This window comes from Copadichromis virginalis, linkage group LG17 (genome assembly GCF_057382275.1).
Source record: "Copadichromis virginalis isolate Kocher_CV1m ecotype Utaka linkage group LG17, C_Virginalis_male_GT1.1, whole genome shotgun sequence".
NCBI lineage: Eukaryota > Metazoa > Chordata > Actinopteri > Cichliformes > Cichlidae > Copadichromis > Copadichromis virginalis.
Genome location: NC_140634.1, coordinates 1,060,910 through 1,132,334, shown reverse-complemented (window position 1 = coordinate 1,132,334; position 71,425 = coordinate 1,060,910). Strand labels below are relative to the sequence as shown.

Below are 71,425 nucleotides of genomic sequence, written 5' to 3'. Positions count from 1 at the left end.
GTCATTTATATCATAATTGTACTGAAAGACAAGCTGTTTCTAATGATGATAAACTAGATTTGTAACTTGTGAAAGAAGAACGTGGTGGAAAAAGTCATAAATGGCCTGCCTGCTGCTTTATGTGCTCCTTATCTGTTGCTTATCACTCATAAGATAACAGCAGCGACAAATAAGGTGTAAATGTTGTGTCAGTCCGGTCTTTGTTGCAGACTCATAGTATTGTCCCACAATAAACAAACACCAGTGAATAAAACACTGTGTGCTTGATTTAGTGCTGCTGATAAAAGATGGAGACGATGTTCATGCAGAGAAAAGGCCTCTGTACTGATTGAAATACTATCATTTTATTTCCTTCATTTAAAAGTCGTATTGATGAGGCCTGACATGCTGCTCTGTGTACAGCTAATGAGCCCTTCTGACTGCAGCTGGCCTCTCTGATGATCTGATCAGGGTCTCTGCACTGAGCCACTGTCTTGTTTTAAACCAGAGGTGATCACGCTCCAGAGGCTGTCGTGTCTAAACTTTGGAGCAGCTTGCTGCAGCTTCAAAACTCATTTCCATGGTTCAGCTTCTCTTGAATCTTTTGCCCATCGGCCTTGTATGTGTGCAGGAGTGGGTAGTAATGAATGAAGGTTTGCATCTGCACATTTTTAAAATCCAAACTGTTAAACATTGTGTAAAAAAGTGCTACATGAATAGTTAATTTTACTACCACCCGAGACATCTCCAGTAGGACAAGATGATGTACCTGGAGCAGTAAAAGCAAAGAGTTTGGATACTGTAGTCGACGCGAGGTCTGTATCTGACAAGCCAAAAGCTGAACTGAGCGTTCTTTATCTCAGTTTCATTTTCTCTGGAAAGGGTTCAATCAAAATTAAACAAATAAGCCTGAAGATGTCGACATAACAATCTGGTGTGTGCTTGTAAAATCAGAGTCCTAGCACCTAATCTTCTAAGGTGCGTGAAAAACAGAAAACCTGAAAAGTTAGATATGTGCTGACACCAGTCCAATGTTTGGAACATGTCATGGTACGAATAAAGTCTTACTGTCAGGGCTGTGTGTGCGGGCAGGTGCAGATGTGGATCCAAATGCAGGACTCTGAGGGAAATGTGACTGAAAACCACAGCTTTTATTGCTGCCACGAAACAGAAACAGGAGCACACAGGCAGGATCTGAGGAAAACACAGGGCCAATATACACAGGGTGGTAATCAGGGAGTGAGCAACAGGAGGGAGACACAGCTGGGAGAAACTGGACTAACGAGACAGGGGAGCAGCAGAGCTGAATCACATGAGACACAGACCTTCACAATAAAACAGGAAACAAGAAACCACTAAACAAGGACGCAGACAGAATATAACACATGAAACTCGAACTATAAAAACATGAGACACAACCAAGGAACAAATCCTTAAACGTGAATAAGCAGAAACCTGTAATAATGGTCAACAATGCATCCGAATAAGAATACAATCAACATTAAACCAAACACGAGAACTCAAAACACTGACCCAGAGCCGTGACTCTTATTGTCACATTTTAGTGAGCAGGTATCTCCTGTATGTTTCTGTCCAGTAGACTTTGAGTCCTGCAGTGTTTGGGCAACAGTGTCTGCTCTGACACTGCAAAGCCACAGGTTTGTTGTGGGACTTACTGCTAAACCTAATCAAGTACTGCTGGTGCTGTAAGTTAACCAGAGAGCTGAAATTACAAACATGAAACTAAAACAACAGGAAACTCGGCTCTCTTTCGTCACATTTTGTCAAAATGTGCATCGAAAGAGTCCAGAGTCGGGAAAAGTCCCAGTTTCTCAGTTTTAATAAACACTTTAAAGTGAGTAGAATAAAATACCTAATACTTACACGACACTTTCATTTCAGAAGGAACAGTGAGCCCTCCATCTTTGGTTTAGATTTGAGTATTAGGAGACGCAGACATACAGACACCTTTGTGCTTTCAGTTTGTCCTGGATTAATTAAATGCATTGTGGGAGCGCAGCGGCATTTTCGGGGTCTATGAGTCAAAACAAACACACTGTGTTGGAACGACGATTACAAGATGCTTAAAAGCAGCTCAAAAGAGAACGGACTGCATAGAGACCGATTTCGTTCAGAGGCGAAGCGGCGGTACTTGCAGAAAATAGCCTGCATTGGAAATGTGGACCCGTATGAAATACGGCCGTGGAGTAAAAACCCTGAAGACCAACCGCTATTGACGTAGCCTGACATATTCTCGTACCTTATCTGTGGAGTCAGCGCGTACAAGTCGTCATTCAAACAAAGGTAAGTCAGCTCGAGTACTGCGAGTGAAATGCGTTTGATTTCCATCCGAACATTCACATTAGTGCAGCATAAATTCATTCATGAGGGGAAATTACAGTGAGAACATGTGGAGACTGTTAGGTGGATAACATAGTGAGTTCAGTGCATTGATGAGACACTGTCCTGAAGGATTTAGTTATTCTTTATGGTTAAAGAAATTGCAATGATTTATTAATGTTTATTATAAATAATTCTAATTATACATCTTGCGTCAATATTTGTATCTTGAGTCACTAAAAATACATTTTATTTTAGTTTTATACATTGATTAATGACCTGCAGAATCTCCTTATCATATTAAGTGGTTCATAATTGTCACTTTATGCTTTCTCCATCTCTACAGTGATGGCATCCTTGCATTACATACTTTAGGTTCATTTTCTGCAGGCAGGTTTCTGACAGAGAACAGGCAGGTTTACACTATAACCTGCAGCGATGGACACATAAAGAAATGAAAAATGACATGTATGTGCTAACTTTCTAAACACTTTGTTACATTTATGATAAAGTAGATTAAACACATTTGTGTCGGCCTTGGCTCATAGTTCTTGTCTTTAAATGAACTTTGTCTGTGTGTGTTTCAGGTCCTGCACTCTCAAAGACTGAATGAACCAGCATTGCAGCCATGGGTCACTGTGAGCATCACAGGGAAGGTTGAAGCCGCCCGCTGCACCTGCATGGCCGGAGTCGCAGAGACCTGCACCCACGTCACTGCTCTTCTGTTTAAAGTAGAAGCAACAGTGTTGATCCGTGGCACAAGGACTGTTACAGATGAACCTGCATACTGGGTTTTGCTGGGTAATGTGACCAAGATACAGCCAGAGGTTGGCCATAAGATAGACTTCTCCTCTTCAGCTGCCCAAAAAAGGCTCTTGATCAAAACATTCACAGACCATCTGTAGTGACAGGTAAAAGGAGCCGTCCTCAAAAAAGAAAAACCCCACCTGCTACTGTGGAGGAGTCGTCACTGCTATAATGCCATCATGTTTTATCTAGGGGTCTAGATTTATGCCTGTAGTGCACTGCCGTGTAAATAATTTGCATTTACTGAATATGTACTGACTGAGTCCCACTGTTCAAAAGTTGAATAAAGAAACAAACTAATTTTTGCCTCTTTTTTTAAAATTAAAACCACTTCATAGAACATCACATCAGTTACAATGATGATGTCATTTATAGTTTACAAATGACAAAATGTTTACACAAAATCATGACAGTGTTTACATGATATCACCCACTACTAACATTACTTTATTTACTGTGTCTTTTGAAAAAATACAGCTATTTATACAGCAAAAGACTAAAGAATATTTAACAGGAGCAGGTTTCATTTTCCCTGGTTTTATTATCACTGTTCACCAAACGCAGCAAACCTTCACCATCTTATCCAGAAGGGTCACCTCTTCACCCTCACATGGAAGAAGTAATCTGATTGGCATGGTGGTATGTTTGAAGCAGGTCCCTCGTGTAGCGCTGGAACTCAGTCACGATGTTTCATCCATTTCATCGGCTGGTTTGCTGCAATAATGCCAAATAATTAGCAACTCTATAAATAGAAGGTAGTTCTGCAAAATCACTCAGTAGGATGTTTGTTCTAATTTGCTATGAGCTCAGAGCGCATAGAAAATAAAACTAATAGGCTATAAAGATATGAACATATTTAGAACTTACCGGAATGAAAATGTCCGGAGCACCAACAGATATTTGGAGATGGAAGAGAACTGCACTTCAGCTCGTCTCACAGCTGCTATCCAGGCTGGACGCCTTCGTTTGGTAACATCGATACACGAGCTGCCTCGTGTTGCTTCCAGGTTGGGGAAGAATGAAAAGACAAACCCTTTTCGAGCTTATTCTCTTGCCGGTCGTGCGATCGAACATTGCAGCGGACCACACAGCAAGAACGAACCATGGCTGTTCTGTGTGCCTTCGCTCCTTTTTCGCTTGCGCTTTGTTTCGACCCCCAAAATGGCGGATCGGGCCAAAATCATGGGACTAAAGTCATCTCACTGTGGTAATGTAAATATAATATGGCCAATATTATATGTATTGTCAGATTATTATGATATATATATATATATATATATTACAGCAGTGAGCTTGAACTCTGGGTCAGAGATTCAAGTTGCAGTTATTTATATTTCCTATCACCTTAAATCTTCACTCAAAGACAAGTATCTGTGACAGTGTATCTACAGATGTATTATACATAAGAGACAAATATTGTTTGTTTAATATGTTAGAACTATTACATTTGGCTCAATGCTTACATATATGAGTACATGATGACAATAATCACGACCCCACAGAGCGGGACATTCGCTTCAGCCGAAAATCTTAGAGGCGACCCAGAAAGCTGCAGGAAGAGCAATGACACATCCGGCAACAGTTAAACCTACTTTAAGTAGGTTTAGACCCCACGAACCAGGCGATTCTCTTTCTGTTGTCTCTTGTTCATGTACCGCTGGGCGCTGAAGATTTTCCACGGTTTGTCTGAGTTCTGCCATCTCTTGCCTCAATTGTGCGTTTCCTTGCCCGAGTTGTGTGTTTTCTTGATAGAGTTGTATGTAGTTTTCACTGAGTTGTGCGTTTGCTTGACTGAGTTGTGTGTTTTCTCCACTGACTTGTCCGATATATTGACTGAATTCTATGAACGTTTCACTGAGTTGTATGTGTTCTTCCCTGAGTTCCTCTGTCGTACGCTGCAGTGGGTCTAACTGATCACCGTTTCCCTGTGACATTTCTTTAAAGGTTTAAAGCTCAAAAGTGTCAAAAAAGTTAAATCTCTGAATGATTTAAATGCAAAGGTCAGCTTTGTCTAAACTGTTAAAGGACCTCCTCTATTTAAGGACTTAGTGAGTGTAGCAGAGAATGTGATGTCGCCGTGACGTCACAATGACCGTTCATTGATCTGAGCATGCTCAGAATGATCCACAGCGCTCCTTTGATCCTTTGATCTTCTCGAACGATCATTGTGACGTCACGGTGACATCACAATGAACACACATGCATCAACATTACAATGAGCGGGTGGAGGGAGGTTTGGAGTCTTCTCTCACCCCCGTTCTCTGCGACCTGCTGGAGCAGGGGGGCTAGGACTAGGAGGAGGAGTTGGCCGTCCGACTGCGGTCTGGAGTGTGGAGCCTTCCTGCTGCTGCGGAGTCGGGGCGATCTGCCTCCCCCCACCGCAGGGAAAAGGGAAACACCACCTGGGTCTGGGTGCAGTTCCCCCCTCCAGGGGCGGGGGCACCTAGACCCGGTTTCTAGAGTACGCTTGGGGAGTGTGATCGTGTGTACAACGTCTCTTTATGTCTGTCTCCACGTTGGTTGAGTGTGGAGTAAGTGCATATGAGAGCATGAGGGTGGGAATGGATGTTTGTATCTGTGTGTGCCTGTATGTCTGTGTCTATATGTCAGGTTGGGTGTCAGGCGCCACCTCTCTGGGGACATCTCAGGCCCTCCAAGGTTTGGAGGCCTATCTCCACCCACCACCACTTCCCCTGCCGGTGGCGGACCCCCTCAGACATCGGTGCGTTGGTGGTTCTTTGTGTCTGGGGGTGGGCGTCCGGGTACACACCGGCTCACTCCTTGGCGGCCGCTTATCGGGGCCTGGAGCCTGGGGCTCGCTCGGGCCACTTCGGAGGTGGGGTGCCCCCGGCCTCTTGGCCTGGGGCTCGGTCACTCAGGCGCAGCTGGCTGCCGGCGGAGCTCACGGGCGCGTCACTGCAACTCCCCCTGGCTTCTGCTCCGCGGCTGCTGAGTGAGCCCTCATCTGGGACTCTCCTCAGCTCTTTCTGGGACAGTGGCGCGGCTGCCCCTCTGTTGGTCTTCCTTGGTCTTTTGTGTTCTGGGGGCCTCTGGATTTCTGGAGTTTTGATCTCCTCCACACCTGCTTCATGCCCTGGAGGACGGGGCTGTGGCCCCCCCACACCCTCTAGCAGATTATTACATGAAGGAACCTTTTAAAAAACAAAAAACAAGCACGTCCATGCTCACAGGTGTACACACGGGCAATCACACCCACAAACTACACCCTTTTTGGCTCCTACCTCAAAGCACACTGTGTTCTGTTGATCTTATGTGCTGCACAATAATGTTTAATATTTAGTATTTACTGTCATATTCCCATATATCATTGTGATGTTGTTTATTCTATTACTCTTGTTCTCTTCTGCTTGCTTTCTTTTTTCTTTCTCAGCAGGTGATCCAGGTGATTGATATATGCATTTTTTTTCTCTGCCCGTTCTGTTGGTTTTTGTCTTTTGCCCTTCTCCCCCGTCCCTCTTCTCAGCTGTTTCTCTTTCCCTCTTTCTTTCTCCCCTTCTTTCCCCCAGTCAAGTCTGTCCCATATTCATTAAGTGAAAATAAAATAAACAATAAAAGGTGAATCAAATGGACCATTACGGCAAGGCTGGGATGGTCAGTTTGGTAAAGTAAATCCGTTGGGCATCTTTCTTTGGCTTTAGACAACAATTCTGATGCAAAAGAGCCAAACGGGACAGGCCAAAAAAAAAAAAAAAAAAAAAAAAGAAGATCAAAGGATCATCGTGATGTCACAGGGACATCACATTCTCTGCCACACCCACCAAGTCTATAAATAGAGGAGGTCGTTTAACAGTTTACATCAGAAAGAGCCAGTTGTTTTAGACAAAGCTGACCTTAGACAAAGCTGACCTTTGCATTTAAATCATTCAGAGATTTAACTTTTTTGAGCTTTAAACCTCCAAAGAAATGTCACAGGGAACGTCGAATAATCCATCTGGAAGCAGAGATCAGTCAGACCCAGTGCAGCGTACGGCAGTTGAAATTCTACAAATTGTTGTTAGTCAAAACTTAGACATCGCTGCATTAAACACACGCCTCACGGAAGAAAACAGACATCACAGGCAAGAGATCATTCAAATCAATCAAGAAAACGCACAAGTCAATCGAGAAAACATAGAACTTGGGCAAGTGATCACACGCCTCACGGAAGAAAACAGACATCACAGGCAAGAGATCATTCAACTCAATAGAGACAACGCACAAGTCAATCGAGAATACATGGAACTTGGGCAAGTGATCACACGCCTCAGGCAACAGAACGAAGAACTGAGGCAAGAGAGAAGACGACTCTGTGAAGAGAGCAGACAACTCAGGGAAAGGAACGAAGAACTCACAAATGTCGGATGTGTCATTGTTCTTTCTGCAGCTGCTTTCTGGGTCGCCTCTAAGATTTTCGGCTGAAGCGAATGTCCCGCTCTGTGGGGTCATGATTATTGTCATGACCCCACAGATCGGGGATGGCTTTTTAGCTTTGGCTTGCATGCACACGTCCCATCGACAATTGTGGACTGTGGTCCACATCTACAATTACAGCTGTAATTGTGGATGTGGACCAGTTACCCTTTAAAAACAGTAATGATGTTTTCCAGCCACAGTCCACCTTCATCCTGGCGTTGTTCCCGCTGGTGCAGGGTCCGCTCCTCAGCAAAGGTTTCTCCGTTTGGTTCTGTCCAAGGCGTCCTCAGGTGACGCGTTGATGGTCTTAATGTCTTCCTTGATTTTGTCCATCCACCGTTTTTTCGGTCTGCCTCGAGGCCGGCGCCGTCTGGGTCGATCCTTAATAGTCGTTTTTGCTGAGTTCTCATCGCTTCGAATCACGTGTCCATACCACCTCAGGCGGGATTCGAGCATCTTTTAAACTTGAGCCACAGTCCACCGACCTGTGCTCTCCTTTATGTTTGATTTTATTTTGCCCCTCACCTCCCAACCAGTCATGGCAGAAGACCGCCCCTCCCTGAGCCTGCCAGAGGTTTCTTCCTGTTAAGCGCTTTTACTTGTCCTTAATGGGGAGAAGCATAACATCTTTAGCTAGCAGGTAGAACTGGGTTAATTTACTGTCATTGTCTTTGGCAAAAATAATTAAAAGTTAATTACTAAACTCTTACTGCCTATATTCTACTCAATAAAGTTCATCTTTTCTTATTCTGTTTTCATTCCTCCATTCTCTCTCTACAGTTTTTGAATTTACATACTGTAACGTACACGGCAGTTTTTTTCTGTACTTCTGCAACCTTTTCTTAGGTTTTCCTATAAGGTATTTGTAATTAATTAACATGAAATTTCCCCTTGTGGGACTAATAAAGGTACCTTATCTTTAAAAAAATTATTCTTTATTTGGCTTTACTGGATTCCCACTCAGGTAACTCGGCCATTATGCACTACCCAGTAAACAAAATGGCTGAACAGTATCTTAAATGTTTGAACATGAGCTAGTCATGCCATGTCACGTAATATTCATGTGCAGTGTAACAAGCTCACCTTATAGGGGTGTAAAGCATGAGGCGTATGAGGTGATTGTTTAAATTACAGCAGTAGATGCCTGCAGCTGAAACGGTTTTCTGATCTGAACCTGACCCTACTGGTCACGTTTACGGTAATGTTACCAGATATGCCTTGTACTATAGGAAAACGGTGGTGGATCAGTGTGCAAAAAGCCCCCAAAAGAAACACAGCTTCTTTAGCTCAAACACTGTCTGATCTCTCTCTTAGATACTGTGCTGTTCCATCTAGTTATTGGTTACTGAGAAATGTTTGGTTATTAATTTCTTAAGACAGGGCAGCTGTTCAGTGAGTAGGAAAATGCAAAACATGTTACTATAGCTGAATGCTGTGTAAAATACTAGTAATAAATCGAACTCCCATTTATGGCTTTTACTACTGTGGGGCTAAATAAAAAATTACAGACATAATGAAATCTGCTACAATTACAAAGCTTAAGTTTCAAACAATTGTTATTTATTAAGCATTTGTTTTGCTCTTTTTAAAATTCTTTTTGCTAATAATGGACTCAATTTTATTATCAAGTTCAAAGATCTATTAAACTTTTAAATCATTAAATCCAGGAAATTAAATGCTCGTAAATGTACGAGACCCTCTTTATTTCGTGCTAACAATGAAGGTTTCATAGAAGATTCCATAGGAACTGCTTGGGGTCATTTTCGACCCCACTTGTGGAAGAGTGGGATAGTGATACAAAAACTGCTTTTTTTTTTAATTAATGAAAAAATAAATAAAAATAGAAATGGCTTCATGTTACAAACATATTTTATGAGGAGTACCTGGAATATGAATATATTACAACTTTTCATTTTAAAGATTTTGAAGAAAAACAACCCGTGGGGTCATTTTTGACAAGAAAGATCGTGATGACACTCAGGCTGTAGGAGAGGGAATGGGGTCTTTCAAGCAGTCACACTTCAACTGTGTAACTCCCTTGTGGTGCATTGACACTATTGAAACTTTTCAAAAGCAGTCTAATGTTAGAAGAGCTTTTAGGTAAACTGTTTCTGTTGTTATTATTATTATTCTTATCATCATTATTATATATTTTATTAATTATATTTTATTATGATGTTGATTCGGGTGACAATTATTTGACAAATATTATATATTAATTTTCTAAACATATTAACCATCCCTATGCTTAAAAAAAACTCTTAAAAATAATTTTTTTCTTTTAAACGTGTGTATTGTTTGACTTTTAAAATGTTTGTATCAGGTGTAAAATTACTTTTTAAATAAAGTTTTTAATGTGAGCAGCTCCTATTTGCTCGTTTAAAAAGAGGGAGGAGCAGATTGCACCGCCTAGCGTCTAGTCTTCGCGGTCTTTCGTCAGTTGCGGCCTTTTCTCTCCCTGGTGTTTGAGAACGTGGAGGACAAAAGGATACCAAAGAATCGAAAACTATGACAAAGCTAAATACTGAAAGTTTGATAATTTTTCATCAATGATTATTTTAGTAACTTTCTATAGTTGCCCTAAACGGTATAAATGGTAAATGGCCTGTATTTGTATAGCGCTTTTACTTGTCCTTAATGGGGAGAAGCATAACATCTTTAGCTAGCAGGTAGAACTGGGTTAATTTACTGTCATTGTCTTTGGCAAAAATAATTAAAAGTTAATTACTAAACTCTTACTGCCTATATTCTACTCAATAAAGTTCATCTTTTCTTATTCTGTTTTCATTCCTCCATTCTCTCTCTACAGTTTTTGAATTTACATACTGTAACGTACACGGCAGTTTTTTTCTGTACTTCTGCAACCTTTTCTTAGGTTTTCCTATAAGGTATTTGTAATTAATTAACATGAAATTTCCCCTTGTGGGACTAATAAAGGTACCTTATCTTTAAAAAAATTATTCTTTATTTGGCTTTACTGGATTCCCACTCAGGTAACTCGGCCATTATGCACTACCCAGTAAACAAAATGGCTGAACAGTATCTTAAATGTTTGAACATGAGCTAGTCATGCCATGTCACGTAATATTCATGTGCAGTGTAACAAGCTCACCTTATAGGGGTGTAAAGCATGAGGCGTATGAGGTGATTGTTTAAATTACAGCAGTAGATGCCTGCAGCTGAAACGGTTTTCTGATCTGAACCTGACCCTACTGGTCACGTTTACGGTAATGTTACCAGATATGCCTTGTACTATAGGAAAACGGTGGTGGATCAGTGTGCAAAAAGCCCCCAAAAGAAACACAGCTTCTTTAGCTCAAACACTGTCTGATCTCTCTCTTAGATACTGTGCTGTTCCATCTAGTTATTGGTTACTGAGAAATGTTTGGTTATTAATTTATTAAGACAGTGCAGCTGTTCAGTGAGTAGGAAAATGCAAAACATGTTACTATAGCTGAATGCTGTGTAAAATACTAGTAATAAATCGAACTCCCATTTATGGCTTTTACTACTGTGGGGCTAAATAAAAAATTACAGACATAATGAAATCTGCTACAATTACAAAGCTTAAGTTTCAAACAATTGTTATTTATTAAGCATTTGTTTTGCTCTTTTTAAAATTCTTTTTGCTAATAATGGACTCAATTTTATTATCAAGTTCAAAGACCTATTAAACTTTTAAATCATTAAATCCAGGAAATTAAATGCTCGAAATGTACGAGACCCTCTTTATTTCGTGCTAACAATGAAGGTTTCATAGAAGATTCCATAGGAACTGCTTGGGGTCATTTTCGACCCCACTTGTGGAAGAGTGAGGTAGTGATACAAAAACTGCATTTTTTTTTTAGTTAATGAAAAAATAAATAAAAATAGAAATGGCTTCATGTTACAAACATATTTTTTGAGGAGTACCTGGAATATGAATATATTACAACTTTTCATTTTAAAGATTTTGAAGAAAAACAACCCGTGGGGTCATTTATGACTCCACGTGTGCATCTAAGGGTTAAAAGGAAAAAGCTGAAAATTTAAATAGTTAAAAGTTGAAATGTAAATAGTTGGTTTTTGTATTATATGATTTATTTATTAGATTTTATGTGGAGTGAATAAATAAAAGTTTATTTATGGTGCCTGCTAGAGACAAAGCACGTAAAAATTCCAAAACACGTAAAAACTCCATAGCACGTACAAAGGCTGTGTAATTTTTAAAAGTTTACGCACTTTGGAGTGCAGTTACGTAAAGTCACAGTTGTTGTACAAAATAAATGTGAAAAATGTTGTTTTGTGTACCCTCGTGATTTTTGAAATGGTTTTATTTACAAACTTGTTTTTGTTTGCGGTCAGCTTTAATATATTTGGTGTCGTATTGGCCGTCTGATAAATTGATTTTGTGACTGTTTTGCTACATTGGGCCCACCCAGTGCCAGAAATTAGCCAATTCAAACTAGAAGTAAGATGCAACTACAGAACCCACTGATAATGCATTTCCAACTTTTTAGCTCATGTTGTACCCACAAAAAACTTGAAAGATGGGGCCCGGGTGGATTTCTATGTACTTTGCCTAGTTGGGGCCCATTTAGTTCCCAGATTTTACCAACATAACACCTATAAGGTGTCGGGATGAAATATTATTTTATATTCATAATCTATGTTACTATTCATAATCAGTATTATTACTGTGGCATCACTTATGATTCATCATTATTACTATTTCATTGACACATTTATTGAAACCGATGATGTTATATTAAAGTCTGTATTTCAGGTGTTGGTATAACTACACTATAATCTTATATACACATATATATTGCTTTTTGTGCTGAGTAAAGGGTTGAAGTTAATTAAGATAAGATAAGATAACCTTTATTAGTCCCACACGTGGGAAATTTGTTTTGTCACAGCAGGAAGTGGACAGTGCAAAAGTTATGACGCAAAAATTAGAATACAATAAGAATAAATACAGTACACAGCTGTACAGAATAGAATAAAATAATATACTATATACAGTAGAATAAAATATAATAAAAATATACAATAAGATAAAAATAGAATACAAATGCTATATACAACTGAGTAAAAATACAACGATGACAGAAAGGATTATTGCACTTAGTATTATTGCACATGTGTGGATGTGTGTGCTTGATCAGTTAAAGTCTTTGTTGTGGAGTCTGACAGCAGTGGGGAGGAAAGACCTGCGAAATCTCTCCGTCCCGCACCGTGGGTGCCGCAGTCTCCCACTGAAGGAGCTGCTCAGTGCTGTCACAGTCTGCTGCATGGGGTGGGAGATGTTGTCCATCAGGGATGACAGCTTAGCCGCCGTTCTCCTGTCACTCACCACCTCCACTGGGTCCAGAGGGCATCCTAGAACAGAGCTGGCCCTTCGGATCAGCCTGTTCAGTCTCTTCCTGTCCCCAGCAGAGATGCTGCCGCCCCAGCAGACCACACCATAAAAGATAGCAGAAGCCACCACAGAGTCATAGAAGGTCTTCAGGAGTGGGCCCTCCACCCCAAACGACCTGAGTCTCCGCAGCAGGTACAGCCTGCTCTAAGGGTTTGAAGCTACAGTCGGCGCGAGTCCGACTGATCAATGGAGCAAAGTTCAAGCTGGAAGGATTGCTTATATATATACAATTTAACACATATTTTACATGATTGTTTAAGAAAGGAAATAAAGGCCGTGTGCCCTGTGCTATGGATGTTTGCCTGGTAACAAATGTGGATGATGATAATAATGATAATAATCATGACCCCACAGAGCGGGACATTCTCTTCAGCCGAAAATCTTAGAGGCGACCCAGAAAGCTGCAGGAAGAGCAATGAACCCTCCGACATTTGTGAGTTCTTCGTTCCTTTCCCTGAGTTGTCTGATCTCTTCACAGAGTCGTCTTCTCTCTTGCCTCAGTTCTTCGTTCTGTTGCCTGAGGCGTGTGATCACTTGCCCAAGTTCTATGTTTTCTCGATTGACTTGTGCGTTTTCTTGATTGATTTGAATGATCTCTTGCCTGTGATGTCTGTTTTCTTCCGTGAGGCGTGTGTTAAATGCAGCGATGTCTAAGTTTTGACTAACAACAATTTGTAGAATTTCAACTGCCGTACGCTGCACTGGGTCTGACTGAGTGAGTTCTCTTGATGTAGTTGTATGATTTCTTGCCTGAGTTGTATGATTTCTTCACTGGGTTGTATGGGCTCTTGCCTGGGTTGTGTATTCTCTCGCTGGAGTTGTGTGTTTTCATGCATGAGTTTTTTGTTTTCTTTCCTGAGTTTTGCGTTATATTCAAGGAGTTCTCTGTGTAGTCTCCTAAGTACTATGTAGAGATTCAACTGTTGGCTGCACTGGGTCTGACTGATCTCTGCTTCCAGATGGATTATTCGACGTTCCCTGTGACATTTCTTTGGAGGTTTAAAGCTCAAAAAAGTTAAATTTCTGAATGATTTAAATGCAAAGGTCAGCTTTGTCTAAGGTCAGCTTTGTCTTTCATAGTGTGTACCTTGAAGGCCCTGAGTACTTTCTCCCACACTGGAAACACTGGGATGATAACATTATTTGAACATTACCTAATAAGACTGATTCAGGACATAAATAACTACAACTTGAATCTCTGACCCAGAGTTCAAGCTCACTGCTGTAATATATCCTGTAATATATATATATATATATCATAATAATCTGACAATAACTTTAATATTGGCCATATTATATTTACATTGCCACAGTGAGATGACTTTAGTCTCATAAACAACATCAGCTAATTGTTATTTACTAACTAATCTTAAATGACTGTTCAGCACAGAAATGAAGCCCAACAATCATGTTTACAGTCCTTTGGTCTCAGATGAACAAAATATGTTCTCCTTCATTTCTGTCACACAAAGCTGTATGACACGTTTCTCACGGTTAGTATCATGGTTGCTAGGCAACCTGAACAGCGCGACGAAGGCTAGACCGTCCCATTTCACAAGCCTCTCACTTTCGCACTTCTCGTACTTATAGTACGCGCCGTACGTAGTACGCGTGCGGTCGCTGGATTGGGACACAGCCTGGGCCTGCCAGAGTCAGAAATGAGGATAAAACAGGAAGTTTGACAGCAGTGAGTTCCTGCAGCGACCTCTCGTTTCTCTCCTCAGTGCTGCATGTTCATGAGCTTTAAATATGTCATGTCCAAAATGAGCAAATTTTTGGACATGACCATAATATGTGTGAATGGGTTCCTAAGTGAGGACCACAATTTCGCCAACAAGTGTCAGGAGTTGTTGGGTTCGATTTAGCAATTATCTCGGGGGTTCTAAAATATCCTCCTGAGACCCAGGAAAAAAAAGTATTTTGATTTTGATTTTTTTAATATAAATCAAGTATTGGCTTGGTAAAAAACACATTGCAAAAACAATTTTGTTTTTAACAGATTTTATTTAAATTTTACAACATGTGCACTGCAGTGCACAAGGGGAGTTCATTGATCACGAATGTGAAACTAACAAAATTCAAGAGCTGATTAAAAAAATTGTTTGTAAAGCATTCCTGCGTTAAGCTTAACAACTGATATATGGAGCGACTGCCTCTTCTTGCTGCTTCTTCAATCATGAAACTGATCAATGATCAGCTGATCGGCTTTTCTGTCGCGAGTCCGTCTCTCTTGTTTGTTTTTGGCCCACTTTGCACCAGAAAGAGGAAACCAGCGGCTGAACAACAGCAGCACGTTTAAGCTTGATCAGCTGTTGTTAGAATTTATTTAATATTACTTTCTACTCGAGGATCTTTTTCTACAGCTGACGGCTGGTAACTGTGCAGGGGCGGATCTAGCAAAGTTTAGCCAGGGGGGCCGATAGGGCATTAACAGGGGAAAAGGGGGCACAAAGACATACTTTTCTTTCTTATTCTCATTTAAAATGTCGAGCTTTTAATAAATAATTATCTGACACCCAAAGTTTTAATTTGATGTAAAATGAATAGAAGTCCATTACTGTATATAGTGACTATTAAGTCTAATATACCCTAGTAAGCTATAGTACTTTTTCCTTTGGGAAGGTACCATCTGTGCAGTCTGCAATTTTGTTGAAGAAAGATGTTGAATCTATTTAATATTTTAATATATTGAAAAATAATTTATTTCTGTGCATTTTTTTTCACACTGCATCAAATTAAGGTTGATTACGTCGATTAAGCATCATGAGGTGGAGCGTGAGGGGTGGTTCCCTATTTTTTATTTATTTATTTTTGTTGTTGCTAGGAGTTGGAACCCTATTAGTTAGGTTGCTTAATATTTACGCTAAGTACTCTTTAAAATACCAGAATAGGGAGGATGGTGTAGGTTTAAGTTTATTAGATTGATCAGTATTGCTGAACTATGAAATTTTTTTTTTGCATACAGGTATAACAGAATAGCTTTAGTGTAGTTGTTGTTTTAAACTTGAGTATGAACTTCTACAAAATGCAGCAAGATATTTAAAAAAACAGTTTTGTTGATTAAAACACACTATATCGGATTCATATCGGTATCGGCAGATATCCAAATTTATGATATCAGTATCGGACATAAAAAAGTGGTATCGTGCCATCTCTAATAAAAACATCACAAAACAGTAGATCATGGGTCAACTTAGAAGTCACTGACATTTCACTGGCTGTAGGCCATTCGTCTAGGAAAAACTGATTGCACTGGGTTTTTTTAAATTTATTTCACAAACGTCCATTCATTTATGATATCTAAGAAAGCACTATGATTTTTTGGATACACAGAGGAACATTTGGCACTTCACACATCTCACATATGTTTTACTGTTGCACCCAAGCATTCTGCACCTGAAAGGCCTTGGGCTGTTAACCATTTCAGGCAAGTGGAGTGCACCATATTTTCTTACACTCTCATCTGGTTGGGGCTTCCTTTTCTTGATTTCTGGAGAGAACTCTTCCTCACTGGTATTATTTAGGTCTTGTTCCCATGTTTGTCCCTTGTTTATCAGTTCTTCAGCCAAGAGGAGCTTGAACTCCAGGTACTGTGTATTCTTTTCAGCTTGTTGCATGGCCTCGCTGTCTTGTCGATAATGAAACCATCAGTTGGTGATGGCTAGATCAATGAAATGAAGTATGGTGCGAACAGTCCACTTCTTGGTCCGGCTAGATATTCTGGAGAAGCTGAGCATGCGTGTCAAAGATTTTGGAAAAAATAGCTGCAGAACAACTTATAAACTTTTTGGAAAAGAACAATGTTCTGGACATTTTCCAGTCTGGTTTCCGCAAATTGCACTCCACTGAAACCGCTTTGCTTAAAGTGTCTAGTGACATTCTGATGGCAGCAGACTCTGGAGAGTACACTGTTCTGGTTATGTTGGATCTCAGCTCTGCTTTTGATACTGTTGATCACAGCATCATGATAAATAGGCTGAAGGACTTGTTTGGGATTACTGGCGTTGTTTTAAAATGGTTTATGTCGTATCTATCTGAGAGATCCTTTACTGTCTGTATAAATCATGTGCTGTCGGAAACATCAGTTCTGTCTTCTGGGGTACCTCAAGGATCTGTTTTAGGTCCTATTCTCTTTTTGCTGTATATCCTCCCTCTAGGCCACATTATCAGACGTTACAATAACATTTCTTATCATCTCTATGCTGATGACATTCAGTTGTACTGTTCTTTCAAAGCTTCTGAGTTGTATAAATTGTCTTGTTTAAATAATTGTCTGTCAGAAATCAAACAATGGTTAAATGACAATTTCCTTCAGTTAAATGCAGATAAAACAGAAACTTTGATTATTGCACCTGATCACATGCTCTCAGAAATTAGGCAGCATATCAGTTTTTTAGACCCTTCATTTCAGTCGAGTCTCAGAAACTTAGGTGTTATATTTGACAGTTCGATGTCTCTTGAGAAACACTCTAAACAACTTGTCCGGAACTGTTTTTATCATCTAAGAAACATTTCTAAACTCAGGCTACTGGTGTCAAAGGCAGAACTTGAGATGATTATTCATGCTTTTATCTCTTCTCGTTTGGATTATTGTAACGGTCTTTTTACGTGTCTTAACAAACCAGCTCTGGATCGCCTTCAGTCTGTACAGAATGCAGCGGCAAGACTTTTAACTGGTACAAACAAGAGGTCACACATTACTCCAGTTTTGGCTTCTCTTCATTGGTTGCCTGTAAATTTTAGGGTTCATTTTAAAATTTTAGTTGTAACTTTTAGAGCTCTGCATGGTGAAGCTCCCCAGTATATCTCTGACCTGTTGAAACCTCATGCTTCATCCCGAGCACTTAGGTCTTCAGGTCAGAGGCTACTGGTGGTCCCACGTACTAGATTTAAAACACGTGGGGATCGGGCTTTTCAGGCACTGGCACCTAGGCTGTGGAACTCTCTGCCGTTGTCTTTACGCTGTCTAGACTCTACTGACTCCTTTAAAAAGCAGCTGAAGACATTTTTATACAAACGGGCTTTTAACTAATTTAATTAATTTTAACTTGTATGTCTGATCTTACTGTAAAGCACTTTGTGATTTTTATCTGTGAAATGTGCTATATAAATAAATTTTACTTACTTACTTACTTACATGCCATCACATAGGTCATCCCCTCCCATGTTGATATTATATTCTGCAACCACTGCAGGTCTTGGGACTTGGATTTGTCTCTGTTCTTTCTTTGACCATCTGGAACAGGTATCCTGGGGCTCAATTCCATGAGCAGTTGATGCCATGACAACAGGCTTGTTGTCCATCCACTTGGTGACTGCTATTTCATCAGGTCTCCGTACAATCATTTCTGACGAACCTCTTGGTTTTGAGCTCAGGATGTTGTCAGCCGTGAAGTGGCACTCTTTTGGGATTCGATTCTTTTGAATTGTTCCTGTACCTAGAAGGCCCCTTTCTTTAAGAGCATCCAGAAGACTGATGGTGGTAAAATACCGGTCAAAGTAGACTAGTGATTCTCTAGGAAGTGTCTCTGTTAAACGCAGGACTGCATTTCCACTTATTCCCATCTGTTGGACTTGAGTGAAGGTGTTCTTTCCCATGTAGGTTTCAAAATCAAGCACTAAACCACCTGGACTTGCAAGAACAAACACTTTTAATCCTGTTGGATTTGGCTTCCCAGGTACAAACTGACGAACTGGACAACGGCCAGTGAATGGAACGATCTGTTCATCAATACAGACCTTGGTTGGCCTGGGCAGATTGAGGCAACCTTGGAGGACCCTCTTTAGAACTGGTCTGACTTTCCACAGGGGATCCTTTTTCTTTTCGCTTTCTGGCACACTGAGATCGTCAACCACTTTCAGCGAGGACCTGATCTTGTAGAAACGATCACGTGTCATGGAATCAGCTATAATTGCGACTCTTGTTTTGGCAGCCCAGTACATTCTAATTCTCGGATATCCAAGGCATGCCATGTACACAGAGATTCCTAAAAAGGTATTGATCTCCTCTGGTGTTGTGTTTAAATTACACCCTGAATCCCGTACCATACGCTGGTTGGTGAAGAAGTCCTGAATTAGTTTTTTTATCAACATACTGCTGGAAATACCGCTGTGGGCTCCAATCATTACGTGTCATTAGTGTGCCATCATCTCGAATTCTGCATTCTTTCAACACAGGCATGAACCTAAGATAATTACTTAGCAAAACAAAAGTCAGAAAAATTATTTATACTCAAATATCCGATATAGTTCACTTAAAACACTTTTACACTATCTTTACAAGTTAAATTAATTTACTGTAAAACATTTCTGTATGTTACTGGTACTTTTGTACTCAAAATCAAAAATTCCAGATTCTCCTACATGTTGGTTTTGGACCAGATAGGACGACGGCAGATTTCAGCTGGCCCTGTGTCTTTCTCCATTACATCTGGCCCTGCATCTTGGTCATCTTCGTCTGGTCCCTCATCTGGGTTCTCACCCTCTCCTGTCTGGCTCACATGACTCTCATCTTCTGAAAGATCTATGTCTGAATCTCCCTCAATGATTCTGTTAAGAATTCTCTCTGCCTCTGTCAAAGAGCTGTCTACTAGAAAAATGTGAAATAAAAATAAGTACAAAGTCCTGACGTGCACTGGAGTACACATTAATAAATTAGTCATTTGCTCTGTGAAATTAAATAAGCTTAGTTCTGAAAACTTCCTCAAATTACTTACTAGATGTTTATTTTTGAAAATTTATCAAAATATGAGGTGCAAAAACACTTTAAATGTAAATATCATGCTTACCTTTCCTTCTTCCATAAAATGTGCTTGTAGGGATGCCAGCGATTTTGAAAAGGAGGGAAAAGGATAGTTGGCAAGGCCACACCCCCACACATGTGACATCATTTTAAAGGTACACTTGTCCTCTCTAAGAAACAACAGGACTTAGCAGAGTGGCATGTAGAGTATGAGAGATACAAGCAAAAACTAAATGTGTACTACAGTGCACAAAAATGAACTGCTGGGTCTCAGGAGGATATCTTATGACCACCTTCCATTTAAATTCTCTCCACAGCCCAGAATCAGCCAGAATAAGTCATCTTAAATTGCCCTCAATTTTCTTCGTTAATTAAACTATTAATCTCACTATGATCGGAAAGCAAATTGGCTGTTTGTGCTTTTTTGTGTTGTTGCTCTAGGTGCCTTATTTTGGCCTCCAATTCACACCGCCTGGCCTCCCTTTTTTTCCTGGCACTTGCAAATGATATTATGCAACCTCTCATATGCTACAATGACTGTAGCATATGTTTATGTTTTATGCCTTAGCGCAATCCCAGAGAGTTAAGGGCGATATGTTGAGTTATATTCAATTCTAAGTATTTAATTTGGTGTGTATGAACTCACAAAACTGGCTATCATTTAGGAATGAGGCATTTAATCGCCAAAGTTTTCATTTTGGTGTCAATCCTAAGTCCCATGAGAGTGACTTGGTTAAATTTCAATATTGTTAATTCTATGTTCTTCTGTTTTGGAGGTAAAAAAGAAATCTATCTTATAGATCCATCCTATAGGAACCGTGCTTCTGTAAGAACCTGTGCATTTGCTAGTTTTTAGTGTCGTTTTAAATATTTTGTATATGTTTGCATGTTACTTGTTTGTTTGTTTTTTGTTGGTATATTTATGTTAATTTGAATTTCTTTTATCTGTAAGCCAATTTCCCCACAGGGAGAAATAAATCTGTCTTTCTAAAAGACATTTTGTGAAAGTTTTACCATTGATAGTCTCCTTCTAGACAAATAAACCAGTCTCGAGACTTAAATATTGTCTTGAGCACTGTTAGTGACAACATATATAAATGGCAAAATAAAATAAAAATGCTTCATGAATATCTCATAATTGTATATATTTGTGCATTTGAGCTGAGCATTGAGCGGGGACTTTTCACCATCGATCGATTATGATCAATGACAGTGAACCTGAGCACCTCCCCTACCTTTGGTGTGCGCTCACGCAGCTTGTAGAAAAAGTTTAGTGTGGAAGAAGTTGTAGAATAAAAAGGGGATGTTTTTTCCTCTTCTAGTTTCATTATTTTAATGTGGCACTATTAGTTCATTAGAATCATATAACCAGCTTTGCATTAAATATATACTGAAGTTTTTGATCTTACATTAGCTTTTGTATTACAGTGATTGTTATAACTCTAGTTTGATTTTTTACTTACAGGTACCAGAATAATATGATCTTTCATTGCAGATGTGACCATGATCAACTTATACATATTGCAGTTTGTTGCTTATTATAGAGTTGTGCTCAAGTTAATTAAGGGTTAAAAGCTACAGTCAGCGTGAATGTCTGACTGATCTATGGAGGGGAAAGGCTTCGAGCATAGAGGGCCGCACGCGCCTACATACCACTGATATCATATTATTCTTTGTGGTCTTTTATTCAATTATGTTTTTTTGCTAAGTTTAAAGTGGTAGTTAATTAAACAACATTGATTAAAATATTAAATACCTGAGTCAGTTTCCGGGCTTTTTAGAGAATCAGTGAAAAGCATAAATCATCACTTTCATGTTTAATAATTAATGATTGAAATGAACTGAATAGCGTTTAGAAGATTTGTTAATTTGTTTGTCTTTTGTTAAAAAGAGTGGTTTCAATAATTTCAGACACACCTTGCAATTGTGCTTATGATGAGTTGGCACTTGGTCTTTTGAAGGTCATAAGCTTCGTTTGCCGTGATGGTCCGGACTGATATATTGCAGGTTTTGACTTTGAGTGCAGAGGGCTAAATGCAAACATGCTTACAAAGCACTTATACGATGTTATTCTTGGTGATCTTGTGCTCAGTTATTTTTTGTTATGTTTTAAGTAGTGGTAGCTGACCAAGCATTATTCATTTAGTATTATACACTTGTTTTAGAGCAATACACACTGATCATCTTAATCAATGTGGAAGTCCTTGTAGCTGCAATGTTGTGTCTCTGCAGGGGACGGATGGCTCCAGGAGACGGGGGGCAGTTAGCGTCTGCCCTCGGGAAGGAGACAATGTTATTTTTCTGTGTTAAATAAAACTGTCAACATTGATTGTATAACACCTGTCATTACGCATGAAGGGGCATTCTAATACCCTGATTTTTACAAAACTATGGAGATGTGTTTTTTGTGATGAGATCTGAGGCTGTCTGCATACGGTGTCCATCTCCCACGTGTGTGACCATTAAAATCATCGTTTGACTTGACCCGGCCGGACCAGTGTTGTTATTGTGGTGTTTCTCTTGTCTCCATCCCCAATATTTTGAACCATAACAAAGTGGAGAAGGTGGAGCTGAAAAGCTGACATAAAACAATTAAAACTAAAAATGGGTGCAGCAAAATGTGTCGATTTAACCGCCATGTTAGCTGTCAGTGCTGCTGCACCAGCAGCAAGCGGTAACAACTAGTGACAACCAGTGAGAACCAGCAACAACCGGTAACCAAGCCTCACAGTCAAATATTGTTTGAAACAGATACTTGGATTTCAAATAATTTAGAACTGATACTACCTTTTATGTGATGCTCCTCTTCTATCCAAATCACCTGAAAGGCAACAAAAAAGATTCTCTATCCCTGGTGATTGCTGCAACCAGCAGCACAGCAGTGAAAAAAAAAGCAGTGATCATTTGTATGTAAACAACACATGAGTTATTGGATGTGATCGCTACAGGTTATCACATCCAATATGGCAACAGCTCTTGAGCAATGTGTGCATGACATGACAAAGGTTAATAAGAGGCCTAACATTGTAGAGGGAAGCCAAAGTGTTTGAGGAGAACTCGGAAAGACACAGGCCATCACCATGGACTCAACCAAAAAGGATGAATGCATGTTGTGTGCATGCTGCATACCTATGTGTTCAAAGTAAAACGTGTGTACTGAACAGAGCATTTGCCATCCAGAAGCATTTATTGTATTTGTAATCATGCTTTTGTATCATATTTTATGAAGAAGACTAATCAGTTGGCAATATGGCGCCACCTGTTGTCATCTTCTCTCTGCTCTGATTCCCAAATGTGGTCAAACATTAATATATAGTTTTTTATACACAAGTACTTGGAGAAACAAAGGTTTCTGGGGCAATGTGCTCATTTAAAGGCACATATAGGGCTAAGGGCTCAGTTCAAACACAGTGGGTTGTGGGGATTAATCCAGCTCCGACAAGTCTCAGGCGGATCTTACCGCTAGCAGCCCAGGAATAAAGCCCCCGAAGATCTGCCTCTTTCCGAAGACGACGGAGCAGGACAACAAAGCCGGCTCTCTTCCCCCGCTTCCTCCGACGAGGCCTCTGAAGCAAAATTGAGCTGACCGGCAAGAGTGGAGGTGAACCGGGTGCTGCGTCGCGCTCAAGCGGCGGTGGGAAAACAACGTCGTATCGTTGACTCTGAAAGTTATCCATAGCAGATTTGATCGGCAGTAACGCATGGCGATCATAAATCCGAAGGGAGATGACATCGGACAAAGCTGTAGCAAGAACACTTGCATAACATATGAAGTAAACAAACACACGGACGGAGGCAGCGGCACAGCCAAACACAGGCGCCATCTTGCTTCTTGGGACAACAACAGTAATGAAAAAATCACACAAAATATGACTCTTTTTTTTTTTTTTTTAATAGTTGTTAACTTAAAATGGCACCAAATAGTACCCCCAAAGCAAACCTTTCGGTATGCCAACATTTCTTCAGCTATTTTCAGGGCAGGGTCGGATGATGATGAGCTACAATAAAATGCATCATGGCCTCAATTCAATTCAATTCAATTTTGTTTATATAGCGCCAAATCACAACAAAAGTCGCCTCAAGGCGCTTCATAGATACAGAGAAAAACCCAACAATCATATGACCCCCTTTGAGCAAGCACTTTGGCGACAGTGGGAAGGAAAAACTCCCTTTTAACAGGAAGAAACCTCCGGCAGAACCAGGCTCAGGGAGGGGCGGCCATCTGCTGCGACCGGTTGGGGTGAGAGAAGGAAGACAGGATAAAGACATGCTGTGGAAGAGAGACAGAGGTTAATAACAGATATACACTACATTTTCATCAATGACATTTTTCATAAAGCAAGCCTACAAAAGCCTATATGTCATGGTCCTGGGTCATTTTGACCCAGTGTTCTTAGTTTTCCTGTAGTTTTGTATTTTGTTCCTTATGTCCATTGGATTGGTTGGTTTGGTATTTGGATTCCCCCTGTGTCCATGTTTTTATTGTGGTGTTTGTTCTGGTACCGTGTTCCCATCCTTTGTGTTCTGTGTTCTCCTCATCCCCCCATATTCATCCTTCTTCTCTGCCTCTCTCTCTCTGTGCTCATCTCTGTGTACTGTGTTGTGTTTAAGGTCCACATCTTGGTGTCAGTATTTTCAGTTTCGTGTCCTCCCTGCTCGCTAATTGTCTTCAGCTGTGTTCCCCGTGTGTTCCCACTTCTCTCATTACCTTCTGTGTATTTATGTCAGAGTGTCCCTTTGTTCTGTGTTGCGTCGTCCCTCTAGGTTGTGTGCATTTACCGTGTCTTCCCAGCGCCTCAGCTTTAGTTGCTCCCAGGTTAGTTATTGTATGGCTTCTTACGTTCCTGTTAATAAAGACCTGCCTTTGAGGTCATCACCGTGTGTCTAGAGCTGTGCATTTGGGTCCTCTCTTGCCTTCACACAGCTGCCGCTTGACACTATATTTAGATGAAGGTCAGATGGAGGTCTCAGACTGCTTGCTGCTGGATTGGAAAAGAAAACACCAAAAAAGAGCCACGTGACAGCAACTGCAACATTGCTACTAAATTTGAAAAGTGACTTGTTGATGACTTGTGATGTGTTGGAGCTTTTGCTCCATAACCTTTTAGTTCATGGTGCGCAGAAATCATTTGAGCCACATGTGATTCCGAAGATCCTCCAGGGTGAAGCGGTCCTTGTAGTGCTTCCTCAGACACCCCGTCAAAAAATCCCTGCATTCTTTACAGAAATGAAATACTCTTGTTAAAGTTATCCACAAAGTTATTTCACCTTTCTTATATCAACAGCCCTTTTGGCAGAAATCTTACTGTTTGAAATGTCAGCTAAAATCGGTGGGTTTTGGTTGATGATCTTGTAGTCGCAGTCAAATGGTAACTTGTTGTGTAACAGCTGGTACATCACAACACCCAGCTGCCAGGCTGTAGTATATTCTGCAGAGCAGAAGCCGTACATGAACCACTCTGGACTATTGTAGATCCTGGTTCCTAAAACACAAAGATAAGAAGAATTAATGGGGAGGGAACATGATGTGGAGACAGTTCATGACAGCACAACGCTGTGGCTGAAAACATACCTGCGTTCCTCCTGAACCTTTGTCCCGGAGTAAATGTGACTCCACAGCCAAAATCGATGTATCGCACTCGGGGTTCCTCCGAAGATGTTTCAATTAGAATGTTGTGTGGTTTAATATCTCGGTGGAAAACCCCCTTGTTATCCATCGTAATGGCTGCGTCAACTAGTTGCTTCATTATGACCTAAAAGAAAGGAAGCCATATTTGGAGCACAGGACATTCTCTATGAAAAACTGCTGTAAGCTCCAAATGCTCGTCACTTACCTTAACATGTGTCTCTGACAGAGGTTTATCTGTAGTTTTGAGGTAATTGTCTAAGTCCATGCAATTTTCTGGTTTCTCAAAAACCATAATAAGCTCATCTTCCAGATCAAACCAGTCAAGTAGAAGTGGGGTTATACTGCTTTCCGTATCGTGTGGTCCAGCCCCAACTTGTATCAGTAGCGCCACCTCCAGGGGAACATCAGTACTTTTCCCATTCCAATCCTTCAGAAGGAAAGTTACTTCAGGTCAGTATTCAGAATTTCAACAAAAGTAGCTATCAGCGTACAGACAGTTTTGAAATAGTCACAAAATGACCTGATCTTTAAAAAGCATTCTTTCCACTGAAACATGTCAGTTTAAACAATAAGGTGACCCACTGTTCATAGAATTCGACCATATTTCCTGACGATTTCACACACAACTGTGAGACCAGTCTGGTTCATGCACGGAGGAAATACGTGCCTTATGCTTGATGCCTGAGAAGGCCTGAAATAATATCAATACTAGGGCTGCCACAAACGATCATTTTGATAGTCGACTAGTCACCGATTATTTTTGCGATTAGTCGACTAATCAGATCATCATCCATTGGACGTAAAACTACAGCTTATTGCACCAGCAGTATCTGCTCTTATATAACTATCATTAGCTTACAGCTTTAAGTGTTTAAGGTCTGTGCTAACTAAAAATAAAGACAAGATGATAGTTTATTAAATTTTAATGAAATTTGCAGATTGTTTCGGTGAAGTTTAATAAACTCCTTGCTATCTAAAATATAACAGGACACTGGAGTATATTCTGGAGCATCTCACACTTCTGATAATCAGTTGTCTGCTTGATGTTTATTCAGCTGTGTAAAAACTATAACTTTAATCTCAGACAAACCGATTTACTCAGGAACAAATAAAATACTAAAAAAAAAGCCAAACAATAACATTTTAAGTTATCTAAGTGACTCATATATATTTAACCTGAGTAGCGAAAGACGGCGGTGGGTTTGAAAACGATTTGCGGGGAGTCCGGTGTTCTCACGGCGCTAGTGAGCCTAGCCCCCGGCTAGCTATCGAGCTAGTGGGTAACAGACGTCTCCGAAAACGTCGGAGCGCTTTTGAAAATATGCGGTGTCCTGATAAACTGAGCAGATATTTGAGGTTTACACAGCTACATTCTCGCCTGAAAATATGTTAAACGTTTATTTTGTGACCCAGAAAGAATAATAAGAGTAACATTAAAACTAACTAGCTGCCGCCATTGTTGGAAACTGCGCTGGGCCGCGCTATGAATTCTGGGACACAGCTGCTTCTTCTTCTTCTTCGGGGTTTAACGGTAGCTGACATCCTTGTACATGCAATGCTGCCATCTTCTGTTTCAGTCCGTTATTACACTCTTAAATCCTGCCACTTACTCCTGCGTCTTTTGTGATCTTACAAAGCTTCAAACGACGCGTCGACTATTAAATCAGTCGTCGACGATTTTGATAGTCGACGTAATCGTGACTAGTCGACAAATCGTGGCAGCCCTAATAAATACCTGCTGGAATAAGAAAAGACGCTTACCATTGTTGTGCGCGCAAGTCTGCGCTGTTGAACATGTTTGATTGCCACCTGCATTAAAGACATTTTCTGGGTTAGAGAAGTACAAACAGGAATAAACTGAAGATCTGTGAAATGCAAATGTAAGAAGCCATACTGGAAAACTGTCTTTTATGCGTATTCCAGAAAACACGGTGGCAAAGCCTCCATGACCCAGCACCTCCAGCTCTTGATATTTTTCCAGGAAGTCTTCTGCAGACACACAGGAAAAACATACAGGTTATGACTTGTTACACAGAAAACAGCTGGCACAGTCCTATAGAGCTTTGCTATAACATTTCTATTAATTGGTAAATAGCAGCTACATTTTAGCAGATTAGTAGGTAGGTAACGTCACTACTGCCCAGAGTGTCTCTTATTGTCGATTGGTCCCACAGGAATCTAACCCAATCTCAAACCCCAGGACAAATTCTAAAGGATCTTGTGATCCAGCTCAGAAATATTGCCATTATCTTACCTTTTCTGTCAGTGCCGGATATCCTCGGTGAGTCACATGTTTCAGAGGGTTCCTGGGTGGGACTCTCCTCTGGGCTCGTTGTCCTGCTTTTTTTGCTGGATGGTCCCTCAGATTCGTCACTAGTGCTCTTCCGTTTGTTGCTCCTCTTAATTATACTAGAGTCGCTTGAAGGCACTATGAGAAGGCCAACTAAAATGGAAAAAGTAGTTTGACTTTAAGCATTTTCAGTCCAACTCTGTGTGTCAACTGCTTTCTACTGACTTTCTAAGGTCTGGCAATCGTGCATTAACGCAATAACTGCACACTGAAAATCAACACAAAGAAGGCTAAATGAACCAACTACAAAGTTAAAGACCGTTAAGTACACAGTTAAAGTCACAAAATAAACTACATAGCCAAGATAATGTCACAGCTAAAACAGGTCTTATCACTTACATTTCAAACTGGATTCCCCAGAAACAAAGTGGCTGGGACCCGGTTTTGGACCTCCACTGCTTTTGCTTTTTTTGGGGGATTTGTCCAGTCTTTCAGGTAAGTCCCTTCTCTTTCTTCCCTCTATTCTTCCATCTGGAGTCATCTTCACCAGTGTGGAGATGCAAGGCTCTGTTTGGTGTCCTGAAATCAACAAAAGATGATTTTGTTTAAGTCAAATTCAGTTGCCTCAAATAAAAACCCAGAAGCATGCATAATTACCATATGAATCCCATTTGACTTACCTAGAGGGTTATTCAGATCCACAGGACGTGGTGCAGTATAAGTTGGCCAAGACTTTGACATTGTGTGATTCATTTAGGTTAATTTAGTTTCAGGATTTCACTCTTCACTCTGCAAAGATGCAATGAGCTGTGTGTGAGAACTATGATCTTTAGTGTCTTATAACAATGTCTTATAACAACGAGGTGATGACATCACAAGATTTTGGAATTCTTGGTTTCCATAGCTACAGAACATCAGCCTGGGCTAGGCAGTAGTTTCTGGTGAAGGCAAAGTTCTGTAAAGATTTATTTAGGGGTGCAATATTGCAAAAACTGTAGCGCAGCTGCATAAATGCATGTTTATAGAGGGCTGCTTCAAGGTGGGAACTGTGCTTCTACAACAAAGGCCATAAAACTAGTTAGGAACAAGCAATGGATATTATAGATAATATTGTAGCTATTATACCAACAAGAAGGACTCTCTTTGGGCAGCATTTACTTGTAAGGCAGTAGTGAAGGCTAATGGATAGCTTTGCAGGCTAAAAGCTAACAGCACAGGTTAAGTCAAAATTCACTTGATTTCAGTTTTATTTACAGCACCAAATCACAAAAACAGTTGCCTAAAGGTGCTGGAATGTGTTGACTGATCTATAAATCGTATCTGTGCGCATTATTGTGACTAGTTACTCACTAAATGTATGAGCAGTATTGGATGTAATGCATAATAAAATTATGCGTTACTGTGATGAGGTTATATTTTTCAAGGTTCAAAGGCTATAGAAAGAAAGCACGTGTAGCCCAGTGAATTTGAACTTCCACAGTTATTCTTTTTCCTTTCCTGCCTAATGTATTTTCTTATAATTTCTCAATAATTTATTTGCTCTGTTTTACCCAACCTCCGACTGTCTTGGTGAGTGTTGTGGAAGTTAGTATTGTTAGCTGATGTAACAAGCATGGTACCTGCTTCCCAACTCTATCGGTGTGGTTTTTTTTCTTTGTTTCTTTAACCGCTGGTTGTTCATATTTATGTTCCACTTGTATACCTCATCTGTTTGTATGTTGTATACTCACTGATTGTTCAATAAAGTTCTTGTTAAAATTACACACATATATATATATATTAGGGGTGCAACAATACACAAAATTCACGGTTCGGTTCGATACTTTGGTGTCACGGTTCGATATTTTTTCGATACAAAAAAAATGTTCATGCCTTTTTAATTTGTCATTTATTAAAATTATAAATATATATTTTAACTCAAAAGTACAGTTTTTAAATTTAACCCTAACCCTTGTGCGTGTTTTTTATTTTGACAGCGAATGCGCACCTGTGGACCACTTATGTGCAGCCCTGGTTATTTAGCTCGTCATATCGCAGCCACAGAAATTCTTTTGTCCATGAAACCATAAAGCTGCACTTTCTTTTTGCCTTATAGTCTGATTTGTCATAACTTCTCCGTTTTATGGTAAGCTTTTCTTTGGCTGTCACTTCTTCACCCTGACCTGTCTTATTTGGCTCAGCAGAACTAAAATATATATCCTGCTGCTTTTACACACGCACTCACATAAGCTCAGCGATTCTCTGCGCGATCAACCTCTCACATGTTTAAGCTGCAGGAGATTTCACTTGTCATGTTTGCGTAGTAAGCTAACGATTGATAAGACGATGTCAGAGGAATTGGTGCACAAATTATCATCACTCACCAATCAGTGCTGTCGCTCTCTATACACAGTTCGTGCGATTGCAAAGTGAAAGCAAAAAACAAGCGCAAATTCAAACGCGATTTCAATATGTCACATATTGACAGTATATAAGTATTGTCTTGAGCACTGTTAGTGCCAACATATATAAATGGCAAAATAAAATAAAAATACTTCATGAATATCTCATAATTGTATATATTTGTGCATTTGAGCTGAGCATTGAGCGGGGACTTTTCACTATCGATCGATTATGATCAATGACAGTGAACCTGAGCACCTCCCCTACCTTTGGTGTGCGCTCACGCAGCTTGTAGAAAAAGTTTAGTGTGGAAGAAGTGGAGAAGGTGGAGCTGAAAAGCTGACATAAAACAATTAAAACTAAAAATGGGTGCAGCAAAATGTGTCGATTTAACCGCCATGTTAGCTGTCAGTGCTGCTGCACCAGCAGCAAGCGGTAACAACTAGTGACAACCAGTGAGAACCAGCAACAACCGGTAACCAAGCCTCACAGTCAAATATTGTTTGAAACAGATACTTGGATTTCAAATAATATTTTCTTATAATTTCTCAATAATTTATTTGCTCTGTTTTACCTAACCTCCGACTGTCTTGGTGAGTGTTGTGGAAGTTAGTATTGTTAGCTGATGTAACAAGCATGGTACCTGCTTCCCAACTCTATCGGTGTGGGGTTTTTCTTTTTTTCTTTAACCGCTGGTTGTTCATATTTATGTTCCACTTGTATACCTCATCTGTTTGTATGTTGTATACTCACTGATTGTTCAATAAAGTTTTGTTAAAAATACATACATATATATACATTGGTGTGTGGGTGTCGGGCAGGCACCAATGACGTTTTTAAAACAGCATTTTTTAGTATTCAGTTGTTTTTATTAATATTGTTTGTTTTATGTTCAAGTTAACCGTGTGATAGACCTGCTTCAGCCAATGCTCTTCATTCGACTTTTATTCCTCTTTATGCACCTGCAAAGGTACAGTAACTGCTGCAGCAGCAGTGTGTAATATGTGATTAGAGTCCAGTAGCAGAATAAAGAGTGTTATGCAAATTGTTACCATTGTTTCAGAGGTTGACTAAAAAGAGATAAAAATATAGTTTTATACATGAAAAACATTATTCTAATGATAATTGCTGATTAACACTTATTGTAAGGTGAGTTCAAGTTGTTTCAGAAAAACTTGATCATTATCTGGTCAAAGATGATCAGACTTCATAAGCAATGGTTAAAACTTAATGAATTCTTTCATTTTCATTTTGGAAAAGAAAATTCCAACAACAACATTCCTCTGTTATGTGTTTTTCAATGCAGACTTGCACTGTTTTATTAGTTCAATAGTGTGTTTGCATTTTGCATAAGGATTGAAATAATGCCGTGTTCATATGTTAGGGTTAGGGTTGCCCTGGTTAAATGAGCCGAGCAGTCAGGCGTCAGTGTAGGAGAGCAGAGTGGAAGTGGAAGAAAGACAAATTGCAGGTTTCTTTGTTGGAAATTTGATCAGAATACAGTGAAAATGAGAGAAACAGATATTTTTCTCAGATCATTGTGTTAGATTGTCATAATCTCCGTGTTCTTTAAGACTATCAGCTCTACTCTAAACAACCCTGAAAGCCTCTGCTGACACATGTAATCAGTTCCTTTCTTTCTTTGTGAACAAGGTCGAGTCTGTCAGGTCAGCAATAGTTCTTCCTGTATGGAATCAGAACGATGCCACCTTGAAACGAAACCGAAAAAAATATTGAAACCGAAAAAAAATATTGTAACTGAAATAAATGTACTGAAAAATCTTGTATTGAAACCGGAAAAAAAAATTGATAGTGAAAAACAATTAATTGAAACTGTAATTTTTTTGTTTTCGGTTTCAAACCATTTTTCAGTTTCACTCTGCTGGCATTGTTTTGGCGTACGGGGGCGCGCTGGGGGGCGGGGATTCCGACCCGCATGTATTTGCATATATTATAATGCTGACCAATGACTGGAGAAAACACTGACGACGCGGCTGCGGTCACGGACAAACTCGCACGTGTCTGTTCGGGAATGGCAGATGCCGAGAGGTCCAGCGTTTACATTACCGACTATTTCAAAGTGACAGCCTGAGGTGTTCTTCAGTAAACTGGACTACCGGACAGGAGGACCTGAGGCCCCACCGCATTATTTTTGGTAAGTTAAATGTGTTTGTAAGCTAATCCGTAATTTAGGTCCTTAGCTAGCTTCCTAAGGACCTAGCTAGCTAAAATGAGCACTCTGCTGTCGGGGAAACTTGTTTTGTAAAGTTTGTTTAGCTAACCCGTGCAGGTGAATGAATTTACCCTGACTAAAGAAATCAAGAGAAACGCACCGGGCTGCTCAGTGACTAACCACGGTTACTGTACTTTTATTATGAGTATTATACTGTAAGAGCAACAGGCTGGACTCTGCTTCTGCTCCTGTGCAGAGCTGATTATTAAATATGTGCAAACAGCAGCATGTTTTCTGTCGCTTTCCACATGTGGAAGGACATTAAAGTCTAAATATGAAGTCCATTCCTTTTAAAAATATTTAATAAAGTCTTCATCTTTAAGCAGTGATGTATTAAATCTCCAGTTTTTACTTGGCGTAGTATTATTCTTGTGCATTAGTGTTAAAGATACAGGAGCATGATCGCTGACAGCTATAGGGTGAATCTCAGTGTCTGAAATGTCGTTCAGCAGTGAGCTGCTGACCAGAAAATAATCCAGACGAGAGTAGGAGTGATGGACATGTGAGAAAAAAGTATATTCCTTACTGGTGGGGTGAAGGGAGCACCATGCATCGCAAAGACCAAAGTCGCTCATATACTGTTTGATTATATTTGTGGACTGCCAATTACGCCGAGTTCCCGCTGTATTGAGCCTATCCGTGTCTTCATTTAGTCCAAGGTTGAGGTCACCTCCAAGAACAAGTGTGCCATCTAAGTGTTCAGAGAGTGCACTGAAAAAACCGTGAAAGAATGAGGGATCATCAACATTTGGACCATATACACTTGCAATACATAGCTTTTTATCAAGTATAGATTTTGTCACAACCCGGCTCATAGGAAGTGACAAAGAAATGGGAGACCACACACAGGCTTTTAAAGACTGTAAGACACATTTAATGAAAATAAGGTAAAGCAACTTAAACACAAGTTAAAGGACATAACAGCCATAACTGAACCTTCCAAATAAACATAACACGTGCCAGAGGGAGCCAAAAGCCAGCCACCCTGGTTCAGTCAAGGTGTCTTTATATACACTGGGACTGGCCTCTCAGGTGTGCTGCATCAATAATTGGGTCAGCTCCACCTACCTGCAAGAAACAGGAAAAGGAAAAAGAAAAACAAGGCCAGCCCACTGGCCGTCACACTTCCCCCCAAAGAACAGCGTCTCACCCTGAATTGGCAAACACATTTACATTATGAATTTGCAGCTAGAAGAACTAACATATTTTAAATTCATAACATATACACACACACACACACACACACACGCACCCTCACTTTCAACACCTTTTGTATGCTCAAAAATCATCTTCAGCTCAACTCCAACCTCAGCAACCTTGGTACCTAGGAGCAATTTAAGAGGAAGGAAAACGATACTGGAGAGGACATACTTCAAGCATATGAGGAGTGAAGCTGCTGGTTACAAAGGGGCACGGGACAAAGCATCTGCCAAGACATTATCTTTGCCCTTAATGTGCTGGATATCCAAATTGTAAGGCTGCAGAAAGAGAGCCCACTGCATGAGCCTCTGATTTGGGTTCTGCAATGTGTTCAAGAAAGTGAGAGGGTTATGGTCAGAAAATACCTCAATTGGCCAAGCAGAATCTAAATATACCCTAAAATGCTGCAAGGCCAAGACTAATGCCAAAGCTTCCTTCTCAATGACCGAATAATTCAGCTGATGGGAGTTGAACTTCTTGGAATAGAAACTAACTGGATGTTCCGTACCTTGCTTGTCAGCTTGGACTAGAACAGCACCTGCACCAATGTGGCTTGCATCCACATACAGCTTGAAGGGCTGATCCAGACGAGGGGCTAAAAGCACAGGTTCAGAGCACAGTAAAGCTTTTACATCCCAAAAAGCTTGCTGGCATGCTGCAGACCAAATAAACTTTACCTTGGCCCTCAACAAATCAGTCAGAGGAGCAACCACTGTTGAGAAGTTTCGACAAAAACAGCGATAATACCCGACCAGACCCAAAAATCTCATGAGTTCTTTTTTTGTTACTGGAACAGGGAACTCTTTGATGGCCAACACCTTTGCATCAACTGGCCTCACATAACCTTGGCCCACAACCTTACCAAGATAGGTCACAGTTGCTTTTGCAAATTCACATTTTGCCAGGTTGATAGTCAGATTTCCCAGAACTAATCGTTCAAACAGAGTGCGAATGCGATCCAGATGATCCTCCCAGGTGTTACTATATACCACCACGTCATCTAGGTAAACAGCACAGCCTTCCAGCCCATTAACAACCATATTCATGAGTCGCTGAAATGTAGCTGGAGCACTGCGTAAACCAAAACCCATGACTGTATATGAATAAAGACCAGATGGCGTGATGAAAGCAGATATTTCCTGAGCTCTGGGAGTCAGCGGCACCTGCCAATATCCCTTCAACAGATCAAACTTGCTCACATATTCTGCTGCACCAACTTGGTCAATACAGTCGTCAATATGAGGCAAGGGGTAGGAATCGGGTTTGGTCACTGCATTTACCTTACGAAAGTCTGTGCAACAACGTGGTGATTTATCAGCTTTTTCAACCAACAAGCATGGGGAAGCCCAGCTTGATGACGACGGCACTGCAATGTTGTTTTCCAACATGTAATGAACTTCCTTATCGATTATTTTCCTCTTTTCCTCAGAGACCCTGTAGAACCTCTGCCGAATTGGTTTTGTATCACCCACATCAATATCATGCTCTATCAAAGTTGTTTTAGAAGGTGTGTCTCCAAACAAGGTTGGATACCTTGTAATTAATGCAGACAATTCTGCACATTTGTCAGCAATAAGCAATAAGGGATCATCAGGTGCTGCCACATCCTCCCCCCCACAAACTGACTTCGCCACTGTACAAGCCGACAACCCTGGACTCGATGTAGAAGGAGAAACGAAAGAGCCCGACAGACCGACGGATAAGGGACGAACATGATAGGGTTTCAACAAATTAATATGGCAAAGTTGATTTCTTTTCCGGCGATCCGGGGTATCAATCAGATAATTCTGTTCAGACAGTTTTTGTACCACAGTGTAAGGCCCAGCAAACCGTGCCTGGAACGGTGACCCTGCAATCGGCAGTAAAGCCAAAACCTGGTCACCTGTACTAAACTGCTGCTCTTCAGAATGCCGGTCATAAAAATATTTCATCTTGACCTGAGCCTTTTCAAGGTTTTGTTTGGCCAACTGACCTGCCACATACAGTCTGTGCCGAAAACCATTAACATAATCTATCAAGTTCACTGGTGGTTCACCTGACAACCACTTATCGCACAGCGCTGTCAACGGTCCCCGAACTTTGTGGCCAAAGACCAAGTCATTTGGGCTAAACCCAGTACTCTCCTGGCACACTTCACGCGCTGCCAACAGAAGCCACGGTAAACCTTCCTCCCAGTCACTCCTCATTTCGGTGCAATAGGCACGTAACAAGGACTTCAGTGTTTGGTGGAAGCGCTCTAAAGCACCTTGGCTCTGTGGATGATAAGGAGAGGCTTTATTATGCACAATATTCAACAGCTTAAGAACTTGTGCAAAAAGATGTGACGAAAAGTTTGATCTCTGGTCACTCTGAATAATCTTCGGTATGCCAAATACAGAAATAAACTGTGTCAAAGCCTTCACCACAGACTTAGCTGTGATGGTACGCAACGGATATGCAGCAGGATAACGCGTAACTTGGCACATTACAGTTAACAGATACTCCGAACCAGATTTTGATCGAGGAAGAGGGCCCACACAGTCAATGATCAAATGTTCAAATGGGTTACTCACAGCAGGGATGGGACAAAGTGGAACAGGTTTAATAGACTGATTTGGCTTACCTACAATTTGGCAAGTATGGCAGGTCTTAATGTAAGCTGAAACATCACGCTTAAGACGTGGCCAAAAGAAGTAGCGCAAGATGTAATTATAAGTCTTCGTCACTCCCAAATGCCCAGATTTGTCATGAGAACACTTCAACACCTCGTCACGGTATTTAGTTGGAACCACAATCTGGACAACTGGACTCCCAACACAGTCCAACCCTTGCGGAATCCACCTACGGACTAGTACCTCCTTCTGCAGAAAATAACCAGAGGCCGCACTTCTAGCGTCATCACTAGGTTGCACTTTGTGAAACAGCTCAGTCAGTGAAGCATCAGCACGCTGTGCCTGAATTAACTCTTGCTGGGAAACTGACAAATGTTCAGGAACAATCAAATCTGGTTCAACCTGACACTCTTCTGCTTGAGTTACAGGCTCTGCATCCCTTTTAGCTGCAGCCCTCGTAACAGCACAAGCTGCAAAGTCAGAAAAACCCTGTTCACACTCATGGGACTCATTCCGAACTCTAGATTTAACAGGTAAAGAACTGTCAGCCCAGACTCGATTTCCAGCCAAATCATTCCCCAAAATCACATGTACGCCCTCAAGTGGCAAAGCAGGACGAACACCAAGGCAGATATAATCATCCACAAAACTGCATGACAGCCTGACCTTATGCAATGGGGCACAGATAGTGGTTAAACCCATGCCTTGAACAAGCACACACTCACCAGTATCAGTAACCTGTGAAAATGGCAACACGGAGGCTAAGATAAAAGAATCCTTCGCGCCTGTGTCACGCAAAATCTTTACAGGAACTTTATGATCATCACCTGGGAGTGATACAAACCCATCTGACACAAAATCCTCAAACCCCGAATAGCTCTCTGAGTCAGACTTAGTCGAAACTGGCGTCTCCCGAGAGACTACTGAAATTTCCCGAGCAGGAATGGTAAGAGCCGCAGGCTTAACCTGTTTACCTGTACGTGCCAACTTGCTTTTCAACAAGGGACATTCTGCTTTCCAGTGTCCATCGCCATGGCAGTAGTTGCATGCTTGACCAAACTTACTGGGCTTCACACCACCAATGGCCTTCGCAGGGTCCGATGACATAAACTTAGTTTGACCAAAAGCTCTAGCGGGAGCACCAACTGAAAAACAGTTTCTACCAACCTGCCCCTTATGTGCCAAGATATATTCATCTGCCAATTTAGCAGCGTCAGAAACGGTTGTCACTTCCCGTTCGGCAATGTAAGTGGCAACCACAGGAGGAACACACTCTTTAAACTGCTCCAATACCATCAACTCACATAAATCCTGGAAAGTTGTCACTCCCAGTGCCGAACACCATCTGTTGAAGTGTTTAGTTAAATCCCTCGCAAACTCTATATGCGACTGCTTATCAGACTTCCTCCATGATCTGAAACGTTGACGGTAAGCTTCTGGTACCAACTTATATGCCTTCAGAACTGCATCTTTAACAGTAGCAAAACTCTGACAATCAACTGCACTGAGTGCTGAATAAGCTTCCTGAGCCTTTCCAGTCAACACAGACTGTAACATAATCACACAGTCAGCTGCTGGCCATCCTCTCAATTCAGCAATGCGTTCAAAAAGGGAGAAAAAGGCATCTGGCTCTCTTTCATCAAATTTCGGCACCAAGCGCAAATTACGCACGACATCAAAAGTTTCAACTCCTTGTGGAGAAGACTCTTTAGCCTCAACACCACCTGATAACTTGCCCGCTTTGATTAGGTCTAACCGATACTGCTCTAACTCCAACTTTTCCTTTTCTAAAGAATACCTTACACGGTCTTTCTCCATTTGTAAGAGTAACAACTCCTTTTGCTGCTCAAAAGACAAAGCAACGGCAGTTGAGACCACAGACTGATCAACCTCAGCCACTAAGGTCTGCATTTTACGTGACAACACGCCTTTCTTTACTAATGCAGCCTTCAACACTCCTTTAATCTCATCTTTCAACCGTTTATCTCCAATGTCGACATCGTAATGTTCAGCAAGTTTCAGGAGTTGTTCTTTAGTACAACTATTCAAGAGTTCCTCCGATGGAGACTGAACAAAAGCATCAACAGTAGCCATAACAGCAAAGTATTGATTCTCGACATGCAATTTAAAACAGCACTTTCCCACTAACTGCCTAACCAAAATCTACTTAACTAAAGCCTAGTCTTCATGCAGTTACTTACGGTGGGTACTTATGCACTAAAAACCGCCAGGAAGAGAAAGGCAACTGCACAAACAGCGACCCCCTCAATCCTGGGGACGTGCTCCCGAGACAACTGCTCTAACCGTGTTCACCGCAACAGAAATTTCAATGAATGTTTCTCGAGGGAGAAACACTCCTTCAACCTAACAGGGAAAGCACTGATTTTAACTTTGCATATTCAATAATCAACACAGCTCATACGCTCCAAAGTTGACACAAGACAGCACATCAACACTAGCTCAAGTCTACAGTAAACAGTATTAACATGACTGCCTCCACTCAATCTGCCTAACCCAAATGGCCTCCCAAACACAATACACAGCAGACCCAAAATATCAAAGCACCACAAATAACCAAACTGATCAGCAATCAACTCAACAATTGCCTACAAGGCAAGACCTAGCCAAGACAAGCAGCTGCAAACAGACCAGCTCTCAATCAAATGTTAGAAAGCTTACCAAACCAGGACGATCCCAAACGAGCCCCCATTTGTCACAACCCGGCTCATAGGAAGTGACAAAGAAATGGGAGACCACACACAGGCTTTTAAAGACTGTAAGACACATTTAATGAAAATAAGGTAAAGCAACTTAAACACAAGTTAAAGGACATAACAGCCATAACTGAACCTTCCAAATAAACATAACACGTGCCAGAGGGAGCCAAAAGCCAGCCACCCTGGTTCAGTCAAGGTGTCTTTATATACACTGGGACTGGCCTCTCAGGTGTGCTGCATCAATAATTGGGTCAGCTCCACCTACCTGCAAGAAACAGGAAAAGGAAAAAGAAAAACACAAGGCCAGCCCACTGGCCGTCACAATAGTAAATAATAAAATTATGCGTTACTGCGAATTCTGCCCATCTGACCTCAGGAAATCGCATGATAAGGTGGGGCCAGGTTTCACAATGAACACACCCGAAACTCTGGCTGATTGGGACCCACACCCAGTTACACACCTTGGCTCAGGCGATTAGAGGATCATCAGGGGGTCCTTTTGTCCCTCTGTGGGGGGATTCTCCCACTAGGTTTATATCTGGGACTCTCCACCATTTGACCTTAGAACTGAAGAAGCTTCTCGGATGAGAGGTGAAACGTCTTCAAGCAACTTAAAGAAGTCCAGACGCTTTTCTTTGCAAGCTCCTTTGACCACCATGTAATCCATTTATTTCAACAAAGTAACTGTATTCTCAATATCACCTATTGAACGGTAACTGTAACGGATACATTTACTCATATTTTGTATTTTAAATACGTAACGCCGGTGCATGTATTATGTTACTGCCCAACACTGCCTGTTGAGATCCTGAGATCCGCTCCTAGAACACCGGCCTCCAACTCTTGAAGAGACATGGGTGTCCCTAAATTTAGCAAATATTAGCTTCAGGCTAGCTTGCTACGACGAATAGGCTAATACCAGCATTTTACCACAACTTCACCAGATGTAGCTAAAAAAACTAAACTAATGTCCAGTCCAGTGGGACAGCAAGAAAAGATGACAAAAAATGATTACTTACTTGCGGTTTGGAGGTTCAAGCTGAAATTGAAGCAGCCATTGAGTGTACAACTTACATTTATTTCAGTTACAATATTTTTTTTCAGTTTCATTTCAAGGTGGCATCGTTCTGATTCCATATTCCTGCAGACGACCCATCGGTGTTTATTCCATGACTGTAAACATGTTTCCATTTGTCACTTCAGTCTTTACTCTGAAATACAGGAAATGACATCATGGCTCAAAATCTTTGTCGTTCAAACAATTCTTTATTTAACATTTTTTTTAACTTTATTTAAGAACTTTAATAAAATACATTCAATAAAAACTTGAACAACAGGAAACTGATTTTTCATCCAACCACTGAAAAAAAAGGTAACCACTGAACACAAACACTGCAGAAGAACAATTTATAAAGATTAACATGGAACTACAGGAACATTTTGATTCATTGCCTCATTAGAACGTTAAGGAGAGCCCATCTCTGTGGAGCCTGATCTCCAGGGTTTTAAGTTGGACTCTGACGCCAGAAGAGGATGTTTCTCTGTCTTCAGATTCGCTGTCGTCCTGTGATGGGAACGATTTCAGCGCTGCGTGATCGCGCTGATGTTTGCACAGAGCAGATAATGAAGTGAATGTTTGGGCACATTGGTAACAGTGAAACAGTTTATTAGTAACGTGGAATCGTTTGTGTGCAGAGTATGAACTGAGATTACTGAAGCTCTTGTCACACTGCTCACAGCTGTAGTTTCCTTCCATGTGTGCACGTTCATGCTCGTTACGATTACTTGAATGTGAGAAGCTTTTGTCACAGTGTCTGCACTTGTATGGTTTCTCTCCTGTGTGGACTCGTTTGTGTGTTTTAAGGTCACCTGCAGTGGTGAAGGATGACCCACACTGATCACAGAGGTGCTTTTTGACCCCACTGTGAAAGAGTTTGTGTCGTTTTAAGTCACCTGATGTGGGGAAGCTTCTCCCACATTCTTTGCAGTATTTCAGTTTGTCGCCAGTGTGTTTACGTTGATGTGTTTTTAGGCCGGCTTGCTGACTGAAAGTCTAAAATACTTAGTCATTTGTTTAATTGTAATTTAGCATTATATAACTCACATATAAAACTATCAATTGTAATTTTAAATGGTTTACAAGCATGTAGAAGAGCATATTTAGGCAAGTACATTTCTCCTTTTGTTATCAAGAAGCACAGACAAAAAGGGAAAAAAACTGAATCATTGGTCACTGGTCCCCACCAATGCCAGAACGAAATCTACGCCCACTGTCTCTTCCATTGCCGTTTCACTCCAAACGTAACAAATGTCCAACTCACACAGTGTTCTCAGTTTGCATTCACACACAGTGAAGTTGCAGCTTGTTGGAAACGCATCTCCATCCATCCAGTCATGATGATGGTGTTTTCTCCTTGCTGATGCCTTTTGCACATACTGCTGTTGCTGCTGGACCCCTCGCTGCTCAGGATACTGCTGTTGTCTCTTGACCTGCCATGTTGTTGCTTTTGGATCTGCATTTCGCGACAGTCAAGTGGAGCGTGCGTCTGTCCTCTCAGTAAGTGAGTGAGACAGTAGACAGTGGTGAGGAGGGCTGCGCGAAAGCAAAAACACATAAATATGCCTGACACCCGTAAACGAAGCAGCATCTGGCTGCAGTTTAAAGACTTTTTTGTCTGTCTTGGTCTCGTCCTCGTCTCGACTTTGTCTCGTCTCGACTTTGTCTCGTCTCGACTTGGTCTCGACTTGTTCTTAGTCTCGTCTTGGTCTTGGTCTCGTCTCGACTTGGTCTCGACTTGTTCTTAGTCTCGTCCTGGTCTCGATACCCTCTGGTCTTGGTTTAGGCGGTCTTGACTGCAAGTCTAGTTGCACCAGTGGTGCCATGAGCAGTATCTATCTGCTGCTCATCAGCTGCTATGCCGTGGTTATTGTCACAATGTGGTGTATTTGGATCACTCAATTCTAAGTGGATATGATCCAGGATTGGATGTTTTGTATAAAATTTGAAAGGAAGAAAGTGTGGTACTGTTTTACATCCACAGACACACACTGTAAAAAAAAAAAAAAAACGTTGCGAAAACTTAAAAACTCAAGGCAACCCACTGCATTTATGTTTTTAGGTTCTGAGGGATAGCTTATAATTTCAAGTTTAGGAGAAAAGTTGCTTTAGCTAATGTTTTTGTGTTTACAAAATTAATAATTGTCCTTTTTCTTAACTCATATTTTATTGTTTCTGCAACGTATTTCCTAAAGTTTACACAACATTTATTTTTTTTTTGCCAATCAATTTCCTAAAGTTTAGAAAAAGTATCTTTCATAGTTTTCATGAGGTGCTCCCTGTTGTACCAATGAATGTTTACACAGTTGATTTTCAAATAACTTTGTGTTCAAACACAACCGCACCACTGACAATGTTGACTTTTGAGATCTTTAAATTTTAAAGGTGGTGTTGTCAGACAGAATATCAAACCTATCTTGATAGATAGTGACTAACAAACAGATTCAAAACATCAGATGGCAGGATGTGAACAACTTCTATCTTGTTTCCATACAGCAAACAACTTTCAAACAAATTTTTCCACCACTTGTCTTTTAATAGTAATGGTATCAACACTCCAATTTCCTGTGAAGTTCAGTATCGCGCCACATTTGTTATAAAACTAGTACAAATGTACCTAAAACCAGATTATAAAAATTGTTTAAAACAGCTCAAGTTAGAATAAACCCTTTCAACATCTTATAAAAACTTGTTATACATGAAATCTGCAATCAGCCATTAAAGCTACATTAAGTAAAGTTAGAACAGAAGAGATTGATTCAGAACTTTCTGCACCTTACCGTTTTCTTAAAGCCAGAAATTAACTTTTTTCAGAACAACTTGCCACGAAACCCAAAAACTGTAACTCAAAACAAATTGCTGCATTCTGTTTTACACAAGTTGCATTTGAGTTGAACATGTTGTCAAATAGGTTAGACTTTGGTTAAGAGCTTGGTTTTGAAGCTTCTTATCCTCTGGGAACAGGTAGATGTCAACTCCATAAAAATGTGTTGCACAGCTTCAAATGTGTACTTGAGTTCTTTGGGAAACTCCATGTTGAGCCCATAAAGTAGGCCAAACAGGTAGGCAAAGGCAGTGGGAAGGTCTGGCAGATCATCAAGAATAATGTCCTCTTCCAAAACAATGGCAGTGTTGACCACTGTGGACTGCGAGTTGGGTCCCACGTAGTCCTCCAGAACAGTGAGGATGCCCACCGTAACACCTCGGGTTGCCCTCTCAACTGGATCTGTATCCTATGCAAAATAAAAAACAACAGTACATATAAGTCTCTGAAAACCAAAAATGAAGATTGAGTAGATTTGCATACTCACCAGACATGTTAAGAAGAGTTTGGTCTCGTCGTCGCGAACAAATATCGGTAACCCTTCCAAACTGATGGTTCGTCGATGCTGGACTATGTTTGAGACCTAAAACAAGGAAATCAAATAAGACTCAGTCTCATTTATAAACCTACCATTTTGTTTTTAAAACACATTAAGTGTTGTTGCTAAAAATACAGCCTTAAGAAATAAGATGTTGAAATGAGTTATTACAGATAATTGGTCATGTTTTTGTCAGCTTTTTTTATTTATTTATTTTTTAAGTAATTTTGATGTGCAACAAATGTAGCACACTTATTACAACATTTATAACAAAAAGTGCCATGAGTGGGATGAGAGTTGAACTGTCTGTCATGACCTGCAATCTGCCAAACACAGCGCAGCTTATAATCCCATTCAGGACACACTTTTTGAAAACTAACAATTTTTACATCAATTTAGTAAATATTTAATAAAGTATCTTTCGTTACAGTGAGAACTTCAGGTTCCTCATAAACCAGACACAAATACATTTTTATATATTACCTGTTCATCAAACTTCTGCAACAGGGAATCCATGTCATTGCGGAAAGCAGCTTTTCTAATTCGATACAGCTTAATCAGCTGAAGTGAGTAAGTGTCGAGGGCAGTCAAGAAGGTCCCCATGAGATCCTTGGTGGTAATGCGTGAGAATTCCGCACAAATCTACAAAGCAACAAAAAAAATATAGAAGAAAACTTTTAAAGGTACATTATATAAAAATCACATTGTTTTCAAATTTGGTTAAAAGAGCTTAATTTCAAAACATTTAGTTAGTCTCGGTTGATCTATTGGTCAGGCCTTGATTGGATTTTTTTTTCTTTTAGTGGTAGTGGTGGTACAAATTATAACTGACGTATTAAAAAAAAAAACCCAAGAAAAATCTGATCGGCAGATTTTACAGTAAGTCTATAGAATACCTAATCAAATGTTGATAAGACAAAATAATGGTTTCAATTGTTACAGGATGTATTGCAGAAAAGAAATAAATCAATAAATTGTATTTTAAATTCATTGAAAAAATTCCATTAATTTTATAGTTATGTAGGAATGAAGTAAGAATAACATCCTGTGGTCAAATTTGTATACTTTCATAACACGTAAGTGACTTTCTCAATCCTGTTCTGTGAGTTTCATGGCTGTTGCCTGCTAAGGGTCAGCACCAAAAGATTCTAGATGCCCAGTGAAGACAAGTCATTGCGGCGACTGTGGTTCAGGGGGTTGGGAAGCTCATCTGTAACCGGAAGGATGCTGGTTCTATCCCCAGCTCTCTCTGTCCTGGTCGTTGTGTCCTTGGGCAAGACACTTTACCCTACCGCTTACTGGTGCTGGCCAGAGGGGCCAGTGGCGCGATATGGCAGCGTCACTTCTGTCAGTCTACCCCAGGGCAGCTGTGGCTACAACGGTGGTTTCCCTGCACCGATGTGTGAATGTGAGAGTGAGTGAGTGAGTAGTGGAATTGTAAAGCGCTTTGGGTGCCCAGAGAAGAGCGAAATAAAAGCAATCCGTTATTATACACAGTAAGTTGACAAATAAATAGATTTCACTTCAATAGAGTTCATATTTTTAGAGCCAAGTATTTTTTTATATTTTACCACTAGCATTGTTAGCTCAACGGTAGCCTTCAACCTTTTCTACAAGATATTGGAGTGATACAAACAGATGCTTCTCAAGGGCACAAGAAATGGAGCTCACGTTAATTTACTCACCCAGACAAGTTTCGAGGCATTTGGAGTTGTTCAGAAGGAATTGTAAAGGTCCTATATCATGTAAAATCAACTTTTTGGAGCTTTTAAACACATTTTAATGTTATTTCCTTAGATTAAAAACCCTCCAGAGTGGTTTTTGGCTTAATTCAGGCATTTCTTAGTTGTCTCAGTGAATCCTTTCCCCATAACCGTGGCTCAGCTCTCTCTTGCAAAACGACTGACTCGTAACATTGGGATTAAAATTTCTTTCTAACAACTCCAAATGCCTTGAAATTTTTCTGGGTGAATAAATGAACGTTTTCCATTCTAGAAATAAGACCACACTGGGGAAAAAGGGAAGAAAAAAACCCAGAAGTTTTCCTTTAAATATTTAAGAGATTATCTTACCTGTTCTTTCAAGAAGAGAGCTGGCCATCTGAGCTGCATTTCCTTGACCAAGGGCTGCATCTCCACAACTTCTTTCCTCCTGAGAGAGAATGTGATGTCCATCTTTTGGGTGATGAGTGCCATGTTCTTATCCCTCTTCTTCATTTCATCTTCCAAAATGCATCTTTCATTTTCAAGAGACTCATCATTGTAGTTTTCTGGGCCATCAGGGATAAAGTTGACTTCACCTCGCTTTGGTTTCTTTAAGGAAAATCTATTTGAGCCACTGTCATCTTCTTCCCCTCATCTTCTTTATATGGAAATGATTTTATACGTTTGTTTAGTCCTTCAAATGTAATAAAACCCTTTCTGATTAAATCTTGAAGACACAAACACAATTCCACAGGGACAACACCTTCAAAGAAATCATGTAATATATCTGGAGGAAATCCAGTGACTGGATGAAAATAGGACAACGCACTTAAGGCACAGGAACCTTTGACACCACACACACTTTGTCTTTGACCATCCTCAAGCTCTTCTAGAAAAATGTTATGCTGTTCCACAGTTCTTAATGGAAATTGTTATGAGGTGGCTGTGTGCGGACAGGAATAGGACCCAAGGTGCAGACTCCAGAGACAAACTTAAACCGAAACAGCTTTAATGCTGAACTCAAACATAACATAACTGGAAAAACTCAAAATAAACTAACACCGGTGGACTGACAAAACACACAGCAAAATAAACGACACGGACACAGAGAAACACAGGGCTTAAATACACAGTGGGAGCAATCAGGGAATGAATAACAGGAGGGAAACACAGCTGGGGCAAATCAGGCTTAACGAGACCAGGGGAAGCAAAACCAGACACATTAACATCAGACATGGACTTTCAAAGTAAAACAGGAAACATAACACAGACTCACAGGCAGGCACTATAACAAAGGGAACAGAGACGTGGGACCAGGGCAGACACAGACACTGACTGGATGTGGGGATACAGCAGACAGGGGAGACAGCAACTACGGAACACAGACAGAAAACCAGAACACTAAAACTCTAACCAAACCCCACCCAGAGGACCCAAACTAAGAATGATCCTAAAACCCGTCAAGAAAAGCTAGAAAATAATGAAATAACAAAATCAAAGAACCAAAACACAAAACACTGGGTCAACGACCCAGGGACCCTAACAGAAATTCTCTAGGATCAAGAGCTGCAATCTGATGTTTATCAATACTACAAAATCGACAAAATTTGTCAACATTAAAGGACTCCAAAAAGCCTGCAAGGCTGTGAGCCCCAAGGTTATCTGCACAGACACAAAATACAGTTCCCTTTAAAAAACTATTTAAAGATTCAACATACACCCCTGTGCTTTCAAGACATTTTAAATCCTCAATGAGTGGATAAAGAAAAGCATCATACCCAAACTGTTTAACGTCTACACTTTTACCAAGAAGAGCAAGCTGTATTGAGTGTAATGTAGAACGAAACCTTGCAGATAAGTTGAGTACAATAGACAGCAGTTATTTTATGAATTTTTAGAGATGTTCCTAAAGGGTTGCATATTTCAAAGTCGTCAATATACAAAGCTAAACTAATGCAAGTATCTTGCAATCCTAAAAGCTTGTTGTTTTTAAAATACTGCCCATCTCTAAATGATCTGTAACCTTCACTAATTTCTTTATCAAATGCTAACTTTTCAAAGAAACTTTTCTCTTTCAATAAGTTCTCCAAGACCTGGTTTACTGAGACATAAACAAATGTATTTCTAGTTCTCGCTTTGTAGATGTACTCTGTAGGCTCAATTACATGAAAATTATTCTTGAAATAAATATTTCTCTTGTAATCAGTAGACAATGCACCTTTTGGTTCTGTTGAGATAATTAATGGGTTGGTTTTGAAAAGTGCATCATTTATATTTTTAATTACATCATCATCTGCCTCAATGTTCTGTTCAGCAAGCACCTGTTTGATTCTTTGAAATGAATGAACCTGAGAAAATTTTAAAATGTCACTAATTTCCTCAATAATTCTCTGCAAAGCACTGTTAGAAACATGTAACAAAGTTTGCATGCATAGAAAAAGTCTAGCTATTTTATGTTCAAGACATTGGTAATCTACAAACTCATTGTCCTCTTTATCACTTGATGCTACACCTGAACCACTTGATAATGTCTCTGGCTCCTGAGAGGTATTTAAGGATTTATCAGGGGAGCTACTTTCACTAGGACATGCATTTGCATGAGAAATCAGTCTAATACAGTTTTTTATATCTTTTGAGTTTTTGTGCTTTCTGCTTGTGTGTGACGTAAAGGTTGATAAATTGTTGGTAGCATAGTCACATTTTTGGAAAGGACAGGATACAGTCTGATTTTTTTTTAAGTGCCTTAAAATATGTGAAATAAATGTATGCTGTGAGCAGTTTTCCTTAAATTCACAAAAAAATGTTGAGATCTCCTGCCTTTTCTTAGCCCTGTTGTGTGATCTGCTGAGGTGAGACTTCAATGCCCCTCGTGTCCTAAACGAACAGACGCAGTCACTGTAAACACAGGGCAAATGAAATCCTCTTCTATGTCGTAGCTGGTGATGTCTTAAGAGTACTTCTTGGCTTGAACAGACAAAAGAGCAGAACTGGCACTGCATACAAAAGCTATAATGAGAAGAGAGGAGAGGACAGTGTCAACAATTCAAAAGAAACCTGAATTAATCTCAAATTACCAAAGTTACATTACCTGATAATGTGTTTGGGGCGGGGGGCAGGCACTCCTGTTCTGATTCCTCTCCTTACCAACTCCTCATCAGTCCCTCATAAATCAGGACAAGCAGTGGTCTGGAGTTGGCTTTTAATTCTCTAAATAAATAAAAATAGCAATTAGTTTTAAAATAAAATACCAGCTTCCTGACATTACTTAAGAATTTTTTTGGCTCACTAAAGTGAGCTGATTCTGCCTTGTAAAATGCCATGTGAAACACAGTAAAACAAATAATTTACAAAACATACATTACATCAAATGTTTAATTTATTTAATTTATTATTAACAAATTGTATTCTACATGGAATGCACCAACAGTATACTGGGATGTATTATGTAAGCCAAGGATAATTTTGTGTGATTGGTTTTACAACTTAGAATGACAAACATTGGATTGAGAGTATGAGTGGGATAAAACTCCTGAAGCATCTGTTTAAATTATCAGTGCATTTATTAATGGTGCTCCATAAATAAACCAAAACAATGTTGTTTTTGTGCATAACAAAAAGCTCACAATTGTGCAGTCAAAATGTAAAATAAAAGATGCTGAGCATAATAACAAAGACAGATTTTGCAGCTGCTCTGTTTCCAAGTTCTACTGCGTGACTGACAGCCTGGAGTTTGAAATCCTCTTTGTAACCGTGTCTCTTACAGGCGCCATTTATGGTCCTTACACGCATAATATGGTAATATTACGTTGAAGCAGAGTACGTATCACTCTGCGAGGCTCCTCGGTAGCAGTAATGCTCCAACAATCTGTAGCATGTTGACCTATGTTTGTATCAGCCACTAGATGGCACTGTGTCGCTGCAATGTGTGTAATTCACTGGCGAGCAAGAAGCTTCAGGGCAAGCGAAAAGAACAAGAAATAAAGTGGAAGCGGAACAGAGATCAGTGTGTGCGTGCAGTTAATAAGAAGCTCGGTATACATACAAAAACAACACATGGTGTCAGAGTAGCGGATTCTACGCAATCCCTCGCCGTCGGACAGCGCAGACATGGAGGCTTACGGCGTTCCCACACCGCGTATGGACGCTCACCGCAGACGACTCCCGAAAGCTTCAGACGTACTACGATAAGTACACTGATTACATCATACCGAAAGCTAACCCAATCTATGCCCGATATAAGTTTCATGAAAAGATGCAGGGTGAAAATGAGACATTTGAACAGTTTATTACGGAACTGAAACTACTTGCTAAAGACTGTGGGTACCCAAATACAGATGAAATGGTCAGGGATCGCATTGTATTTGCCACTAACTCGCCACACGTCCGAGAAAAGTTACTCAGCCAAGGCGCAGAGCTCACGCTAGAGAAAGCTATAGATATAGCACGATCACACGAGCTAGCAAAGCAACAGCTAAAAACTATGGGTCACTCCAGGGGCCAAGAAACTGTGCACGCCATCGGCAGGAAATCGCACAGACAAGAATATCAAACAAGAAGCGTGAGACCAAAAGAACACGCTAATGCAACACTAAAAACGTGCAGCTATTGTGCCGGACAACACAGTAATAAAGACACCTGCCCAGCAAAAGGGAAGCAATGTGCAAAATGCAAGAAAATGAACCATTTTGCGAGAGCATGCAGGTCAAGACTCCCTTCGCAGACAAAAGCCCACCTCAAATCAGTACACACTGTGAGAGAGAACATAGAAATGTCAACTATGGACACAGATGAGGACCAAGACTGTTTCTACATTGATAGCATCACCATAGAAAATGAAGGAAGAAATGATGAGCAAGCATATGCAGACATGCAGCTTGGTTCCCCCCCACAGACAGTGAGGTTTAAAGTTGACACTGGGGCGCAAGCAAACACAATTCCAGCTAACATGTTCCAGACACTCTTCCCACACGTGACACTGAAGCCTGTCACACACAAGCTCACAGATTATGGGGGACACTCACTCAGCGTGGAAGGAAAATGCCAGTTAAAATGCAAACACAAAGACAAAACCTGCACGTTGGAATTCCATGTTGTTAACACAAGCGCCCCACCTGTATTAGCAATGAAAGCTTGCCGTGACCTTAACCTGGTAAGGATCGTGATGGCAGTGACGGAGGAAAGAGGCAAGACAACCAACAGTTCACAGGCAATACTAGACGAATATGCAGACGTATTCAAAGGGATAGGAGAATTTCCTGGTGAATGCAGTTTCCATGTAAATCCAGACGTTGCACCCACAGTCAGCCCACCTCGTCGGATTCCCATTGCTCTGCGAGCCCGACTCAAAGACGAGCTCGACAACATGGAAAGGAATCAAATCATATGCAAGGTCACAGATCCTACAGACTGGGTGAATGCACTTGTTGTCGTGGAAAAACCCAAGACGGGCAGACTCAGAGTATGTCTGGACCCCAGACCCCTCAACAAGGCTATACAAAGACCCCATTACCCTCTACCCACCTTAGAGGATGTCACCACAAAACTTGCTGGGGCCAAGTATTTCAGTGTTTTGGACGCCAGATCAGGCTACTGGGCCATTAAGCTAAGCCACGAATCATCTCTGTTAACCACATTTAATACTGTGTTTGGCAGGTACCGCTTCCTCAGGTTGCCATTCGGCATAATCTCAGCTCAGGATGAGTTCCAGCGACGCGTGGATGAGACCTACGAGGGCCTGAGTGGCGTGGCAGCCATTGTGGACGACGTATTGGTCTTCGGAGAAACCAAACAGGAGCATGACGACAACCTGAGGGCCATGCTGCAGCGCAGCAGAGAGAGAGGTGTAAAAACTGAACCCTGACAAGTGCACCATCTGCGTCAAAGAGGTCAGTTACTTCGGTCACACATTGTCACACGAAGGGCTGAAACCAGATCCACAAAAAGTAAAAGCAGTCCAAGACATGGCGCCCCCACAGAACAGGGCGGAATTGGAAACAGTGCTGGGGATGGTTAATTATCTAGCAAGATTTGCCCCACACCTGTCAGAGATAAATGCTCCGCTCCGCCAGCTGTTAAAGCAGGACAGTGAGTTTGTATGGGACAAGAACCATGACAGAGCCTTTCAACGAATGAAGGAGCTGATCACTAAAGAACCAGGCCCAGTTCTCTCCTTCTTCGACCCCAAGAAAGCGCTACGACTCCAGGTCGACGCATCCAAAAGTGGCCTCGGTGCTGTGATGCTGCAGGACGGCAAGCCAGTCACCTACGCATCCAAGTCACTTAACAGCACTGAGCAGAACTATGCCCAAATAGAAAAAGAGCTGTATGCTGTTCTCTTTGGTTGCAAGCGGTTCCACGAGTACATGTACGGTCGACATGTGACCATTGAGTCGGACCACAAGCCACTTGAGTCCATACTCAAAAAAACACTAGCATCAGCACCACCACGGCTACAGAGGATGATAATACAGCTGCAAAAGTACGACATCAGCATCATCCACAAGCCAGGGAAAGACATCCCGGTAGCCGACACGCTCTCCCGGAAATCCATAGAGTTCCACGTCAAATCACTATGTGACGGGATGGATGCGCAGATCCACTCAGTCCTCAGCAACATGCCTGTCAGTGACCAGAGACTCTCAGAGATAAGAAACGAAACAGCCCAGGATCCTCAGCTCAACAGCCTGAGACGGACCACATTGAGTGGATGGCCAGATAAAAGGTCTCAATGCCCGCCTGACATCCAGGAGTTTTGGAACCACAGGGATGAGATCTCACTGATAGACGGGATCATGTTTAAAGGAGAGAAAATGATCATCCCAAAAAGGCTCAGAAAGGACATGATAGAGCGGATTCATTCCAGCCATATGGGCATAGAAAAGAGCAAAAACAGAGCCAGAGACCTTCTGTTTTGGCCAGGCATGGGAAAGCAGATTGAGGAAGCAGTCGGAGCCTGCAGCACATGCCAGGAGAGACAAGCTGCTAACCCCAAGGAACCCCTGTTGTCACATGGAATACCAGAACGACCGTGGCAGGTCATAGCCACCGATCTGTTCACTTGGAACTCGGAAGACTACATCATCATGGTAGATTACTACAGTAGATTCTTCGAGTTGGAAAGACTGCGCAGCTGCACTGCAGAAGCAGTGATCCACAAACTAAAGTCAGCCATGGCTAGGCATGGTATTCCAGAGTCGGTGATTAGTGATAACGGTCCGTGCTATGCTTCCAGTAAGTTTCAACAGTTTGCAAAGTCATGGAGTTTCACCCACACCACTACTAGTCCCCATTACCCACAGAGCAACGGGCTAGCCGAGAAAACAGTCCAGACAGCAAAGAAACTTCTGGACAAGGCCAAAGCGGAACATAAGGATCCCTACTTGAGCCTATTAGAATACCGGAACACCCCCGTGGACAACTTAAAGTCGCCTGCACAACTACTCATGAGCCGGAGACTTCGCTCCATCCTCCCTGCAACACCAAAACAGCTGGCACCCCAAGTAGTTTGCCAGCAAACAGTGCGTGAGAGGAGAGAGGTCTGCCAGCAGCGCCAGCAGACTTATTTCAACAGAGCCGCCCGACCTCTGCCTCAACTATGTCCTGGCACACCGGTCCGGTTCCGGCAACAAGACGGTTCCTGGAAGCCAGCTGTGGTCACAAGTTGTGCCGACACGTCCAGAAGCTACAACATAACCACAGATACAGGACAAGTTTACCGGCGTAACCGCCGACACCTCCGCAGAAGCAGGAACAGCGTAGGAGGTGAGGAGTTCATTCAACCAACAGGCATCAGCGATGACAGCCCTGTGGTATCTCAGCCCCCGCCTGTGGAGCCCCCTGGTGAAGACATTACAACACCTGGATACACGACTCGATATGGGCGTGTTACCAAACCAAGACAGGTCTTAGACCTGTAATATTGTAAAGGGTGCAGGCAGATCGCTGCCCTAAAAAAAAAAAAAAAAGGCTGTTTATATGTTTGTTGTTCCAATGATGTCACTAAATGCATCTCTTTATTATGTTTGTGATATAGCCAGTATTGAGTCGAATGCTATGTTATCAATGGATGTGCTCAGGATGTTATTCCTGTAATTTCAGTTGCCTTAGAAATTTTACAAGCCTGAGTTGTGTTTTTTTTTTTTAAGAAGGGAGATGTAGCATGTTGACCTATGTTTGTATCAGCCACTAGATGGCACTGTGTCGCTGCAATGTGTGTAATTCACTGGCGAGCAAGAAGCTTCAGGGCAAGCGAAAAGAACAAGAAATAAAGTGGAAGCGGAGCAGAGATCAGTGTGTGCGTGCAGTTAATAAGAAGCTCGGTATACATACAAAAACAACACACAATCCATCAAGCAGTGCTGCTTCATAGCTTACCAAAGTCGTACCAAAACATTTTTTGACATATTTTTTAAGCTGTGTACCACATAAAATTGGTTCGAGGTCAGTAAGCACAACCAGAATTCATACATAAGGCAGACTGTCGATTTTTGAGATGAAAGGATTTTAGGCCGTGCGTCAACGGTTAGCCCGGTTAGCTCGTTAGAGCCGCCCAGCTCCATGCACTGGGTGATCCGCGGTAACTAGTTAACGGAGATTTGCCCCATTAATGCAGTTATGGCATTAACTTTACGCTGACAGCACTAAAATAGTAATCTTCAAATGTTTTCTTTTTACCGACCAGCTCCTCTTTGATAGCTGCCGTGTCCATCTTGTCGTTGCCTGCAGGTGAAGCGATGGGGGAGGTGGAGTTGTGTTCAGTGAAGGAGAGAGGCGGAGAATAGGCTCCTCTGATTATTTACGAGCACGTGCAGAGGATGCCCAGCATTGTCCATAATGTCCATCAGTTTCTTTAATGTCCTTTTCTCTGCCACTGTCACCAAAGTGTCCAGCTTCATGCCGACCACAGAGCTAGCCTTCCTGATTCGTTTTTCCAGCCTGGATGAGTCCTTTGCTGTGCTGCTCCCCCAGCACACCACAGCATAGAACAGTACTCCAGCAACCACCGACTGATAAAACATCCTCAGGAGCTTCCTGCAGATGTTGAAGGACCTCAGCCTTCTGAGGAAGTACAGTCGGCTTTGGCCTTTTATGTACAGGTGCTGCGTGTTGCATGACCAAACAAAACTTTCAGTGCACTGTGAAAGTAAAAAAACAAACAGACAGGAAGGCCTAGTTAGGACATATCTAAGCATGCTCTTCACCTTGGAAGGGTAATTCAAACCAAAACTAATTGGCAGGTTCAACTTGGTAACAAAAGAAAATGCCTCAGCCAGATAAATCCCCAAAACATTCATCCATCAGCCACACACACCACATAACACTGCTGTTCTATTAGATAATGAGTTTCTTCCCATGTAGCCAGGTGTGTGTCGAGGTAAAGCCTCCCCCACACATCAGAACCCAGAATCTATTAGTGCCACCCATTTTAAACCCTCTCTACAGCATTCTGTTTGCACCTGCTATCATTCAATCATCTTTCCTAACATAATACTAGTCCACTAGTTTACATATCACCTCTCATCCCACTAAGTGAACTGGACAAGATGATAAAACAGAAACGCATGCTTAAGATGTTATCTGGTCTTCATTGCATGTGTATATGTCTTAATAGGATTAATGCATTTTCTGTTTGTGTGTGTGATTTTTGTGTGTCTCTCCTCCTTGCAGTGTTTCAGACACTTTTCAATTCTCCATTCAAAGGCAGTCGGTTTTCCTCCCCAAGTTCCTTAGCCCAATTTGATCTCCCACACTAAACAACAGCGTTCTTCCATGTCTCCTCCCCCTCCTTCCACTGTACTCTCGTCTCCCCCCTTGCAGCAGTCCATTGCATCTCCATCCATCCAGTCATGATGATGGTGTTTTCTCCTTGCTGATGCCTTTTGCACATACTGCTGTTGCTGCTGGACCCCTCGCTGCTCAGGATACTGCTGTTGTCTCTTGACCTGCCATGTTGTTGCTTTTGGATCTGCATTTCTTGTTTTCAGGGAGACGTTAACATCCTTGGAGCTTGCTTTTCGGGATGAGGAACACATGGAAGTGAAGCTGTAAAACAATTCAGCCAAAACTCGTCCTGGGTGTTTCTAATGATGTTAAACTATTATTTTACTCCGACCGCCGCCTGTGGAGATTGATCCAGGTCTGCTTCCCACCTGCAACTGACACACTTAGACATTTTGATCATTCTCATCACTACTTAAATCACACATCTCCCCTCGCTTTTGTTTTTGAGCCAACAGAACCACGTCATCTGCAACAAGCAGAGATCAGATTCTGAGGCCCCGGGGCAGACCCAGGACACACTGGAGAGATTATATCTCTTAGCTGGCCTGGGAACGCCTTGGTGTTCCCCCAGACAAGCTGGAGGAGGTGGCAGGGGAGAGGGAAGTCTGGGCTTCTCTGCTTGAGCTGCTGCCCCCATGGTCCTGGACAAGCGGGAGAAGTTGGGTGGATGTTATATTTGAAGTGCTTACAACTCATAAACAATGATGTCTGGAGACCAGAGCTCCCTCACAGGTAGAGAAGTCTTAGTGACACCATCACACTCCTTGGGGTCCCAGACCAGGAACTAATTGTGCCAGTACTGCCACAAAAGTAAATCTCCAGTGTAACATTTAAATATGTGAGCAGCTTTTTACAGTGTCCATGGTTATTCCTGTTATAAATGTTACATTTAGTGAGTACTTACCAGTCTCAGCCACAAGAAAGTAGTGAGTATCTGTGTTTTGTCATTCTGAAATACAGTGAATATTAGTAATCCTGTTACAGACTGAATTGAAAACTCCAGAACACGTAAAAAAACCCTCTGAATCACGTACAAACTCCAAAATACGTAAAAACACAACAGAAGTGCTTCAGGATGCTCGGGGCAGTGTTGAGCTTTTGTTACCTTGTGGCTACACAAGCCAGGAAGTACCAACGACCGGATTTAGTGTGTGGTCGTAACAGGTAAATGAACATTCTTACAACATTATTTGTAATAATAATGCTTGTGTATAAATACACAAACACACATGCTTTCAATTGTGTAATTTAAGTGATCTAGGCAGCTCCGTTTTGGAAGTTCAGTTAACGCTAGAAATGTGTTTTGGAATTTGTACGTGTTTTGTCTCTAGGGGCCACCGCATATATTTATATAAACATACATAAATAAAACCACAGGTTTTTGTTTTTTTTACATTACTAATTTTGTGCATAATTTTATATTGTTGTTAATAATAAATTAATTAAAGCAACGAAACAACCTGAAGAGCCGGTTGGGAGTTGAAAGAGCCGGCTCTCTAAAAAGAGCTGGAAATCCCATCACTAGAATGCAACACACAAAAATCAGTGATTCTTGAGATAAGGAACAAAACATGTCCGGCAGATAAAACCCAATTTTGTGGTTAAAAATATGCATACAAGTGTTACCCAACTGCCTAAAAGACAAACCAAGGCAATGTTTATACAACAAAAGTATGATTTAGCATTTTTTATACATATATATTTATTTTAAATGGTACAATACATTACCAGTACCTTAAAAATCCGCTGTCCACAAGCAGGTGTGATAATATTAAAATACAGAAAAAAAATTAAATGTAAAATTAAACATCATGGCTCTCGTCACTAAGTATTTAAGTCAATACCTTATATAATATCAAAATATGCAATTGAAAATTTATTAATTTAAGTGATTAAAATCGTGTCCAGAGTTTTTGTGAACACCATCAGATTTTTTTAAAAGTACAAAAAAAATCAGGAATTATTGTGGGCAGCTTACACTCTGAGGACCCCTTTACCACTTCCTGTTTGCTACACATGCCATGAGGTCACTGCTGTGATAATTTTTTATTTTTTAAAGATGCAACAATTTCAAAAGCATTTTTATTTATTTAACTTCAGGTCTGCCAATAAGTGACAACATAGTGAAACAATAATCAGTGTGTATATGTATACTTTTTAATTCATTAGCTCAAATCAAACCCCACAAATTATTCATGCACCACAGTCACAAGACCCTTCTCAGATACAAATTAGCTAGTTCAGTGAATGGGAAAAAACTTCACTTTGGTTTTCCAAGCAATCTGCAATGTAAAAACAAAACAAGAAAGTGTGCACGGTATTTTCAAACAAGGAATTACAAAATTTTGCAAAATGAAGAAACAAATTGAAGGCTGGCAGTCAACTGTAATAACCAGCTAGATGGACAGTACTAGAGTTATGTTGATTGCTCACAGCCTGGGAAAGACTGACTGATGTAATTAGTCGACCTGCTCAAATATAATTACATAAAATCAAACTTAGAGACAGCATAATTTGTCAGGTGCTTCCTCTCTTAGGAAGACATTGGAATATGTCAGCTTTGCATCCCCCCCCTCATGTTTCAAATGAATTATTGTTGTCATAACAAAAAAGTTATTAAGATTATGTGCCACCATAGTCTGCTCCTATGAATTTGAAGCATACATATTATAGATAAGATGTGTCTGCATAGGCTGCTGAAACACATCTATCCAACCTTTTGAGGACATATGTAGGATAAAAGAACATTAATCATGTTCTTGATAATTGGAGGTTGTGGGTGCATGTTGTGTGGCAGGTGGTGCGCCAGAACCATCTCCCAGGCATCGACCAGATGGACATTGAAGCCTTTGAACACAGCCCTGAGTGCCTTTAGCCGCTGAAAAGTGTACCAGTCGCTGTTGACAAATGCACCAGAGGGTGTAAAAGATTTGGGATTTCCAGTCCGAATGACAACCACAGTGCCTGGAGCCCTGGACAGTAGCCTTACCACTGCCCTGCGAATGGACATCAGTCGACGGATGTAGAACTCAATAGGGAAATTGTCAAAGTGTGCCCAGATGCCAAAAACTACTACAGTGTTACTACCTCCAACCACATTGTCCAGCTCATTGGCAATATAATGCAGCTCCATGGATGGGACATTGACAGTACGCAGAGGAGGACCGTGGGCGCGGTGCGTCACAAAGATATTGTTTGCATAGTCCAGCGCCATTAAAGGTCCGATAGACTTGGGGCTATGCAGGTTAAACTCCTTTAGATCTAAAAGAATTCCAAAGGGAATAAGTTAAGCTACATGAATAAAATGGGGTGAACATCATAATGTTGGTTTACAGAAGGGTTTGCAGAGAAGCTACCTGGTAGTGATGCATTAAGGTACTCAAACCACTGCCTCATTGTGGAGTCTCCATACATATGGACCACCTTTCCTTTCAGACACTGAGTGATGGCTGAGGAAGTGTTGAACTGTTGAACTGTGGAACCATCTAGTGCTCGCCACACACCCTGGTAGTAATAGCCAGAGGGTTTAGACCCCCCACTGCTGCTGCTCACCTCTGACTGACCTGGTAAGCAGGAAAACAAATAATTGTGTGTGTTTTTAACTTAAAATGAAAAGACCAAAACAAAGCCTTTCTTTAACCTGTCTGTAGCATTCAAACCCAAGTCAAATTCTTACAAATGTATTGCTGTATTTTTCTAATTTTGATTTCATGAAACATCTGGTCGATGGCGTGTTCTAGAATGATGTTAAAGCTGACCCCAGCCCAGCAGCCAGAACCTGAACTTCAACTTGTAAGAAACTAATGAGCAGTCAGGTTGCCACCTCTGTTTCTCCCTGTCCATGTTTCTATAGCAGAATCACTGTGCTATTTTCAATTCCCATTACTAGTCATTGATTGGCTTCCAACGATCTGCCCTTCTACATGAGAGATCAATCTAATTTTAATGAGGTAAACCTCACTGCACTGCCCAATTCCCAGAAGTTTCTTTGTAATTTTATAAGAGACCCCTACGGTAAGTTAATTTCATCCACATCTTGAACTATGCTTTCATAAGAACACCCCCAGCTGTTAGTGTTATCAATAACGCATCAATAAAGTTCTCCAGATCTCCTGATCACTTACTCTTAAAATAACCTTGACACATCCTATAGGTGTCCAATATCAAGAAGATGCTAGTAAATGTTGTGGGAGTTTTAATTTATTTATTTATTAATGTTTGACCTGCCAACTGCTTATAATATATATCACAACCTTTTTTAAATATTTCATTATGGAGATATAGATGTTAGCGTACCTTTCTGTTTTGGCAAAATGGTGACGCTGGCTGGTCCTGAAGCCGGAATGGAGACTTTCATATTTACACCTCTGAAGGAAAGCATACACAATTAACATCTTCACAAAATTTGGAAAGAACATCTTTTTGAACTAGAAAATCAAATGTATTATGCACAGTATATACATTTTTAGTCACTCCAGAAATTTAACACCACAGATAATGCTCACCTCTGAAAAAGCTTCTCCATAGTTGTCAGGTTTTTTTTATATCCTCCATTGTAGTTGCTGATCCTGGCATTACAACTCAGATTTGTTGGCTTGTAGCAGAACCATGGCTCACCTGTATGGAGGTCAGTGTAGTTACACACAGGCTGCTCAGTTGGACGTAAACATACGTTACACGTGGTCGTTCTAGTGAACAAGCTTGAGCGGAACTGGCTCTTGAAGAAGATCCTGTCAGGTTCCTCTTTGTTCATCCTGCGCAGCTCTGTGACTGCCTCACTGGGATGAACCAATATCACCTGGTAGGACAAAGAATCAGAGTGTTGAAACAGTATCACATAAATATGTATAATGACGACAACCTTTTAGAACAGACTTTCTTTTTGATGGTAAGTAATTCATTCAGATTACATGCATGCAAGCATGAAGACAATGACAAAGTCAAATGTATTTATATATCACAATTATATCACAATTGCTGTACAATTAAGATAATTAAAAAATAAAAACATAGGGAGACATGATAAGAGTTAAGAAAAAGAATCATGAAATTGTACCAATTTAAGCGATCAGAAAGCTATGAGGGTGCTAATCTGTGCAAAGCCTTAAAAACAAATAATAAAATCTGAAAATTAATTCTAAAACTAACTGGCAGCCTGTGCAATGATGCCAGTGTGGTGTGAATAAGGCACGGCGGGTCCAGTGATCAGTGTTTTGAGACATTTTATTTACATCACAACACACCACACTCCAAACCCCTGAGTTCCCGTGTTTATAACTGGGCGGGAGTGATTAAGGATGCCGTGCAGCTGCGTCCGCCCTCCCTGCACGGCACCGCAGGCCACGCCCCACCACATACCCCCATCGCTCGACTGAGGCCGGGGAGCCATCCGGCCAAACCTACTCCACCCACCGCGAGCGGGAGAGGGGATCAGCCTGGACCGGCGGCGCCCCCGGGCCCTGGCCAAGCGACAGGGAGGTGTCTGTTCTGGTGGCCGCCCATGCATCCAGCGGCGCCGGTGATGAAGTGGGTCCAAGGGTCGCCCACGGAGCTGGACCGGAGGCCACCCATGTGGTTGTCACAGATTATTAGGCAGAGCACTCACTTGCAGGACTCTGAAGTTTAGAGAGAAGGTGAGGGTTTATTTTCAGTGCGGCACCAAGTGAGGATATCTACATATATACAGTGAGACAGATAACACCGGGCTCCGGGGGGTGGAGGGGGGTCCGAGGGGAAGGTCCAAGGCGGGGTACATATGCTCCTCTTCAACTTAATCCACAACTCACTCTGAATGTCCACTCCAAAACGCTCACTCACACACATCCACAGAAATCCAGACAGCAGGGAAGACGGGCAGGGAATCTAGAAGGCCTGTACACAGAGAAAAACAACGTGAGGAGGAACCTCTAGGTGATCACAAGAAATACTTCCAAAGGCTAGGCCACACTGACGCTAGGTAGTGTTACGCTCCAGCGAGGAAGCAGCCTCTCTTGCCATCTTAAGTAGTCTGCCAGGATCAGTGTGAATGAGCCACAGGTGTGTGTTCAGGGCAGGTTCAGAGGCGGGGACTCAAGGTCCAGTTCCGCCCTGGTGGGAGAGGCGAAGACAAAAAACACACACACCACGACCTCTCCAGATCTTGAGAACCATGACAGTGGCAAGCAGCGACACAGCCGGCGTGGCATTGAGCCGGGGCTCATGGACAGCTGGGCAGGCGTCCAGCACGCCGGACCACACCACACACCGGCCTCTCCGCCGCTGCCTCTCCCAGCTGGCGCAGCTCACGCACCGCCGCTGCTGCTGCTGCCTCGAGAAGCCCCTCGCGCGGCTCCTTCGTCGCCGCCACTCCCGGCACGAGCAGCCTCTCGCGCGGTTCCTCCGCCACTCCTGGCTCGAGCAGCCTCTCCCGCGTCCTGGGTTTGGGCACCAGTGTGGTGGGAATGAGACATGGCGGGTCCAGGGATCATAGGTTTTGAGCCATTTTATTTAACATCACAACACACCACACTCCAAACCCCTGACTCCCCGTGTTTTTAACTGGGCGGGCGTGAATAGGGATGCCGTGCAGGTGCGTCCGCCCTCCCTGCACAGCACCACAGGCCACGCCCCACCACAGCCAGTATGGGAGATATGTGGTCTCGCTTGCGTGTGCCAGTTAGTAACCGTGCTGCAGCATTTTGGGCCAGCTGCAGGTGGCTAACTGATGACAGACTAACACCAGAGTAAAGACTATTACAGTAGTCGAGGCAAGATGAAATGAAGGCATGGATAGCTCTCTCAAAGTCTCCAAAACAGAAAAATGGCCTCACTTTGGCAAGTAGTCAAAGATGAAAGAAACTGGACTTGATTACAACATTAATCTGTTTGTCAAACATTAGAGTCGAAAAACACTCATAGGTTCCTAGCAAAGGTTTTTTTTATATTTAAAGGGCCAAAGTCGCAGTGGACCAAACACAATCACCTCTGTTTTCTGTTGGGTTGGCTTTAGGAAGTTTAAAGCCATCCATGCCTTAACATCCTCCAAACAATCTAGCAAAACCTTCAGAGCACTCACAGATTTACATTTCAGTGGTAAATCTGTGAGTCGTCTGCATAACAATGGAATTGTTTTTTAAAAATTGAACCCATAGGGAGCATATAAATAGAAAAGAGAACTGGACCAAGAATGGACCGTATGATATGTATAACTATGTAACTGTATACACTATTTATCATTGTGCACTGAGCATATATATATTTTAACTTTCACGTAGAGTCTTAAGCACAAGACATTTTGCGCACACACACACACACACACACACACACACACACACACACACACACACACACACACACACACACACACACACATTGCCTTGTCTTTGTAACCAAGGGGGGTTATGAGGGGAGGTACTATTGTTTTGTGTGAACTGTGTTCCCAATAAAAGGCAGCAATCGGAGGCCGGATTTGGGGTCATTTTCGTGGCGGACACAGACGAGGCCTCCCTTGCAAGTAATCGATCGATCGCTGACTGTCTTGTTTTCTTTCATGATGAATAAGTCTCTAAAACCAGCGGGGCTTGTGGAAACACAGACCCAACACCATTTTTATCTTGAAAGGTCTGGAGCTGAAGAAAGACAAGTTTCTCTAGGACTTTAGAAAGAAAAGGCAATTTAGAAATTGGTCTGTAGTTGGATAAAACTGCTGGATCCAGGTTAGGTCTTTTAATAGGTTCCACCACTGCATGTTTAAAGTCGGTAGGGACACACTCAGACTGAAGACTGCTATTGACAGTAGACAGTAAACTCATACCCACAGTGTCAAAAACATCTTTCAGTAAACGAGATGGGACCATATTCAGAATACATCTTGTGGGTTTCAAGTCGCACCGAACTGCAACAAGGGTTTTCCCTGTCACCCTGTCTCTTCAACCAAAGATCTGAAGAAGCTCTGGCCACACGTGTGTTACCAAAAGTCACAACCTTCAAGATTCAAGAGCTTTATTGTCAATACAGCAGTATACACAGTATACAGTGTGCCAAAATTCTGTTTCATCCTGTTCCCCCCACGGCGCCTTTGTAAGTATATGAAAGATATGTCTCCAAGAGATATAAAACTAGAAACAACAAATAAATAACGTGCTAAATCTTGGTAAAATTAAGGGATACAAAGGTACTAATTACTAACTATACAATACTAACTGTACGACAAACAAAGACAGGACAGAGACAATACAAAGTGGATTGTGCAGTGATATTGAATACCAGGTTGAGTCATTGTCAGGATATTACAGACGAGACACGACAAAGACATGTGCAAGATGTGCAAATGTAGTTTAGTTTAGATATGTGTTTAGTCCCTACGTGACTGAGTGTGCAAATAAGCATATCGTTCCCAGGTGGACTGTGTAAGTTTTTGTTGTTTTTGAGTTTTTTCACGAGTATTGTAAGGTGTTTGTAAAGGTGTATGTGTTTATCAGTCCTTTGGTGGTATCAAGTTGAGGGCTCTGACTGCTTGGGGGAAGAAGCTCTTGCAGTGTCTCCTGTTACAGTTTTGATCCTTCAAAACCGTCTGCTAGATGGAAAGAAGGAGAACGGTGCATGTGAGGGGTGGAAAGTGTCCTTCACTATGCTGTTCGCACGTCGGATGATGTGTCTGTCATAGAGTTGGGAGATGGGTGGGAGAGGGCCTCCAATGACCCTCTCTGCTGTCCTCACCATCCGCTACAGAGACTTCTTTTCAGCGAGGGTGCAGTTTCCTTACTAGATAGTGATGTAGCAGCAGAGGACTGATGTGAGGATGGGAGGAGGGAGACTGGCCTTCTTCAGTTTCCTAAGAAAGACACTGTTGGGCTTTCTTCATGATGCTGGTGGTGTTCAGGTTCCAAGAGAGGTCATCTGATATGTGCACACCCAGGAACTTCACACTGTTGACCATCTTAACAGCAGATGATGTGCAGTGGGTGTTGGTCATTGAGCTCTTCCTGACGTTAACAACTATCTCTTTAGTTGTCTGAACATTTAGAGACAGGTTGTTATTCTGACACCAGTCCACCAGGTGTTGTACCTCCTCTATGTATTCAGACTCATCGTTGTTGGTGATGAGACCCACCACTGTTGTGTCATCTGCAAACTTGATGATGTGATTTGAGCTGTACTGTGTAGTATTCTCATGTGTTAGCAGGGTGAACAGCAGTGGACCAAGCACACAGCCCTGTGGCGATCCTGTACTCAGTCTGAGGTTTTATCTCCTAGTTAGAAAGTCCAAGATCCAATTGCAGAGGGGGGTGTTTATCCTTGTCAGTCCAACTTCTTTACCAGCTCCTGGGGAACGACTGTGTTGAATGCTGAGCTGAAGTCAGAAAACGGTATTCTGACATAAGTGTCCTTTTTGTCAAGATGGGAGAGAGAAAGGTGAAGAGCAGACAAAATGGCACCGTCTGTGGAGGGGTTTGGGCTGTATGCAAACTGTAGTGGGTCCAGATTTGGTGGAAGTTGTGTATTAATGTGCCTCAATACCAGCCTCTCAAAGCACTTTGTGAAGATGGGCGTAAGTGGCACCGGCCGGTAGTCATTGAGTGCACTTCTTTGGCACCGGGATGATTTTCGTGGTTTTGAGGCATGCAGGTACCACAGCTGAGCTCAGTGATGTATTTAACACAAAGTGAAGTGCAGAGGGGGGGATAGAGGGGCTTGAGCACCCGTCCCTTTCCTGATGGGTGCCCACAGTGCCCTTTTGGTGAGACAACTTTTTAAAAAAAAAAAATTATTTTTTTTTATGTGTGTGTGCGTGCGGAGTCCTGTCTGTGCCCCTCAACAATAATATTTAACTATTAATCACAGTTTTGCTAAATAAAAGGATCTGGCTTGCATCAGTCACATGATCACATTTAACCAATGATCGCCCTTGACGGCAGAACGCGCTGGTTACGAGCCGGGAACGAGCTCACAAAGAGCACGCGCATTTTTTGCGGTTATAAGCTTGACCTTGAATTTAACCTTGATAAATTTTCCAGTGATTGAAAAAAGGACAGACAGTGAAAGAAAGAGGTCCCTACTCTAAGGAGCTTGGAAAGAAAAGCGTCTGGACTTCTTTAAGTTGCTTGAAGACGTTTCACCTCTCATCCAAGAAGCTTCTTCTGTTCCAGGGTCAAATGGTGGGGAGTCCCAGATTTAAACCCTGTGGGAGTATCCGCCCAAAGCGGGACAAAAGGATGGATGACCAATATGTCAATATTATGACCAATAAACAGGCAATATGTCTGTGACTGAGAACCTTCAGATGGTTTGAAAGAGGAGTGAAAGAAGCATCTATGTCCACTGTGAGCGACCATCTTTGAACAGAGGCGGGGGTTTACGACACCAACTCTCTGCCATCTATAATCCAGTTCTGAGTTCCCTTCCCAGACGCCTTAACGCCCACTCACATCCTGGGCCATCTGACCTCAGGAAATCACATGATAGGGTGGGGCCAGGTTTCACAATGGGCTCACCCGAAACTCTGGCTGATTGGGACCCACACCCATTTTCACACCTTGGCTCATGTGATTAGGTAGAGGATCATCAGGGGTCCTTTTGTCCCTCTTTGGGCGGATACTCCCTCAAGGTTTAAATCTGGGACTCTCCACCATTTGACCTTAGAACTGAAGAAGCTTCTCGGATGAGAGGTGAAACGTCTTCAAGCAACTTAAAGAAGTCCAGACGCTTGTCTTTCCAAGCTCCTTAGACTACGATGACCTGGATGACTGAGAACCTTCACAGACATATTTGGTCCCTACAATCACATTCAAGATGAGTGTTAGCATTACCTGAACCTGTGCACTTCCTTCCCAGAGTAGAGAGAATACAGCAGAGTAGGTGCCATTGAGATAATCTGTTATATGCCCTGCAGCACCTGCACCAAGAGTCAAGTTGTGCAGCCGGGCTAGTAAGACATCTCCGCCGGACTTCTTTGGATAGCCTTGAAAGTCATACATTTTTATCATAACCTCCAGTTTATCACCTATGTACCACTGTTCTCCCCTCTTCCTTGGGAGAATGGTGAAGGTGCTATGGGCTGGATCACTGGTGTTGTTCAGAGAAAGAGGAGATGGTAATGGTGGAGTTTTAGGCCAAGCGATGGACTCTAGTACAAGGTGTTCTTCAAGAGCTTCCTCAGGGGACAGTGGTTTTAACTTGCAGAAGTTAGAATACATGTCAGCAGGTTGGGTGACAGTGGCAGCTCCTGGGATGATGATGGTGATGTCCAGTTTATCCCAAAACTGAAAAATTTGTGTGGCAAATACAAAAAATAGCAAATATACTCATTCATAATTCAGCTTTAGTTTTTAACATAATATGATGAAAGATTATTTTTGTGCAGGTATCCCTTCTTTCATTGTTTTTCATAGGTTAATGCAGTTTGTCTGCCACCTTGTTTTTCAATAGAATAATCATGGAATGAATACATATAATACTGTTCTGTGTATTTTTAGCCTTGCTTGATCCATTGTCCAATTTCAAAAAGAGTAAAGACTGCTGCCTTAATCTATCACTTTGAGTTTTCCTCTTAACCAGCTGCCTAAAACCAAACAACAGCACAGCTAATGCCGAGCTACAGAAGAGAGAATTTATATCCTGTTCATAGCTTGTACTCACTACAGCCTGTTATAGTTATAGAATATTCACAACATACTTCATACCGTGTACATTATAACATACCATAATAGACCCATTTCTGTAATATACTCACATATCTATATTATTGCTAATATATATTGTAATATATCTATATCACTAAAGCACTTCTGGATGGATGCAAACTGCATTTCGTTGCCCTGTACCTGTGCATGTGCAATGACAATAAAGTTGAATTCTATTCTATTCTATTCAATTCTATTCTATATATTTGATTAATAACTTTTTTCAGCAGATATTTTTTATCAGTAAGGCAAGCATGCTGTACACTTACAAAGTAGTTATCAATTAAAAGTAAACTAATTGTCACGGTTCTGGGTCAAAAGCATTTTCTGTTTCTGTTTTGGGTTTTTTCTAAATTATGATTTGATCGGATTTTTGAGTTGTGCTGGTCTGATTTTGTATTAAGGGTTATTCATGGTTGTGTTCTTTTGACGTTATTTGTTGTTCTGGCCTCTAGTTTAAGTCACTGTCTTCTCTGTTTCATGTGTTATATTCTTTCAGTCTGTCTCTCGGTGTCAAGTTTGCGTTTTTGTGATTTGTTTCGTATTTCCTGTTTTATTTTGCTAGTCCAAGTCCTATGTCTGTGTATTCAGTTTTACCTGCCCCAGTCTTGTTAGCCCTAATCTCTCCCAGCTGTACTCCTGTTTCCCATTCTCTGATAGTAATCAGAGAATGGGAAACAGGAGTACAGTGCATATAAGCCCTGTGTTTTCCTTTGTTCTCTGTCGTGTCGTACCCTCAACATGCTGTGTGTTTGTTATGTCGAGGCTTCCAGCGCCTCTGTTCTGAGTTTTGTTTTGTGTTGCTTTTGTGAGTTTATTTTACGAGGACGTTTTGCCAGCAATAAAGCTGCATTTTGAGTTCCAGTCCCGTTTTGAGAGTCCTGCATTTTGGGTCCTTTCTCCTGCCTGCCTGCCACACAGCACAGCCATAACAGTAATGTTTAAGTATATAGAATTATAGGTGGCTGCTCACTACAAATATACTTCAAAAAGTGATCAACAGATGTGTTTCAACCTCCCTTGATTTGATATGAATCATAGTATGGCTGCACATACAGTACATCATTACTTACAATGCATTATTACAGAAACTTGAATCAACCTCAGAATTTGAACCTTGGGCAGAAGGTTAAAGCTTATAACAAACACATTATTTGCTTGTAAGTCTGTGGAAAAATTTGGGTGCTGTGCTTTAAATTGTTTACAAGTATTTTTTCAAGTCTCGGACCACAAATCCTGTGTCAGAGTCTGTGTTTGCAGACTGTGTGGAGGTTGGATTGTGGACCAAAAACAGACACATGGAAACAAAACATGAGCCATTTATTAAAAAATTGGTGAGCAATAGAAACGGAAGGTACAGTAATTCTCTTCTCTATGGTCTACCTGATAAATCGCTCCATAAATTGCAGCCAGTTCAAAACACAGCTTCACTTGTTGTTTCCAGAATGAGATCCACTGAACGTATAACACCTGTTCATAAACAGCTCTACTGGCTTCCAGTTCACCTCCGTGTCAATTTCTCTCCTCCATATTTATCTGATCTTCTCCACACATACTCGCCTCCTCGTACACTCCGCTCTGCTTCAGCTTCCCTTCTGTCTGTTCCACCTGGTTGCCTGACTGCCATGGGACTCAGAGCCTTTAGCCGTTCTGCCCCGAGACTTTGGATGCACTTCCACCAGATCTCCGGACCACAAACTCTCTCATCACTTTTAAATCACATCTTAAAACCCACTGTTCATCTTTGTGAGCAGTTTTTAAATCACTTCACTGATAAAATTTCTACCTTAAAAGCTCCGGTGATGTGCCAAGCCCCTGATTTACGCTGCTCTATGACACTTGCTCAGTTCGAACCAGTGTCACTTCCTACCCTTAAGGGAATTATTGGCCGTTCACGACATTCTCCCATCTCACATTATTAAGGAGGGATTTAATGTAATTGGGCCTTGTATATTATCACTAATCAATCTTTCTTTGTCACTGGGTTGTGTTCCGGCTGCCTTTAAACATGCCGTAGTGAAACCTGGTCTTAAAAATCGTTCCCTAGATCACTCAAACCTCGCTAATTACAGACCTATCTCGCAACTTCCGTTCCTGTCAAAAATCCTCAAGAAGATAGTCCTATCACAACTTCAGACCTATCTGAATGTGAATAACATCTGGGATAAATTCCAGTCTGGGTTTAAACTACGGAAACGGCACTCTTGAGGGTCTTCAATGATCTTGTAATTACTGACTCTGGGTGCCCCGCGGTCTTCATTTTGTTGGACCTGTCCTCTGGTTTTGATGTGGTGGACCATAATATCCACTTAATGAGGCTTGAACATCTGGTTGGCATTACGGGTATGGCCCTTAGTTGGCTTAAATTCTACTTATCGGAGAGGTCCTTCTCTGTCACGATGGGTACCTACTCCTCTTCCACTGCCCCCGTTACCTGTGGTGTCCCTCAGGGGTCTGTGCTGTTTTCTCTATATATGTTACCCGTTGGTCGTATTATTGACAAGTACAAACTCTCTGATCATTGCTACGTGGATGACATTCATATTTATTTTGAATTGACTGAGGATGATACTTCATCGATGCTTCGCTTCTTCGATTGTATAAATGAAGTTAAAGACTGGCTGCTGAGCAATTCCCTTATCCTTAATAACAAGAAAGCGGAAATTGTAATCTTTGACAGTCACACCCCTGGAGCCCATCTAATTGGTGTCCTCGGGCCCTTTGCTGATTTCCGATTCCGCAAGTAATTTGGGTGTTTACCTGGACGGCTCCTTTAAGTTTGAGAAACATGTGTCCTCTGTTATTAAATCTTCTTTCTATCAACTTCGTTTAATTTCTAAGGCCAAGACATACTTACCACATGAGGATGTAGAAAAGCTTATCAATGCCTGTCACATCCAGGTTAGACTACTGCAACTCCCTATACACTGGGCTTCATTCTGCCCTTCTTCATAGATTGCAACTCGTCCAAAACGCCGCGGCTCGCCTTCTAACTGGTACTCGTAGGGTTTGAGTCTATCACCCCAATTCTCACTGGCCTCCACTGGCTTCCAATTAAATACCGCATTGATTTCTAAATCCTACTGCTTAATTATAAAATCATAAATAACATCACACCTAGCTACCTTATTGATCTCCTTAGCGTGTATACCCCCAGTAGAACGCTGAGATCGTCTGACCAATTGCTCTTGGTGCAACCTAGGTCACGGCTGAAAACCAGAGGTGACTGTGCCTTTGCTTCATTTGCACCTAACCTCTGGAATAACCTCCCTCATACCATTCACGTGTCTGGCTCGAGCAGGCCTTTTAAGTGTCCCTTCTTGCCCTCCCCTTTCCTCTCTTTTGCTTATATTGTTTTTTTGTTTTAATCATTAAGTCTTGCTTGCTTATCTACGTACTTAATCGTTAATCAATGCCTCCCACCTGCTAGCTTATCTACCTTTGTACTTTACTACTATTTTATTGGATTATGTGAAGCACTTTGGCTACCTCTGGTTTTAAATGTGCTATACAAATAAAGTTGTATTGTATTGTATTGTATTGTATTGTATTGTATTGTATCTATTCAAAATTTCATACAGCTGATTCTGTCTTAGTCCATTTTTACCTTGCTCAGCTTTTATACTTTCATGCTTTTTAGTTTTTTGTTATTCACATTATGCCTAAATTTTATTTTGCCACGTTTTATTGTATTGTATTGCTGCTACTGTTCTGTACTATTGTAAGGTAACCTTGAGGGTCTTAAAGGTGCCTATAAATAAAATGTATTATTATTATTATTATTATTGAATTTTAAGTACTTTTTGTATTAACATCTAATGAATAATTTGTATATTTATTTAATTAACACAAATATTTAATTATGTATTAAGTTAATTCATTTTGGTACTCGAGGTCCTCCATAACTTCAGGGTTGAAGTCTTTAAAGCTTAAAGTTTCTACTTCAGTTATATTAACTAATGAAGCAAAGCTACAAAAGGAGTCTTTGTAAAATAAATTATGCACCCAAACCCCCCCCCCCCCTTTTTTTTAAATTGTGCTAGTTGCTCTTTCTTTTCTCATTTCTGATTTTGAGAAAGTAAATAAAATTAAGAAAATTAACTAGTAAATTAATTACAAAAACAAATAATTAAAAAAAAAACTCACATCCAGAATGTCCACGATGTATATAATCAGAATCAGGACAAACACAATGAGGAATACGAAGATGTAACCAGGCTTCGGAAGGCAGGTGGAGTGTTTATAAAGTAGGAACGTCATGATTGGAAAACAGTCCTCATGTCTTGTTGCAGCGTTGTGCTTTGTGACCAGTTCACCTGGTAGTGAATGTAGAAGTGCTCTGCATTATGTATGTGGAAACTGTCTTACTTTCACAGTTAAACATAGCAATGGTTAAGCGGAGAGTTATGTGGATCCTTCCAGGTTTTAATAATGGATCGGATTTTTATATCAGTTTCAGCAGACTCCTAGATGTTTTCTTTGCTTAATGAGTGACCATTCTCTGAAACAGAGTAAGACTTTTTCCAGTATTTTCACATTTCTTCTGACATCACCATTAAACAAATGAGAAGATATTCATTATCATTTTTTTTTTCCAATGTTTGTTGAATAGTAGGAAGATCCTGACATAAGTTACAGTTAATTTATAAAGATTCCTGAGAGGTAAACAGACAAACAAATACATAGAGTCTAGTGATTAGCTGTTTCCAAATATACTGTAAATGTTTGGAAGAATCTCTAAGAAATATTTGTAGTGAAAGAAAAGTTATGTGAATTGAAATAGCAAATGCTGTAGTGTACAGGGAGTGCACATGTGGACAAAACAGAATTTCCAATGCTTTCATCATTCTAACAACTTACTTTCTTTATAAGATATCAGGAAAACTGTCTAATGTCATGTGCTACATAATCTAATAAACATAAAATACTTTGTAAATAAATTTAAAATTTCAATCAGGAAAGAGGAACGTCAAAGGTATAGAAATATACAGTTCAATAAACAAGTAAGAGCAAAGTATGAGACACAGAAGTAATGAATATGTAATAACTGGAATATTTTCTGCAGGAAAATGTGGATAAACAGTGTAAAGTTACCCACAGAGTTTATCCAAGGAATTTGTGTTAAATAGTCTTCTT

General features: G+C 41.2%; 3 protein-coding genes and 2 long non-coding RNA genes across 7 annotated transcripts; 1 reads left to right on the top strand and 4 right to left on the bottom strand.

The window, feature by feature from the left end:
- The first annotated feature begins 2,052 nt into the window (after positions 1–2,052).
- LOC146688698 (uncharacterized) lies at positions 2,053–3,582 on the top strand. Its single transcript, XR_014915933.1, has 2 exons — positions 2,053–2,787; positions 2,907–3,582. It is a non-coding gene; the product is annotated as an uncharacterized LOC146688698 (long non-coding RNA).
- Positions 3,583–23,103: 19,521 nt separating this feature from the next.
- LOC146688697 (serine/threonine-protein kinase pim-2-like) lies at positions 23,104–28,751 on the bottom strand. Of its 2 annotated transcripts, XR_014916015.1 has the most exons (10): positions 28,285–28,751; positions 28,004–28,183; positions 27,569–27,757; positions 27,209–27,303; positions 27,076–27,123; positions 25,520–25,741; positions 25,258–25,438; positions 24,992–25,168; positions 24,465–24,902; positions 23,146–23,955 (listed from the first exon to the last, which is right to left on the bottom strand). XR_014916015.1 is itself a non-coding variant. In XM_085436863.1 (9 exons), exons 1-9 carry the CDS (start codon positions 28,355–28,357, stop codon positions 24,811–24,813), a joined length of 1,257 nt encoding a protein of 418 aa, XP_085292989.1. In that variant the 5' UTR covers positions 28,358–28,751; the 3' UTR covers positions 23,104–24,810. The 2 variants fall into 2 exon arrangements, 1 of the variants encoding a protein (XP_085292989.1); XM_085436863.1 differs by having other exon boundaries at positions 23,104–24,902.
- A 13,547-nt stretch (positions 28,752–42,298) lies between these two features.
- Positions 42,299–45,433, bottom strand: LOC146688696 (uncharacterized). Its single transcript, XM_085436842.1, has 4 exons — positions 45,219–45,433; positions 43,630–43,788; positions 43,096–43,191; positions 42,299–43,017 (listed from the first exon to the last, which is right to left on the bottom strand). The coding sequence occupies exons 1-4, from the start codon at positions 45,360–45,362 to the stop codon at positions 42,697–42,699; spliced, it is 720 nt and encodes a 239-aa protein (XP_085292968.1). The 5' UTR covers positions 45,363–45,433; the 3' UTR covers positions 42,299–42,696.
- A 2,131-nt stretch (positions 45,434–47,564) lies between these two features.
- On the bottom strand, positions 47,565–53,586 carry LOC146688695 (uncharacterized). The gene is made up of 3 exons (XR_014916011.1): positions 53,527–53,586; positions 47,938–48,056; positions 47,565–47,855 (listed from the first exon to the last, which is right to left on the bottom strand). It is a non-coding gene; the product is annotated as an uncharacterized LOC146688695 (long non-coding RNA).
- Positions 53,587–57,334: 3,748 nt separating this feature from the next.
- On the bottom strand, positions 57,335–70,549 carry LOC146688694 (NXPE family member 3-like). 2 transcript variants are annotated; one of them, XM_085436840.1, is made up of 7 exons: positions 70,436–70,549; positions 66,056–66,068; positions 65,417–65,829; positions 59,135–59,427; positions 58,926–58,996; positions 57,986–58,192; positions 57,335–57,890 (listed from the first exon to the last, which is right to left on the bottom strand). In XM_085436840.1, the coding sequence occupies exons 1-7, from the start codon at positions 70,547–70,549 to the stop codon at positions 57,337–57,339; spliced, it is 1,665 nt and encodes a 554-aa protein (XP_085292966.1). In that variant the 3' UTR covers positions 57,335–57,336. The 2 variants fall into 2 exon arrangements, with proteins under 2 accessions (XP_085292966.1, XP_085292965.1); XM_085436839.1 differs by lacking the exon at positions 66,056–66,068 and having other exon boundaries at positions 65,417–65,869.
- Positions 70,550–71,425: the final 876 nt, after the last annotated feature.

Coding starts and splice junctions, on each gene's coding strand:
- LOC146688694 (XM_085436839.1), bottom strand. CDS start 70,549: ATGACGTTCCTACTTTATAAACACTCCACCTGCCTTCCGAAGCCTGGT. Junction 58,997..59,134: donor ATGGAGAAGCTTTTTCAGAG/GTGAGCATTATC, acceptor GCTTTCCTTCAG/AGGTGTAAATATGAAAGTCT. Junction 57,891..57,985: donor CCTTAATGCATCACTACCAG/GTAGCTTCTCTG, acceptor GAATTCTTTTAG/ATCTAAAGGAGTTTAACCTG.
- LOC146688696 (XM_085436842.1), bottom strand. CDS start 45,362: ATGAAGAAGAGGGATAAGAACATGGCACTCATCACCCAAAAGATGGAC. Junction 43,789..45,218: donor CTCTCTTCTTGAAAGAACAG/GTAAGATAATCT, acceptor GTTGCTTTGTAG/ATTTGTGCGGAATTCTCACG. Junction 43,018..43,095: donor AACTCTTCTTAACATGTCTG/GTGAGTATGCAA, acceptor TATTTTGCATAG/GATACAGATCCAGTTGAGAG.
- LOC146688697 (XM_085436863.1), bottom strand. CDS start 28,357: ATGAATCACACAATGTCAAAGTCTTGGCCAACTTATACTGCACCACGT. Junction 28,184..28,284: donor GGATCTGAATAACCCTCTAG/GTAAGTCAAATG, acceptor TGTTGATTTCAG/GACACCAAACAGAGCCTTGC. Junction 27,124..27,208: donor GCATAAAAGACAGTTTTCCA/GTATGGCTTCTT, acceptor TCTTTAATGCAG/GTGGCAATCAAACATGTTCA.